This window comes from Apus apus, chromosome 19, assembly GCF_020740795.1.
Source record: "Apus apus isolate bApuApu2 chromosome 19, bApuApu2.pri.cur, whole genome shotgun sequence".
Classification (NCBI taxonomy): domain Eukaryota; kingdom Metazoa; phylum Chordata; class Aves; order Apodiformes; family Apodidae; genus Apus; species Apus apus.
Genome location: NC_067300.1, coordinates 6,659,459 through 6,729,119, shown reverse-complemented (window position 1 = coordinate 6,729,119; position 69,661 = coordinate 6,659,459). Strand labels below are relative to the sequence as shown.

Sequence of the window (69,661 nt, the reverse complement as noted above, 5' to 3'; positions counted from 1 at the left end):
ACATCCCATCTAGGTAAGTAGGCTGCCACTGTGAATGAAAGCAGAAGACAATTCAGATCTCATCAGTTTATGAGAAGAACTCTGGTTGTAGCTGTGCTGGCAGGAACCACACAGAAAAGCTGTACAGCAAGAGGTCAAACTGAGGCAGCCTTCCAGCAGTGCAGGATGTGGATTCAAACAGAAGAGCAGTCTCTGCACAATATGTGACACTTTAATTTGCTCTTCAAGTGCACCACCATACCCTCACACAACCCCAAATTTAACAGTTTTCAACAAAGATCACAGAGGGCCCGTAATCCCAGCAAGGGATACACCTCTATCAAAAAATTGAACTATTCCTCTACAGGAATAGTTGGACTTTGCCAGAGGCAGAACCCTTCAAGCCATCCTTGAAAATGTGCAAGGCAATTTATGTCATGTGGGAGGGGAGAAGGTCGTATTGTCACTAGAGAATGCTTTAGAAAGCCAAAAGGAAGTCCTACCACCTGCCTTACTGACTTCAGCAGCAACTGATGCAGCCTTTCCATCCCCTCCCCACAGTGTGGAATAAAGTAAACAACCCTGATTTCTGTACCTGATGAGGAAGGGATGCTTCATAGCAATACAGGATGCTGGTGTCAAAGAGCATCAACTTCTGAGTAACCAGAGCCACAATGCAGTTTCGGAGCCGTGAGATCACCTCCCGGTCAGACAAGGGAACTGGCTGAGGAAGGACAGAGGAAAAAGGTGAATATACAGAGAAATAATGCAAGCCTACCATAAAACAGCTTTGCCACGAACCCAGGACCAAACCTTGAAAGCCTCAGGTTATTCATGTGTCTCTATTTAAGACTGAAAAAATACTGTTGGTAGGAGATGGTTCATCTTCCCTGAACCCTCACCTCCAAGTTGGTGGTGAAGCCTCCTGCCTCTTCATCTTTCTGCTCTGGAGTTGGGTAGATCCAGATGAAACCATTGTTGCCAAGGATCACAGATGCACCACAGGGCAAGTCGTGGAAATGAGTCTTCTGGCGTTTCACAAGGGAGGGTGAGACCTGAACGAGCACACCCTGGCCAAGCTGAAGAGGAGACCAGGAGACTCAGCATGAGGCACATGAAGCACCATAGATAACATCAAGCCATCAACATGCACTCCATGCCTGGTCTAGACAACAGTCAATTGTAACAACTTTTCATGTGAAACAGTCCTTTGAAGATGAAGAACACCCCAAGTGTCTAGCACAAGGTCAAAACTGAGATCAGAACTACACATCAACCATCCCTGCAGAAAACGGAGAAGTGAGAGGCCCAGTTTAGCAGAACATTTCCCCTCTTAATCCAACCACTGTCCTTCACCCTTGGTGCAGTAAGCACACTTTGCTTTCATCTTTTAAGTGCTAGTACCCTTGGTCTGGTAATCCTGAACTGCAGCCTACGCTTCAACAGCCTCTTGGCTTATTCCAATGCACAAATCCAGAGATAAATGCCAACTGTGTAAAGCCTGAAATGGAGCCCTGGGGACAGAAACAAGTCACAGGGGCAACAGCCTGCTGAAAAGGAGTGATAAAGTTTGAGACAGGTTTTTCTTCCCAGGGTTTAGCTGGCCAGCAGCTAAGTGTGGGAAACAAGATTCACTGGCTGTAATTGTGGACAGGGAGACCAGCAGTTCCAAGGGCACTGCCTCTGCTTTAGGGAAACTGTTTGGTGCTTCCACATAGGAGCTAAGACTCTTCCTAAGCTGCAGGAATGGATTATAACAACATCCTGCTCTACTCCAGAGCCTTCTTCTTAAAAATTCCTCTGAAAAACCTTATAGAAGTGGAGCAAAATTAGGCTGAAAACAAGTGCTTCTGAACAACTTACCTTCCCGTATTTCAGACTCCTGGTGTGCAGTGATACAGCCCCGTCAGAAAACACAGACTGGACCTCTGCCTGTCAGTGTCACTTAAGGAATCAAGGTCCCTGATGCTGCCCAGTGCCACCAGCCCCTGGCTGCCCCTGGCAGAGTTCTCCTGACCAGCCAGTCTAGGCAAGGTCTGGCCATTCTCCCCATGCCCCCTTGGCTCTCCTGTCCAAGTGCAAGCAGTGGAAGGATACACTGATGAGGTCCCCTTCCTGCAGATAATCCCTCATTGCAAGCTCATCTTCTGCTGATCTCCTCCTCTGAAACACACAATGCAAAGAAAGTTACATCTAGCTCAGAATGCAAAACCACCAGTTAATGCTGACGTGGTGGGGGGGGAACCTCAGGACGCTGAGCAAAACACAGTCTGGTCACCAAAGGAAAGCCAGACAGACCAGCACACCTTTAGATCAGTGATGTGTTTATGTCCAAGTAACACCAGGAGTTAAAGATACCAGAGCACTACAGACAAAACCCAGCATTGCCCTTGTGCTAACTGTAGGAAGGGCTCCAGAGGCAGGGCTCTGACACTGCTCTGTGTGCACCACACTCACCAGTTCCCCACCCGGCAAGTTCATAGATGACAGCAACAGCACTGAATCCAGCCTGGAATTGGTTTCCACCTTCCATCGCTTCTGCTGAACCTGAAGAAGAAAAAAATCATTGGTGGATGCACACCCAAAAAAAAAAAAATCAACCAGGAGCTTTTGGGTGCAGCGGGAGGCCCTGCAGGAGGCAGCTCCAGTGACCCCTTCCAGCTCATGGTGCTGAAACCCCCCACGCCCCCGGGGCCTCCACGCAGACACTCCTGTCCGAAGTGCTCTGGATCGGCCCCAGACACAGCAGCGGGGCCACCCTCCTCCTCCTCCAAAACCCCAGCTTTACCTCCGTGATCCTCCCGACCACGATATCGCCAACCTCGCCGTTGTACCTGGGAGCGGAGCAGAGAGAGCGGCCTCGTCACACGCCTGGGCCCGCCCGGCCCTCCCTCCCGGCCCGCCCGCGCTCACCTGGTCTTCAGCGCCTTGACGCACACCAGCTTGTTCACCCTCTCCACGGCGCCGGCCACCGAGGCGATCAGCTTCTCCTCCTCCACGTACGTCCCGTGGCCCCTGAGGAGAGAGCGGCCGCCTGAAGAGAGCCCGAGGCCGGCCGGCCGGCGCTCGCCCTCCCGCCGCCTCCCCGAGGCCGCTGCCCCCACCTCATGTAGCCCGTGTCCGTGGTGATCGTGTCCCCCGGCGCCACCAGGTGCTTCTCGCCCCCGCGGGGCGCGCTGGGCCCCACGGGCTTGCGGGCCACCGGCAGCCGCATGCAGACCGCGGCCATCTTGGGGCCGGGCCCCACGCGCCCGCGGGCCGCGCCCGACGCGCCTTCCGCCCGCCATCTTGGCTGCTGGCGGGTGACGCGCCTGGAAGCGCGGGGCGCCGCCATCTTGAGTGAGGGCGGCGGGGATGGTTTCTCGGCGGCCATTTTGGTTCCTGGCACTCGGGGGAGGCCTGGGCCGGGCAGGGGGGCCGGGCCGGGCAGGGGGGCCGGGCCGGGCAGGGGGGCCGGGCCGGGCAGGGGGGCCGGGCCGGGCAGGGGGGCAGCCCCGCAGCCGGTACCGGCTCCCTGGGGTCCCCCGGGCCTCCCCCACGCTGTGGGCCGGGGGGCCTGACGTGTCCTCCCGCATCACGGGCCCCGGGGGTTCCACAGGGCGGTCTGTGCAGCCAGGGCCTGCAGGGACCCCTTCATGTCTGAGGGGTGAGGGACTTGCTCCTTCCCCTAGCAGAGCTGTTCCAACAGTAAATAATACGGGTTTGTTTGTTGTTGTTTTTTTTTTTTGTGGAGGTTTCATTAATTTAATTCAAACTGCAGTTAGGCTCTCAGCTCCAGGGCTGCTGAGAAAATGCCAAAGAAGCCAGCAGGGACCTCCAGTTAGTGCTTTGCTTCCTCCAGACCAAAATCAAGTGCTGCTTTTTCCGAGGAAGACTCACACCTGCAGCCCATCCCAGCTTGAATCACAGCCACCGTTTCATGGAAGATAGCAAAGGATACCCATCAAAGGATATCAACAGTTCTTGCTTCAAGTAAGAGACTGTACACACGCAGACAGGAAGGTACCAGGTCGTATCACCCACTCCTGCACTCACTAGATCTGAAAAAGGGCTTGTTTTTCCCAAAGCTGCTCTTTCCTTTCCCCAACTGCAGTATCTAGTCCAACAGATGATGCTACATCTCTTTATTCCCCTTGTGCCAGTCTAAACATTCACTCCTCCCAACTACTACATCCTTCCTCCAGCATACAGCAAAGTAAAGGTCTCCAAACTGTCCATCTTCTAAATGATAAATGTTCCAAGTAATTTTTATTTAGAATACAAGAGAAGTACAAATGTATTTACACTGTGTACATATACAATCAAATAATATATAATATCAAAGTTTTGTAAATAATGTTTACATAAATATTTACAAAGTTAAAGTGACAGTTTGTTGGGTGTTTTGTTTTGTTGGGTTGTTCTTGTTTGTTTTTCTGGAAGTAAAACAGTTTGTGAGAACTTTATACATCTTAGACTTATAATTAATATTAGAATACCTTCTTTTAAGCTTTATGATACACAGCCACCGGTTGTGGCAGGACTCCAGAGGGCGCTTAGAGTTGTCCTTGGGGATACAGCTGGCCCAGGGATGGGTTTTCTCTGTCCCCAGAGGGCAGCAGACGTGACAGCCAAAATGTTCCCTCGTGGCTGTGAGGAAGGGTGGGGAGGGATGGAGAGGGATGGGGATGGATGGGAAGGGGTGCTGCTGGGGCTGGAGCAGGCACAGTCCAGCAGAGCACAGGGGTCCCCCACAAAACCTGCCCTTGAAGGGGCATTTCCATCTGGCACGTCGTGCTTGGGGTGTCCCCGTGGTGGCCTGTCCCCTCTGCCTGTAGCACTGCTGTGAGGTGTCGGGCAAACTCCAACTCAAACTTGGGGGAGAGCAGGCAAGGGGGGGTTGGGGGAGAGGAAAACGCAGTTGTTTGCTAAACCAGGGCTCCTGAGGAGGGAAATGTGTCCCTTGGGCAGGGCCACCATGGACAAAGCTGTCCCTGGGTAAACAGGTATGGATGGGGTGGCCACAACGGGGCCGTGCCAGCCTTTCAGCAGGGCACGTCTCCCTCTGGGCGCTCCCTGGAGCGGAGGAGGAGGGAGAAAAGCAGTTTTTCTCTCCAGTCAATTATCTGCAAACCCCAGCTGTGCCTCCCCCGGGCCCAGCTCCCTCCCCGGTGCCCCAGCACACCCCGGCAGGACGCCTTGCTGCGTCCCTGCACCCCTTCTCCCCCCGCCAACCCCAGGGGCCAGCAGCCCACCCTGCACCCCATCTCCCTGGGGCGGATCCCGGGGTTCTCCTCACCCACCCCCGCTCCCCTGCAGGACCCCCGACCCCAAAAACCAACCAGCACACACCCCCCTTCCTCCTCTTCCTCTTTGCACACACAAAGCAACCCCACCTGTGCCCGGAGCGCCCACCCTGCCCTCAAGCGCGTGGCCTCTCGTGGCGCGGGTCTCTGCTGTCCCTGGGTGGGCTTCTTCACAGCACCATGGTGGGGATGTGATGGGCCAGGGCTGCGGGATGGGGCACGGGCAGGGCGGGCGAGTGGGCCTGCAGGGAGGCGTTGGGGGGCCGGTGGCGAGCGCTCTTCTGGTGGGCCCGCAGCCCCGCCAGCTGCGAGTAGGCACTTTGGCAAACCTGGCACTTGTAGGGGCGCTCGCCCGTGTGCAGGCGGACGTGGTTGCGGAGGGTGGAGGACTGGCTGAAGCGGCGGTTGCAGAAGCGGCAGACGAAGGGCTTGTCCAGGGTGTGGATCCGCATGTGGGAGCGCAGGTTGCTGCGGGAGTTGAAGCCGCGGTGGCAGATGACGCAGCGCATCCGGCCCGTCGTGCTGGCCCCCGTCTCCACCGCGTGGAAATCCTCTGGGGGCGACAGGGGGGGCGGTCAGGCGCTGCCCCCCCGGCACGGGCAGCTCACCCCCGAGGTGCTGTCTGCCCCGAACAGCCTCTCCCCGGCTCCCCTGCCTGCTGAGGGTGACACGAGCAGACACCCTGGTGCTTTGGGTTGAGGCCAGAGGTGGGAACGGGCTCCCCCGAGTTTAGGGGACTCAGACTGACCCGTCTCCCCTGTAGAGCAGCACAAAAAGCGCTTTTTTTTCTCCTCATTGGGCTGCGAGCAGAGCTGGGGGAGACGAGTGGGAACCCCCAGCTCTTCAGCAGCAGCACAACGTCCCTGCACTGGGTCCAGCTTCTCTCCAAGCTCCACTGGGCTCCGATCCAGCTCAGAGCAGGGACTGGGGCTGGGAAGCACAGATGGGGTCTGGCTCTGAACACAGCATCCCCCAAAAGTGCCCGAGAGCTCTGCTGCAGAGGAACCACCCAGACAAGGAAAAAGTGAAAGCCCAGGGAGAGAAAAGCTTCCTGCGGAGGTGATTTTTGGGGAGAATCTGGGAAATGCAGAGAGGGGGTGTAGGCAGCTGCGTCCACTCAGTGTTTCACAGTGCATCAGAGCTGCTTTCCTCCCGCTCCTTCCTGCCTGGCTAGGTCAGGCAGTGGCTGCTGGCCACCACAGCAGCAACAGCTGTGGGCAAACTGGCCTGGATGTGATCCCCCAAAGTACTGGGGACCTGCTCAAGCTGCATGGATGTCTCATAGTCCCTGTGTTTGTCCCCAGGGAGCAGAGGCATCTTGACATCTCCCTCATGGCCTCAGAGCCAGGGTGGACAGAGAACAAGCAGGAATGCTGCACCCGTGGCTGTTTCTGATGTTACCTACCATGTTTGTTCTTCTTCTGCTCCTCTTCCAGCCCTGGCACACCTGGGATGCCCAGGAAGGTATTGTGGGAATTCCCATACCAGACCAGCAGCTCTTGGTCTGGAGGAATCATCTAGAGAGGAAAATACAGACAGGGGTGTCAGGAGAGGGGATGAACATCTCCCCATGCATCCTTGGCTGGTCGCTGTGAACCTCTGGCCATACCCCATCTCCTGCCTGACCCTGCTACCCTCTGGACCTGCCCACTGTCCTCAGCTGTCCCTGGACAGGCACAGCCCAGGCTGCAGTGCTGGAGCTGATGGGATAGCTCAGCACCACCCACACAAATATGCCCCAGGGTCAGGCCCAGGCTGCCCCACAAAAAACCTGATGGGCAAATAAGCAGCTACAGAGCACACAGATGGAGCTGGAGAGTCTCTGGAGTGAAGGACCCAGAAGTCCCTGCTGCTCAGGGAGGTGAGGACGCAGCAGCACACAGAGATATGGAGAAATGAGCCATTTGTGGACCCGTGAGCTGCAGTGAGGCACAAGGGATGGAGTCCAAAGCCTGGAGTTGTGACATGGAGCCAGGGCTCAGTGTCCCTGCAGAGCATTGTGGCTCTGGACAGAGCTGCTGGCACCCTCCTGCTGTGGGGCACAGACAGCATCTCCCACCCAGCCGTGCTGGGGCTTATTTGAGCTGGTGGAAATACAGATGTGCCAGCAAGGAGCTCATCAGCCCAGGGGTTGGACAGCTCAGGGGCTGCTGCAGGAGAGTGTGGCTCAAGTGTGAGATGCTGCTCACACCCCACACCAAAGCCCTGGCACCTGCAACAGCTCGAGGGGACCTAAAGGGTCAGGGAAGGGCTGTTTCCCAGAAACAATGGCACTTCTCACCATTCCATTACATTCCTGCACTGCTGGGCACTGGAGGGAGCAGCCAGGGAATGCTGCTCAAGCCTCCCTGCAGACAGCAGCCAGGGCTGGACTGGTGCTCTCACAGCAGAACAGCTGCTTCAGGCAACACTGATAACAACATCACTTTATCAAAAATACATGCAGATTTTTTTTCCTTGCAGGTCCCAAGTGTTAAGAACCTGATTTAGAAACGGGAAAATCCCCCATTTCACAGCTCAGCTTTCCATACACAGAGTAATCCAAGAAAAGCATCATCCACATGAAACACAGATCATAACTTGAACTTCACCTGAGTGCTGAAAATGTGCCTAATTTTAAGCACCTGAAAGTAGTGGGAATTTTACTTCATATGCTCAAGTGTCCCATCTGCATAAAGACCTTGGTAAGGCTGCAGAGTAGGAATTTGGGAGGCAGGGAAAGCCAAAATAATTTTCCATCCCAAATTAGTACTGCTTCTTGGTGTCATTTTTCTCAACAGAATTATTTTTAATACAAGCAAATAGAATAAAAAGTTGCTGAAAAGATAAAACACATTGCATGTGTGCATGCATGTTTTGTTCTGCTGGAGCTGGTGCACCTATGCCAGCAAAGGGTGCAAATACCCCAAAACAATTTAAATTTCCCCCCAGGAGCCTTGTAGCCTTCAGATGCAAGGCCAACACTTGCTGCCCTTACTTGTATTTTGCAGCAGCAGCAATTTGAGTTTGCTGAGGACGAGGACAGGAAAAACAAACTAACAAGTAAGGGCAGGAACAGGCAGAAGATGTGAAAATATTAAAGGCAAATAATGAAAAAGGGCACACAACGAATCTGATTTTGCAGTGGGTGGGTGAGAAGGGCATCTGAAGAGATATTGTGCTGGAGCCGTGGTGCAGCAGAGGTGGGTGCAGAGTGACAGGAGCCAGACAGCTCCTGGTGGCCACTGGGGAGGGGATGCAGGAGGGTGACAGTGCCCGTGCAGACAGAGCTGCTGCTGAGAGAGGGCACCATGACAGTCAGATTGGTGTTCATGTATCCTGCCCCAGACTGAGCTGTTCCAAACCCTTCTTGGTCCAGGGTTTGTGATGAGAGAGGTGACAAGGCAGGAGCAGTGGTTGACAAGCAGGGAGCTCACTCAGGTCCAAGATGCTACATTTATGTGCTCAGGGATTAACGAGTGGAGAGAACCACAAAATGAAAATCCTTTCTTGCTTTTCTTGTTCTTCATGAGTCTGGACAAGTGATCACATTTGGACTCTGTGTGTGTGTGTATGCACCTGCAGGAGTGTTACAGAGATGGGAATGGGGAACCCATGCAAGATGCAGATCCTTGACCTGTCATGCCCAGTTGTGACCCAGCTCCTCACACACTCCATGCTTCCCTCCCTTACTCTCACATGGAAAGCCTTGGTGCCTTCTGTTCCTCCTGGCATGGAGCGACCTGTGCCAACCCAGCAGGAGCAGAAGCACCAACAGGTACCTGCAGTGCCCAGGCAACACTCCACAATGTGACACAAGGCACCCCTCATCCCCACTCGAATCCCCTCCAGTCTCAACATTTCAAGGGAGGGAATTCAACTCATCCTGCTCTGACCCTCACTGCTCAGCCCCAGGAGCAAACCTGCTTGTATTCCTAATTACACCACGGCAACCCGGAATTGTTTTACTTATCTGCATAATTTAAAAACAGTAATAAAAAGCAATTAAGCTGCTGTCATAACAGGCACTGCTGCACATAAGAATATCAGGTCTTAAAACTGGGTACAGCTGAAGCCTACGGAGGGATGTTCAGGATGAGAAAAGCAGCACAGAAGCACTTGGGGCTCTTGCAGCACCGCAAGGGAAAGGCAGAGCCCTGAGGAGCCAAACAGGATGCTCCTGAAGCAGGAGAAAATGCCTATTCCCTCCTTACTCACCCACTCGTCTTTCCCATCCCACTGCAGCAATCCCACAGTGCTGGTCGGGGGTGGGACAGATGTTCCCTCACAACTCTAAGCTGAAGCAGCTGCACAGAGACACCTCCCTGAACTACCTGCACCATCACCAGGGTGTGGGGACACTGCAGAGAAGCAGGGCTGGTCCCTGCTGTCACACCGCTGGCACTGTGTGACTTGTATGCACGTGGCATCAATAGTGCTGGGGATCTGGACACCAACCTCCATCCCAGCATCTCCCACAGGGAGCAGTGGGATAGGGGTACCCCCAGACTTCACCCCATGGCACAGCAACCTGCACCCTGGGAGCCAACGCCTGTCCCTGCTTCCCCGCTGGGTCAGCGACCACCAGAGCTTCATACTGGTGCATGTGGATGAACTGGGCAGGATGAGCCCCTTCCCCACAGCCCTGCTGCAGAGCACCCAAGGCATCCCTGTACCAGCCCCACTCCCTGCCCAGCTCCTGCAGCCCTGTCCTCCTCTCAAGCTCCATATGCAGCCGGAGCCACTTTGTGACCCCTTGGGTGAAGGCTGTGCAGAGCCAGGCACAGCTTGCACTGGCCTCCTGGGCTTCACAGAAACCACCCAAACTTTTCCCTGCTACAGAGAAGCAAGTTATGCACTAAATCCCATTCTTCAAGAGAGCATCGAAACCCTGCTCCTGCCCAAAGCCCCAACCAGGTCAGGGTTTCAGCACTTTTTACACCCCAAAACAAGTTTGAGCAGCATTTACTCTCCCTTTGCACAGCGTATGTCACCTCATGAGCCCACCAAAAGGGGACACAGAATCCCTGCCCCCTGGAGTCTCTCTGCACCCCTTCCAATGGCCTTTCCCAGGGGATCAGGAACAGAGCAAAGCCACCCTGTGCTCCCAAAGATGCTCCAACAACAGCCCAAAGAACAAGGAGGGGCCTGTGGGGTGGGGGATCCCAGCACCCTGCTCCCCTCCTGCAGCTGCCTCCCATCCCTTTTACCTCAATGGCCTTGTAGAAGATGCTGTTCCCAATCTGGACCACTTCCAGGTTCTGCTCCTGCTCGTTCCGGGCACATTTGATGTAGGTCATCCAGCTCCGATGGTCCTCCTGGCTGGCATCGATGAAGTACCGCACCGTGCCGTCCTCGTTGAAGACCTGGGAGGGGGAGAGAGGGCAGCTGGTAGCAATGCTGCTCACGATGGACCAAGCCCCTCCACCTCCTGCCCCTGGGATAAAGTCCCCAGCCAGTGACAAACTCAAAACCAGCACAGCTTCAAGGTTGATACGCAGCTGGGAGCTGCTGCCTGCAGATGGGAGATGCCCAAACCCTTCCTGCTTGTGGTGCTGGGCTGAGCATCCAAGAGGGACTGGGGAACAGCTCCCTGCTCTGGCTAGGCAGGCACAGCTGGTCCCACCAGCCCATGCCCACCCAGATAACCCAGCTCCCTGCCCCAACCCCCCCTCTAAGCAGAGCCCTGCCCGCAGCTCAGCCCCAAAGGGGTTGTTCAGCATCCTGCAGCTGCCCACGGGAGCATCCCCAGGTGGAGAAGGAAGGTGCCCACCAGGCCTCACCCTCAAGGGGAAGATGCTTTGCAGGGTGGCAGGGAAGGAGAGGCAAGTTTCTATTAGGCATAAATAATAGTAATAAATAATAATTAAGAAGTGCGAGTCTGGCACTCTCTGAAACAAAACAAAAAGAAAAAGAAAAAGAGAAAGGAAAACCCCCCAGTCCTTGCTGGACTTTAATGTGGGATGTCCTGGCAGCTCAGATACCCCCAAACCCACGGTGCAGGCAGCTGCCAGATGGGTGTTTCACCACGACAGGGAAGAGCAGGGCATGATCCTGCTGCGTGGGACACAAACAACAGCATTTCAGGGCTCCTCGGGGAGCTGGCTGCACCCCGAGGGCTGAAAGAGCCTTGGACTGCTCCTGCCCTGGAGGAAGCCAGACCTTTGCATGAGCGGGGAAACTGAGGCACGGGGAGAGCACACAGACACAGGACAAAACCCCCGACACATCCAGCACCCCGTTCCTGCCTCTCCTCGGGCTGGGAGTACAGAGGGGGTCGTTACCTCCCACATGAGATTGTTGTTTTTGCACAGGTCCACATGCTCCGGCGAGATGACCCTGCCCGTGAACGGTCCCATCTCGGTGCCGGCCTTGATCCAGGTCTTGGAGAAGATGCCGAGCCCTTCTCCAGGGATGGAGCTCTGGGCGATGATCACTTCCGACGGCAGCACCAGGCTGGAGAGCTTCTGCACCTCTGCGGGCGGCGGGAGAGGGCTCGGAACAGGGACCCGGCGCGTCTCACCCCCCTCCTGCCCCCGGCTCCGGCCGCGGGAAGGGCCGAGGGGACGGGGCAGGGGGCGCAGCGGGGACCCCACCCCGGCCCCAGCCCAAATCCCGGGGCTGAGCCTTTTAAACGCCCAACCGGGCTCCTACAAAGCGGTACAAGGTTCCCCCCGGGGCATTGAGGAGGTACCTGGGAAAAGCAGCCCGGGCTGGGCGAGGGAGCGGGGCTGAGAAAAGAGGTTAAATGGTGTCTATTTCGGCCCATCCAGCAATTTGTCATGCTGTTAAAGTGATCTGCATTCATTAAACTCAACTAGAAAGAAATTGCTAATTCTAAATTCATTAGTCCTTTAGGAATGCTGTAGCGGTACATTGTGCCTGAATGGCGCGAGGGCTTGTTTAAAAGGGCCCAGGAATTCCTCTTACAAAATGGGGAGATGAGATGGTTGACATATCGTGAATGGAAATGGAATTAGCCTTCATGGTAAATTAAGAGAGGAACAGAAATCCGAGAGGGGGAAAAGGGAGCCGGGGACGCCCCGGCGATGCCGGGGCGAGAGAAAAGATATTGTCCCGGGCGGCTGAATGCGGGGCGGCCCCGGCATCCCCCCCCCAGCCCCCTCCCCAGCCCGCGGTTTAAGTGGGAACTTTCTCAGGTCAAGCCCAAGTTAACCAAATGAATTTAAAGCCCTTCTTCCCCAGTCAACTGCTATTACACGCCTGGGGAGAGCGGGGCGCCGGGAGCCGCATCCCGCTGCCGGGCACCCAGGGGCCCGTCCCGGGGCCCCGCGGGAGGGAGTTTGGGGAAGGAAGGTCCAGGGGGGGGTCTGTTGGGGGGGGTCCGGTGCTGCCACTCACCTCCAGAGAAGGATTGAGCCAGGACCTCGGCCGTGAAGGCGGTCTTGGGGCTGCTCTTCTCCTCGAAGAGCTGCTCGCCCAGGACGTTTCTCCAGCGGCCGTAGAGGAAGCTGTGCAGGATGTCGGAGGTGATCACCTCGGCCAGGGAGAGTCCCTGAGGCTTCAGCCCGGGCTTGAGCACCAGGGCCTCGGCGGGCAGCACCGAGCCCATCATGGGGGCGAGGCGGCGGGCGGGCCGGGCTCGGTGGGGCGCGGGCGGCGGGCCGGGCTCCGTGCGGCTCAGCGGCTCCCGCCCGGCTATATATGAGCTTCATTGACCCTCCTAATTGGTTATTAATGACCTCCCTGACGTTGGCAGAGAGACTGGGGCTGCCAGAGCGAGGCGAGCCGTCGGAGCCCCCCCCCGCCCCCCTTCCCTCCCCTCCCCGGGGGTGGGGTGGCTGGAGGGAGGGACACGGCGAGCACACACACACGCACATACAAACACACACAGGCTCAGCCCCCGCACCCCCTGGCCCAGGCAAAGGCAAATCCAGGCACCTGCCCCCGGCCAGCAGCCGAGCAGGGCAAAAAAACACCGAAACGGGCAGAAATGGTCACGCCGGTGCCCCAGGGACAGGGCGCACCCTCGGGCATGGTCCCGTCCGGCCCCGGTTCCCGCCCAGCCCCTGTTCTCGTTTTGGGGGTGAAACGCGGCGCTTTGGGGCCGCTGAGAACCACAACGAAATCGGCGGCCCCGACGCCCCCAGCCCCTGCTACTCGGCGGCTTTTGGCCCTTTGGAGCCCGGGGGAACGGGTCGGGGGTCCCCCAGCGGGGGCCGAGCCGGCGGGGCTCCCCAACCTCCCCCGCATCCCCGGCTCGGCGGGTCGGTACCGGCGGCCGCGGGAAGAGCCGACAGGAGCTGACACTGCTCCCTCAAGCCCCACGGGGGTCCCCAAGCGCAGAACAGGGGGTTACGCTCTCCCCAGGGCTAGTCCTTCCATGCACCCAGGGCCAGGCTCGCTCGGCTGCAACCTCCAGCCCCGCCGGTTCCCAAAGCCACATCTCCGCCGCATTTCCCAGGAGAAGGTGGGGAAAGAGCCGGGAATTGTGCCCACCGGAGGAATGGGCCAGAACGGATCCCTAACCTCCCCGCAGTGGTAACCCTGTCCTACTGCTTTCCTGCCTTCCCCTAGGGCCGGACCCCACCGCGGAAAAGGCTGCACCATCTCTGGGGCTCCGCCGCCGCTGCCTCCCCGTCTCCGCACCCAAAAATATTCCCCAGCCAACCACGGTACCCCTGCCACCCCCTGGTGCCCCGCAGCCACCGCTGCCCCCCACGAAGGTGGCACCAGCACAGTGCCCGCAAATTCACTGCTCCCCTCCCTCAAGGCCCGCATCTTTGCCGGCTCAGCAAAGGGTTAATCTTCCCTGGATTTAAACCCAATCCTGCTGTGTCGGAGCTTAGAGCCCTCTCCTTCGCCTTGTTCTTTTGATTTTCATGGGGACCAGGGTCTGTAAAGGGCTGGGGGAAAGAAGGATGGGCCCCCAAATTCCTCAAGCATTCAAAGGCCGCTCCAGCCCCTCGAGCAGATCCTAACACATCCAAACCCAGCCCCGGGATGGGTATTTTATAGGGTGAGGCTGTCGGGCGGTTTTTCCCCTTGGCAGAGCAGCCCGGCGAAAACGATGTTACAGCCCAGGTGCAATGAATTCTATTCACCTAATCAAGAGACACACACATTTCAGGAATCAAACCAAACCGGAGGTTGCTGAGGGTGTTTGCCGGGCGACAGGCAGCGCTGCCCTGAAGAGGAGAAGTTAATAACCTGCCCGGGGTTGGTTTGGGTCTTAATATGCGTAAAAATAAGTTGATTTTGTTTTTCTGGACTTCGGATGTAGGAGCCGTCAGCCGACAAGGAATCTGACTGTATTTGCTAAATATAACGCATCAGGTGGAAAGCTTCCCCAACACTGTCTGGCTTTCTCCGGCTGCCGGGGCTGCGAGCCCCTCGACTTGCTTTATTTTTATTGCCCGACCTCAGCCCTCAAGTTATCCCAGGACAATACAAAAAGAATAATAAAAATCATAATTAAAAATACACCTATTTAAAAAGATGCTGTTCAAAAGCCCTGCCACTCCCGTGCGGGCTGCGGGGAGATCGGGGGGGGAGGGGGTCGGAGGGGGGTGATGGAAAAAAGTGGGAAATAAACCCCAAACCCTTCAGTTTTCTGCGTGGTTTTAAATATCCCCAGCTGTTTCCCAAAGCTTCTTCCCGGTCCTAGGAAGGTGCTTTGGTGTGTCCAGTCCCCCCCACCCCCTCGTTCCCGTCCACCCCCCAACCCACTCTCGTTTCTCTCTCTCTTTTTTTTTTTTTTTTTTTAATATCGCAGCTATCCCTCCTTTTTAACATTTAAGAGGAAACAAGTTTAATATTCATGGCTGTTAATAGAGAAGGGCCATTATCGCCGCCCCATTGTTCTGAGCCCCGCACAATGCTGCTTGTATTTTCATGTGTATATTCCCAAAGTTCCTTCTGAGCGTTTAGTGAGCACTTTAATATTCATGGGTGTTAATAGAGAAGCCCTCAGTATATTGGCATATTGTTGGGAGGTGTACATATTGGTCTGACTTTGAATAGCCACAGTCCTCTTTTCTTTTGCTCTGTTTTGCAGGGTTGATGGGCCAGGAGTAAATGGGCATTTTTCCCCCCCGTCTCCCCCTTACAGAGAGAACATCTTTATTCCAGTCCCAGACTTTCTGGTTTCCCATTCAGGACCCTCAGAAATAATGTCAGGCAGAAGAAAAGTGGAGCAAATCAATCTTTCATGGTCTTTTTGAGACCAATTTGACATCCATGGACTCTTCTTTTCTTTCACAGCCTACAAGGGGATGGTCAGGATCTGGACAAGGTTGGGGTCTGATGAGGGGAGACATGGGATCATAATGCAGCAAAGAGAGAAAAGAAAAGCAAAACAAGAAAAGATTGCAGGGATGGGGTGATGGAGGAAAAATGAGGGTGAATGACAGTGCAAGAAAGGAGATTAGAGCCCAGCAGCTGCTTTTTGGGGGGCGGGAGGGAGGGGGGAGCTCTCTCCCCTCTTCCAGCCCTTCGCATGAATAGGATTTGAACAGAGCGGAGATTGATTTATAGTTATTGCAGTTGAACATTTATTGCTCTTGAAGAGTGGCGGGGAGAAAAGAGAGAAAAGCGGCTTGAAAAGCTCCTTTCTGTATTAAAGAGGTATCAAATGAAGACTGCTGAGATAATATACAGTGGCCAATGGGAATTTGATTTGCTTTAAAATTTAACTCTTGTGGGGCCGCCGCCGGACGCGCCGGGGATGGAGCCGATCGGGCGCTGCCTCCGCGGGTGCGCAGGGGCTGGAGCCGCCGCTGCCCCGAGCCTCGGGCAGCCCAGACTCCTTTCTCCAACCCTGCAAACGGCCCGGCCCTACCGCAAAAATAAAATATCTCCTGGTAGTCCCTGTGCGCAGCGAGGGAACGGCCGCAGCCGCGGAATTATTCTTATTTCTGCCTCTTTTATTACTATTATTATTATTTTTGGTGGTGGTGTTCTGTAAGCAGGCGGGATGTGGAGCTACGAAATTCCCGATGCAGGGAAGTGTTCTTTTCGGAGCTGAGTTTTCCTGCCCTAAAATCGGAGGTTTCTCCTCCCCGGCAGCAGAAACGCGATCGCAGGGGAGTCCCCCCCGGGCGCAGAAAGGAGCCCATTGTTCAATGGGCAGAAATACATTTTTAGCGGTGATTGAAAGCTCCCCTCTCGTTTGAACTCTAGAAGAAAGTCCCTGGCAGTGAAGAGCATCCCCCCTCCCTCTGCCCCAACATCTGTTTGGAGCAATCCAGGCTCTAGGGCAGAGCCGGGCTCTGCCCCCTCCCAAAGTCATTAAAAAGATATTAGTTGAGCTGAGAAAAGTCCAGCGCAGCTCCTGATCCGGGGTGGGGTGTGGAGGTGGTGTGTGTCATTAAAGTCGGGTTGGGATTTGTCAGCGCTAATACCAGGCGAAGGGACACATGGGGTCGGGGTTCAAAAGCTCCCCGTCCTCAGCCGCCCCGCAGCGCCCTGCCCGCTGCCCGGGGCTCTGGTGCCCGGGGCCGGGGCGGCGCGGACCGGCCGACCCCATCACCTGCTCCGTGCGCCCCGCCGAGCGCCGGGGGAAGGAACGGCGGCGAGAGCCGGGCGGGGAGCCGAGGCGATCAGGCGTTTTGGCCGCATCCCCTGCACCTCCACCGGCTGCAAATGCCCCGAGAGCCGGAGGGAAAGGAGGGCAGGAGGGATCACTGCACCCCTGCGGCTGCCGCGGGAGCCAGGCGCCTCCGAAGTTGCTAAATGTGTCATTTATTAAAGCATTCAGGGGGCTTTTCTTTGGCGTTTGCTTGCAAACTCACAAAGGCCGAGCTGCTGTTTGGGGGTCTTTTCTGATGGAAAAAGGGCTCGGAGACCCCCGGCACAAAAGAAATCCTGGCAGTGCTTTCAATGGCGGGGACTCAATGAGGGGGACCCTGTGCGCAGCGGGAGGGGGCGAGGGGCCGCCCGGTGCTGCCTGAAAGGCAGGCCTGAATGTAATGGGGAGATCTGCGTTTATTTGTTGGGATCACATTTAATTAGCTTAGTACAACCCTTGAAAGACAAAGGGACCTCAATCTGGATCCAATCTGAAGCTCGTTTGGAGAGCGAGGGCTCCTGGAAAAGTCAAAAGAGAGAAAGGAGAAAGAAAAGGGAGGCTGGGAGAGAAAGGGGCTGGGGGCCCAGCCAGGTGACTGGCACGCGTGAAACAAGGGGGCCTTTTGGGCACAAGGCAAGGCTCAAAAGGGAGGGAGGAAAATAGCCTCTTCCTCAGGTTTTACCTACTTAAACTCCCTGAAGGGGCCGGAGCTGAAAAGCTTCAATAGGGGCTAAGGAGGCTGCAAAGCAAACAGCGGCGCTGGAGAGGGGGCTCCGGCCCTGGCGCCGCAGCAGTTGGCGGCACTCGGTTATGGGAATGTGCCCAAATGTTCCCTGCGCCCGGGAACGCTCCCACCGCCCCGGAGCAGGAGATGGGGGGATGAGACGATGCCCGTGGAGAGCCTGGGCGGGGTGTCCAGCGGGTCCAGAGTCCCCTGCCCCAACTCGGTGTCCCTCACCAGCTCCCGTGTCCCCCCATAGGGGTGAGACCCCCAGGTGCCCCGCCGGGGGATCACGCTGCACCCCTGGCCCATCGCGAGGGGTGGTCCCCCATGTGCTGGCCTGGAGCCCCGAGCAGGGGTCCCCAGGGGTGCGCCCCTTGCTCTGAGGCAGCCCCCAGCGTTGCCCCTTCCCTGTGCCAGCACCGGGCACGCACAGGTGGGTGCGGAGGATGCGCTGCCACCTCCCCAGGGGCAAAAAGGAGGAGAGCGACCATCTCCAAGGTGCCACATCCACGGGATGGAGCCGAATGGACCCTCGTCCCCCTCCAAACCGCACACTGTCCCTCTGTCCCTGCTCTCCTCCGAGGGGGCAACGGGGAGGGTTTGGGGTGCCCCGGGGGGGCGGGTTTGGTGCCGAGACCCTCTGCGAGCGCCCCGGAGCTGCAGCCCCTCCGAACCAGGCGGGCTGATTGCACTGCTCGGAAAAGGAGCTTTAGGACATGATTTGCCTCCATTTCACTCTGCGGGAGGCCACGGAGCCGAGCAGAGCTGCCGAGTGCTCTCCCCGCCGCACTTGCTCGCTTTCTTGCCTTTTTTTTCCCCCTCTTCCCCTTCTTTTTTTTTTTTTAAATTTTTTTTTAGTAGTATTTCCAGGATTATTTTGGCCAGGAGGTCAAGGTGAACAAAAGCAAACAGGGGAGGGGAAAAAAAAACAAACCAACCCGACTTTCCAGGCTGTGTCCAACTGCTTCGCAGGGCTCAGGCGGCCTCGAAATGAAACGAGATTGTGGCAAATCGCGGCGGCTCCTCGGCTGCCTCCGCGGCACCGTGGCTCGGCAAGCAGGGCCAGTGGCCCGGGGCAGCTGGTTGCCAGCCCCCAGTGAGGCAGCCCCAGCACCACGGGACCCTCCCTGAGCTGCTTGGGAAACAGAAAGTGGGAAATAACCTCGTGGTGGCTTTTCTGCCCACTCCCAAACGTGTTGGCAGGGGGTGAACGGGGCACCTGGGGGGGGTTCAACCTCCTGGAAGCAGCCGGGTGCCCCCAGGGGTCCTGGTGAGGCTGGGGTCAGGCTGTGGGGCCAGGCACAGTCCCCACTTGCTTGCCCTCGTCTGTGTGGTCTCTGCACCCCGGCTGGATGCTAAAGGTGCTCCCCACCTTCAGAGGGTCCACTCTGACAGCATGGAGCAGGAGAGAGGGAGGTGGGATTTGGACTGCAGAAGCAGGAAAATCTCTGCACCTTCTCCTCCCCTCTGGCAGTGACCTAGGGACAACGCAGTTGCCTCCCATCCCCTTCTCTCCCACCTCCTCTCACCATCTTTCTTGCATCCCACCATCACCTCTCCTGCAGCAGCAGCTCCAGCTCCAAACTGGGATCCCTGCTGGCAACTGCACCCAGACACCAGCCTGGAGAGGAGCAGTGCCCAGGGCAGGGCAAGCAGCCCAAGGGGAGATGGTGCATGTGTGAGCCCCCTTCCTCCCTCCTGCCCCTCTCTCTGCTCCCACAGGCTGCTCACAGTTCTCGTACCCAAGGACTGGCTGTAATGGAGGGATTGCAGGAACCAGCCTCTGGAGAGACTGGGATCTGAGCATCCAGCTACAGCCTCCCTGTCCAGGGCCAGAAGACAAGGGGATGGACAACCCCAGGGCTGCTGGAGGAGGCAGAGGGCCAGGACAGGTGCTGGGAGGGGGGCTGCCCCCCAGACAGGGGACCCGAGCCTTGGGGCTGAGGAGGCAGGGGGGAGAGACGAGCCCTCCTGCTGCTCCTGCCCTTTGCCGGCCCTATTATATCCAAAACAAACAGAGCAGCAGCCTCTGCCTCCCCGTGTACCAGCAGAGTTTAATATTCCCCAGTGAATGGCCCAAACACGGAGCCCCGCAGGTCGGTGCTGCTCACCGGGACTCGGCTGCGGCCAGGGATGAATTGCACAAAGGGAAGGACCCTCTAATCCCCCAGGACTGTGGCACCTGCACCCCAGCCCAGCTGGGATTAAAGCAGAGTGAGCTGGTCTCTGCCAAGATCAGAGGCTTCTTTACAGAGGCCTTGAAATAGGATTTCCTCAAGTAATAATGGGCAGGGTGGGAAGATGATCTGGGGATGGGGAGGGGCTGTTGGTACCTGCTCCCATGTCAAGCCCAGAGATGCTCTTTTGGGTCGCCTGCCTGGAACCTGGTGCCCCAGACCTGCAGGGAGGTGGCAGGGCACCCTCTTGTCCCAGGGATGGCTGGTCCCTCCTCACCATGCCCCTCCATCCCCAGCACCCACCAAGGTGCCACCAAGACAAAGATGTGGGCTCAGTGCCCACTGCCCTCAGCTCCTGCTCTCTCCCCTCTCCAACAGACCAGGGAGCTGCAGCTATTTCAACTCATCTTCACATCCCATAATTCTGGTTTCTGTTGATTTCCAGTGTGAAAATTGTGGAAAATTCCCTTTGTATCTTTTCCAGCCCTAAAAAGGCAGAGAAATGCCTTGACTGCAACAGGCACCCTGCACTGCTGCTCACAGCACACCCAAGGAAAAACCTCCTCCTGACCAGCCAAATGAAAGCTAAACTGCTCCTTACATGGAATAAAACACATGTGCTGCTTGACAGGATAAACCAACACCTTTATCTGCACAGGACCAACCTGTCACCGCAAGATCCCAATTCCTTGCTCTGCACCACAGCCCTACAAGCACTAACAGCCTCAAAAATCCCCTCCGAGAGTGGGATGAGCCAAGTGGGTTTGCAGGAGAAAGCAGTGGCACGGGTGGGACCTCACAAACATCCACGCTGTGGCAAAAAGCTTCATGTTAAATACCACAAACTCCCTCTCCAACCACCCTGCCCATCTCCCACCCAGCTTACTGTAAATACACTGTTGCTCTAATGCAATTAAATATTTAATACTTGGGAAAGAAAAAAAAAAAAACAACAAACATAAAGTCCCAGGCCTGCCTGTCTCTTTCAATAATTATTTTGGTTTAACTTGCAATGTCCATAATGTAGTTTGTTCTGAGATCATGCAAAATTAAAGAAAGTATTTTAGACTACCTGAAAGTCTCCCCTCTGCTTCCAAAATAGCCTTTGCCTCTTCAGGCACAACCCAATATAGAGCACAGGAGAGCACTGGGGTCATCGTGAACCCAACAAGATGCTTTAGTGACGTGTGTTCTCAGGCTGCTGCTCAGACATGGTTTGTAGAAGGGTTGCAATAAATTCCTATTTAGCACAAGGTCTCTGTGCCCCAAGAGCTGGGCAGGTGCCACCCAGCCCAGGGGGCACCCATGGGACATGGGGCTGAGGCGCCTCAGAATGTGGATCCTGTGGTGGATTCATGCTGGGGGGGGGAGCAAGGTCATCGTGTGCCTGAGCCCAGGCCTTGGGACAGGGATTGAAGGAAAGAAGGTGATTTGTAGAAGAGAGGAAAGAGCAGGAGCCAAGAAGCTGGGGCAGGGGATCTCCCACCAGGACACTCACCTGGACAGCCTTTAACTCTGGTTTCCTCCATCCCTAGATGCTGTTGCTCCAGGGATAGAGTGTTGTCCCCACTGAAAGTCTGTGGGTTCCCTGCTGGTCCCAGGACTGACACCTGGGCATGGTCCTGTGCCAGGTGCTGGTCACCTGCCGGGAGGAAAAGGCTGCACTGTCCCCGCTGCTGCTCATGGACCCCAAAGCTCCAAACCTGGCCCACATGCTGGCTCCTAAGTGGTGCCCTAGGGCCCTGCCCTGCTCCTTGCAGTGCCCAGTTTCTGCCCAAGGGGCAGACAGGCCCTCCCTGCCATGAAAACTCACGCAGTCAGTGCTCAATCCACATTGGGGATTAAACTTGTCCAAGAGCTGAGCAGGAGATTTGATTCCTCTCCCAGAGGCCACAGGACTCAGCCTGAAGGGACCACAGCAGCACCTGAGCCAGGAGACACGAGGAGCTGCCTACAGACCCCAGAGTGAAACACAAGGTGCCCTGGCAGACCCTGGGGTGGGATTGACCATCACATCAACCCACAGGAGACAGGACAGGAGCAGGGCTGGAGTGAGGTTTGGAGGAACCCACAGGTCACCAGCCCCTTGTGAGGTGCCAAAGCATCTCTTCATCTCCTGCCCTGCCCCCCTCTCACCCATGGTGGACTCACAACAGACAAGTGTAATGGCTGCAGCCCCTCTGCCCTGAGCAGGCAGCAACAATGGAAAAATTGCTGAACTTGGGAACATTTCAAGCACTTCAGCCTTCCAGGACACCAGACTGCTGATGAAAACCCAGCTTTGCAGGCACCATCTTAATGACAGGCCAAATTTCAAAGGCTTGCAAACTATTTCTTGCCCCACCCCCTCAATAAAAGGTTGCATCAGAAAGAGATATTTCCATAATTTATAGTATGGGTATTTCACTGGGGAGACTCACTAATCTGTACTTACAGATACATTTAAGAAAATGCATCCTCCCTCAGTCCTGCGCCATTTACGACCATTGGCACAGTCTGTAATACTCAGTCTTCAATTAAGGGACACCTTAGGGTTCATTATCACACAATTGCTCCCTGTGAACCTTGCCAAATGCTGTTTTGGCACGGAGCTTGGAAGATGAATTAGAAGGAAGTCTTCTCGGTAATGCCCGCTCCCAATTCCCATCAGCAGCCCTTATGCCCTCCTCTAGCCATTTTTTCCCCCCTCTTCCCTCTTTCCAAGTGGCTTTTACTATCCCATCTTTCAATGTCTCTCTTGATTCTCTGGAGGTATATTTAGAGATGCTACATCTCCTCTTCTTCCGGCTCTCAACATGCCTCCTGCTTTGCAGATGGGATCTTCTTCCCTCCCTCCCCCCGTCTGCAAGCTGCCTGGGGAGGGCTGGATGGAGCTATTTTAGGTTGGAAGAGCACAAAACTCCTATTTTACAAAAATTAAAGGGCTCTGAGAAGGGGCTGGTCACCACCAAGCCTGGCCTAGCTACAACTCCAAGTCACAGATCCAAGAGCTGAGGATGGCCAGAGCTGTGTCCCCCTGCACCCCCTTCCGATCCCAGGGCCAGGGTGGCTCCACCAACCCCCTTTTGCAGGGAAGACAAGTCCTGGCTGGCTTTATCCACAAACACAAAGTTGTGGAAGAGCAACAAGTTCAAGGCATCCAAACCAGGGGCTGCCACCTCCTCGCCAAGCCATGAAACATTCCCGTGGCCGTCGCTCCACGTCAAAAACTTCCCTGCATCAAACCCAACCCAATTCCAGCCCAAAAAGCTGCAACTACTGCACCTCCGTGTCACGGAGCCAGGAGATGCTTTGCCATGGAATTATTTGGAGTCTCACTAGAAACAAGGCTCAGGGCGGGTGTGAATGATCATCCCAAACTCCTGAGGGACGAGGAGGAAGGTGAGAGGAGCCGGGGGCGCCGCGGAGAGGGAGCAAACGGAGCCAAACAGACTGGAAATACTTCACCCACAAGAAACCTTGTGGAAATTTTATTATATAGAGTGTAAAATGCAACTGTCAGTCAAATAAAAAGAACACTTTTTTTTTTTTTTAAAACACCATGCTCGACATTATCCAATTGCTTTGTTTGTTTTTAATAGTTAGACATTTCAAGCATAAGGAAAAATAAGGAAAGAGCCCAAGAACAGTCACTTCAGTACATTTCAAAACGGAATGTCCTGCAGGGCAATTAAAAATGCAAGAAAAAATAGCTTCAATTCCGTTTTTTCCTTTAAAAATACACTGTTATCTGTACAAGAAACACTACAGTAAACATTGGAAATCATATTATCCCTTTTATTAAAATCAAAAATTATTTAGAGCGTACTGTGGTTAATACTAGATTCATTTATTTCTCTAGGTAATTTGACAAATATTAGATAGGAAAATATTTAAAAGAAATGAAAAAGCAAACAAAACAAAACAAAAACCACCTTGGAATTAAAAAATAGTTACTACCTTTTTTTTTTTAATATGGTTTTATGTTCCACAGTGTTTGTTAAAAGGTACTAATAGCAGATTCATTTTAATATTAAAAATAACAGTATTTATATTTCTGAGAGCATAGAGGAAAGGTTTTTTTTTCTCTTTTTTTTTGTTTTGTCTTTTTTGTCTTTTTTTTTTTTAAAACAAGCTTGGAGGTCTTAGATCCATAAATGCAACTAACAATGGAGACATGACAAACTGTATTGCTAAAAAAAAAAATTAACACGTTTTTATATTACCCCTTTAGACTCTAGAAATTATACAAACCCTACAAAATGCCCCCCCCCAGCTCATAACTTGTCTGACAGCAAAACAGACAAGTGTTCTGTCTCAATACAGAATTCACATCATTAATTACAATACATAGCTCAGGTTTTTCAAACAATGCAATAAAAATCAAAGACAGCCAAGATACAAGAAATTAGAAGTAAAACATTTAATGACTTTACATATTTAAGAATATTTAAATACTGTTTAAAAGTGTTTGTTTTTTTTTTTCTCTTTAGGATTTGTTACATACCACCTAAGACTTCCAAGCCACTCTTTCTGTTGCAACAGAAAAGATTGAAAAAAATGAAAAAGGAAACAAACAAAAAAAACCCAACAAAACCCCCCCAAAAAAACACAGCCCCCCCCTCCCCAACATGTTGAAATGTCACAGCTCTGGGGTGCATTTTGGTGCCTGAAAATTCTCTGGCTTCTCTCCAAAAAGAATCCCGGAGTTTTGTTTTTGTTTGTTTTTTTGTTGTTTCTTTTTTTTTTTTTTTACAAATTTGGAAACAAAATTACCAGCGTGTCCATGAGTTTAGTTACATGACTAATTGTTCCTGATTCTTAGAAAAAGTTCAGTATAGATTATCCTACAGCTAGTGTTTCACAAACAAACAGAAAAGTCTTCATCAAAATGTTGCAAATCTAGAAACCTCTGTTACAAAAAGGTTTGTTTCCACAATGATTCCAAGGAAAAAAAAAAAAACCAACATCAAATAAAAACAAAATTGCCACGAGGACCTTGTTCTACTGCTCCTAGAGAAGGGAAGAAAAAGGAAAGTTACTCAGCAGCAGCAAATTCTTCAAGCTCTGGAGCCTCCTCCCCTGACACAGACAGGTCTGACTCCCCGTTCCAGCCGAGCAGGGTAAGTAGCTCAAACCGCTATGGAAGAGCTCCCTGCTCTACCGCTATTCCTGAGCTCTCCTTCCAGGACTTCATGCCTCTTTTATGGAACAAGCTCTCTCTTCTCTAGTGAGCCAGACTTTGAGAGAGGAATGAAGAAAAACTCCCTTTTATCCCTGCTTCTGGGTCGCCCTTGGCCGGCGCCCGCGGCAAGTGCCGGTTCCTGCGCCCGGCTCGACCCCGGCGGTGCCGGAGAGCGGCGGCTGCTGGGGAACGGTGCTGGTGGCTTCCTGTGCTGCCAGCTCCCTGTGCTGCCAGCTCCTGCTCCCAGCAGCCAGAGCTAAGGTTTAAGTCTGCTCTGTACATACTTTTTTTGCCAAAAATACCGAGACACTCACTGTGCAAACCTGGTGCTCAGGAAAGCCCAGCGGGTGCGATGGGGGTAAATCCCACCCAGCCTGAGGTGCTCCGAGTGACACGGGAGATACATTTTTACTTGGCAGCTGGTTAATGCAAATGATTTTTCAAGTTTTCTGCTCCCTTTCAGGACAGGCTGCTCCCTTCCCAGGCAAGCACCCAGCTCCCATCCCAGCACAGAGCTTCCAAGAGAAAAGGCAAAGCCTGCACAAACCGTCCTGGACTGCACGATGTGCCGGTCCTGTGACACCTCACCAGCCTGGCTCCAGCATTCCTTTTAATTCCCCAAAGCCACAAAACAGACTGGGGGTTATAAGGAAAGGTCCCCAGGAGAAGTAAATAACCTCCCAGTCCTCTCCCCAAAAAATCCCTCATCCTGTACAAGGAAACAATACCCTGACATTGAAACAACACGACGGAGCATCGAGCAGCTTCTCACTTCTGTGATCACATCCTCTGCCATAAAATATCTCTCTGCTTCACCATGTTAACCCAAAGCAGAGCCCCCACACCAGGGGGGAAGGCCAAGGTACCCGGTTCCCCAGAGGAAAGAGCAGTGGGGTTCAGGGAATATGAATACAAACCTGGCTGTGGGCCTGAGCCTGCCCTAGTGTCTGCCCATAGTAAGCAGCCTGCTGTCTGTAATACTCTGCCCAAGCCATCGTGTAGTCCGGCTGGGAACTTGCCTGAGAAGCAGCACTGGCAGCGTGACCTGGAGGAAAAGAAGGGAAAAGGGAGAGATGAGCAATTCAGTAAGACCAAGCCCAGGCGCAGGATCTCCTTTTGTAAAGCTTAAAGGAGAGCCAGCCCCCTTCCACCAGCTGCAGATACCCAGGAGAGCAGCACCAGCTCTCTGCTGCTCCAGTACCACAGGACAGGCTTGGGGTTGGCTTGCAAGTGACAAACTGCCAGCAGCCCGAAGAGACTGCTCCTGTGGCTGCAGGGCCACAGTCTGACAGCTTGCACCTTTCCTCCTCAGCCCCAGGGCTGCAGCAGCATGGTCTCAACCACAAATCCTGAAGTCAGCACTGTGTGCTTTTTTACGGAGAGGAGGAAGCCAGGCCCGTGTTTTCCCACCCGTGCAGTGCTCTCCTACCCTCTCAACAACCCAGTTCCAGCTTTCTGGGTTTTGCTGGCATCAGTTCCTGTTGTGCTCTGTCTTTCCCTCAGGCAGGCAAACTGCCAGCAAGGACACGAGGTCTGTGGACTGGGGTTCAATGGAAGAAGCTCTCCCAAGGCATGACAGCAGGCAGCACAACGGAGAGCTTTCAGCAGAAATTCATGCACCATCATCAACTGGAGAGGACCAAGGGGGCTTTGCAGAGGATTGGGAGCTACTAAAGGCAGGGAATGGAGATGCAAGTCATTGGATTAGAGTTAACTCTGCCTGTAATAGGAGCTGATTCATCTCCAATAACCCTGTCTCACTCCGCTTTTTGAAATACCCCTCCCATGCTTTGCTGGAATCAGGCTGGTTGTTCTGCTGCTGGATCTGTTGGCCTGTGTAAACATGACAAGGGGCACATCAATATGGAACAGGTGACAGTTTCTAGCCAGTGACATCTACCTTTCCACTAGACAGGCCCTGGGTCTACTGCAGTTGCCCAGATTTCACACTTTCCACAAGGTAGGGTATCTCCAGCTCAAGTAAATCAGAGGATAAGCTCCAGTTCCTGATTTCACCTATCATCTTTCATCTCATCAGCTCTCATAAAGGGCATTAAGCCCAGTCTCCCCCCTGCTGGGACTGGGTCAAGCCAAAGCACATCAGCTGGGAGCTTTGCAGCTGAGTCTGCAGACCAACCACCCTAGGAGGTCAGTCCAACCCCATCTAGCACAGGGCTGGAGGGTTCAAACCTCTGACAGAACCACAACCTGTCACCTCAACCTCCAACCACAGAGCTGCTGAGGAAACAGCCATGGTTTGAGTCACCTCACTTGGTTTTCATGGATCTGCACCCTTCACCTCCACTCTTAGCAGCAGCACAGGTCTGAAGGAGTCCCAGTAGGCACTGCACATCTGTACAACGTGTCCACACACAAGTCTGCCCCAGGGCAGCTCTGAGCAGCCAAACCACTGCTGGTTACAGAGTCCTCAGGACTACAGGGAGATGTGAGCCCAGCACAAAGCCCAGCCAGCTCCACCTGAACCATCTGGAGAGGCACCCATGACACCCTCCTAACCACCAGGACTAGCTCTGTGGGGACCTCCAGACTCCTGCAATGCAGACAGATAAGCAGTGTCAACTCCTACACCGAGTGACACCTCGCAAACCCCAAAACCTTGGTCTTCTCCTAGCACACACTCTCCTCTCTTTGAAGTACTAAGACTCCTTGGATGCAGCACATCCCAGTGCTGTTGCAGGGGAGAGTCCAGCCAGCTGGGTGCAGGGGTGAGATGCCCACACTTCTCTTTGTCACAGTTAGAGCAAAGAGCCCTCAGCCAGACACAGCAAAGGAAAAACAAGCCTTGAACAGAAAACATAACAAGGAGAGAACTGCAGAGAGAGGCAGGAACAGAGCCTGAGTGCTGAGCACGAGCCACTCCACACAGGGACAGCAGGCAAGCACAGGAGACACCCGTGGAGAAGAGCCCTTCCCATCCCATCCATCCTCCCTTGCTCCCAGCCCAAGGGGAGGGGGCTTTGAAGTGTGGGGGAGGGGGAAAATAATACACTGCAAGTGTGAAGTGGGTGGAGGGAACAGGGCAGCAGAGTCCTGTCCAGGGGCATAAAAGCGGGTTAAAAGACTTGACCAACGCTACAAGTCAGGACCTTTTCTGGCAGAGGTCAAGGCTGCCTCAACTGTCCACCTGCTAATGCCAACAAAGAACCTCCTTCAATGCCTTTTCTTCTTGGAGAATTACAGTCCACAGCAGGCTGAAAGGACACGCAGCTAAATGCATTTCACAGCAAAATGTTTCCCCAGCCAGTTAATTTATTTAAGATGGGGGAAGTAATTAAAATCTAAATACATGTGTAGGGGGTGGGGGTCTGCCCCTCCTCCCACCAGGAGGGCACTCTGGAGTCTCTCCCTAGGAAGCCAGCTCTTTGACAGGGCTCACAGAGCAGCCAGCAAACAGGCTGCAGGGAAGGGAGCCTTCCCAAGACTCTTTCCAAACTTGAGTGCAAAAGCAGGTTATTTACCTAGTTTCTTATCATAACCCCTCCCTTGGTGAACTCCACCTGGCCTAACTGGGCACCACTGTGATCTGCAGCAGGAGAAAGTGGTGAAGGTTGCTTAAAGCACAGCAGCATCTTGTGTGTCTCCTCTCCTTGCCAAGGCTGCCTGCAGTGTGTGCCGGGCTAGAAAGAGGAACATGGAGGATCCTCAGTAGATACAGAACTAGAGAGCCAACATTTTCCATCAGGATCAACAGCAGAAAGAAAACATCTGCCCCCAAACCATGGCCTGGTGGTTCTAAGCCTACAGAGGGGAAGGATAATGGCAAGGCAGGATGCTTCACTATCAGTACTCAGGGGATTTGAAGGGTCTGTGCATCTTACACCAGGCTCCAAAGTCAGGAGGTGTGAGCTCAAGACATGACTATGTTGCAGGAAGGGAAATCCTTTTGGGGCAGAAGAGGATGTTTCAGGGGGGTGAGAAAGAGGGTAAGTGACTAAGGTATTTTGCAAGGCAAATAGCAATGCAAATAAATAAGCATTTATTCCACGGCTTCATGGGAAGACAAAACCAACCATTTTTGTAGAGCTTCCCCTTCCCAAAGCTCAGGGAAGTCCAGATGCAGAAGAAAGAATTGGAATAACAGTTTTTCCTGTAAAACAACTCAATGGGAAAAAACTTTCAGGAACACACTATTCCACTCCTCTTAAAAAAAAAAGTCCTTTCAAGCCCACCACTGGAGTTTGCTGTCCTGAAAACACAATTATTGATCTTCTACAAGTCCCTACAGCTCAAAAGAAAAAATAATGATTTTTAGACTGTAATTGCTGAGGAGCAGGACTTTTCCAGAGGCATTTTTTGAGTTGAATGCACACTCCCCATGCAGGGTTCCTACATCCCACTGTAGTACACATTTTAGAAGAGCACTAAAAATGAACAACACAGCACTGAGGATTTCCAAATTTCACACATGCAGAATTTCATACAAATTAAAACATGGTTAGTGCTACAGAGAATCACAAATGCAACTGCAGGTGTTGCTCCTCCAACTTTTTCTGTACTTCAGGAACCCCCAGGGTTGGGAATTTATACTGAAGTTAAACAATCTACTTCATTCTAACTCAGCCTTAACACCAAAAAGCACCTTCCATTAAACACCTTTAGAATTACCCCCTCATAGACACACTTTTTGGTGCTTTGCTTTAGTTTTCACAAGACCAGAGTGTTAAAAAACCTTCATATTTCTTGAAAAATTGTGTTTGAAAAGTGGCTGTTGGACATCACTGCCCATGACATGAGCTCTGAGATTACCAAGCAGATGATTAATCTGCTCTGTTTAGGGCAAAGCATCACTCTGGCTGTTGAGGACACAGGATAATGCAGTCACCCATGTCACTGCTACCATTTATGACTCCTGTTACCCTGAAGAGGGGGACTCCCCATTCCAACCTGCTGAATTTTAACAAGGTTTTGGGAAGAAATGACACTTTGAACCTTAAAGAGCAACAGCCTGACTCAGTGCTGGTGGCTTGAACTGGAAAGCCCAGCAGCAGTAGTAATCTTGGTTCAGTTTTTTGAACTCATGACTAAGGACATGTTTGCACTGTTGGGTTTTTTTTATTGTTGGTTTTGTGGGGTTATTGATTTGAAAGCTGATTATCCCACTGGCCTCATTCTGAGCATTTAGCTCTGTGGAGGCTGAGCAGTTCTCATCAACTCCCAAAAGGGAGACAAGGGGACACTACTACAGCCAGTGATGAACCAGGATAGGAGAAATGCATATTCTTTCTTCCATTTTCTTTATCTCCTTTCCCAGTCTCTCCACCAGACTGGGAATTGAGCAGTAAGAAGAGCTCATAATTATGGAGCATTTAAAAAAGAAAGTAAGACCTGACAAGGTCAGGAACAAAGAGATGGGAGGGCTCACCAACAGAAAGGGTGTGTCTGTTAGGGGGAAGTGCTTGCCTAGGGAAGCCTGGCAGAAGAGAGGCCAAGGCAGAAACGTTGTTCTTAGAGAGTAACAGGCAGCAAGGGCCATGTTCTCACACAAAGAGGGCAGAAACAGGCAGTAAACAGTTAAGTGCACAAACAGTGTCACAGTTTTCAATGGACTTCAGCTTATTTTGACCTCAGACACCACACCATGCCTCCAGCACCCCTCTTCTACTCAGGAAACTTTTGCTGTTTTCACACACGGGATCTCATGGATGAACTCATGTTTTGCAGGCACAAAGCAGCAATTGCAAAGGGAACACACCAACTCTTCTCCAACCCAGGTCCTAGACACTCACCTGGGACTTGCTGTCCAGGCTGCTGCCACGTCTGGTAGGTACTGCCCCAACCCTGCGTCATGAACGCCTGAGGACCACTGCAGGGGACAAAGAGGCACTCTGAGGTAGACAATAAAATACTTAGAGGCCACATACACGATGTTGCCCACAGGAATGGTTACTTAGAGTCAACAGCTGCTGAGCAAACAGGTGAACAAGGGACAAAAGGAAAGGCTGTGCAGGAGTGACTGCCAACTGCCTTGATGCTGGTCTGCTGATGAAGCCGAGGTGAAGACCCGTCACACTGAACAGCCCTCCTTGTGCTCTGGGCATTTGAGGCTTCTTTCCATACTCACTGCACTAGAGACAGGAATTCTGGAGATGCCAGCACTGACCTTGTTTATAACTTAATAGCTAAAATCCTTCCTGCAGTCAAGCTTACAGGTTTTATCTCATGTGCTTCTGAATGCTCAGTCTGCTCCACTTCTACTTCACCCCCTCAGGGCCCTCCACCCTTCTCCCAGTGCTTTCATAGCTCCCAGCCATTCCCCACAGCCCACCTATGATGAGATGGAGATCCTTACTTTTGATGAGGTGTCGTGGGTGCTTGGCTGAACGGACTTTGACCAAATCCTCCAGGTCCACCCATGCTGGTACCCTGTCATGGAATCCACAAACACTTAAAGGCAGCTCTGAGCACAGGGTGCAGACAGCTAGCATGAGCAGGAAGAAAGGAGAGAAGGCAGCCTGGGACATGTTCCACTAAACCCCAGCACCTGCAAGAAGTGACTAATTGTCCAGTGATGAAGGTCTCAGGACTGTCAGCACACTTCAGGAGACCAGCTTCAAAAGCACAATGGGGCTAACAGGACTATGGCAGTCAGAAGTTTTCCTTTGAATAGCTTGGATCCTGAGGTTGGTATCAAGTCTTCTCCTCTCAGGCAATTCAGTACAAAGGTTGCTTTTCAGCTTTACCACACCCCAGTTCAGTACTTGCTGTACTTCCTTTTACCCAAGTCTCACCCTTCTGCAGTACTCCAGCCTGACATTGTTAAGCTTCAACACCTCGACACTGTATTAAGTGGAAGATAAAACTCATCCTGGATTTACTGGGGCAAAACACTGAGTGTTACTTCCAGGATGATGACTCCAGGTTTGCAGTGACACTGTCTTCCCTTTAAAAAAAAAAAATCTCCTTTGACAGCCTTCTCATAGCTTACTACTGCTGTTCTTCCCTCACACAGCTGCACACTACCCCTGGTTATGTCAGTGAACAATCAGATCCTTCTGAGACCACAGCAAAAATTAGTCCAATGGATGCTGGAGGGCCACCGAAGTTCAAGACAGTTGCTAACAAATGGTTTTGAAGCTAAATAACTTAAGTGTGTCTGTTCTGTGCCATCCTTTAAGTCCAGGCCTACATGTACCTAAGAGTGAAAGCACCACATCTCAAAGAGGCAGACCAAGATCAAGAGAGATGGAACTTACACCAACTTTCTCATCTATGAGATGCCTAGCGAGCTCAATTTGCTGGGGAACTCCTCGGATTGTGAATATTCGTACACCAGGGTCTGTGTTTGGAGGTGGGTTCCTCTGGAGCTCCACATGGGCTCCTGACTGCTGGTTTATGCTCTTGATGTTCTCACCACCTGAAGGAAAGAAAACCAAGACATAAATGAGGGCTATTCAGCATCTATTTCCATAAAAGAGCACGAAAGCCAGGTTCTGGTAATGGAAGAGTTTCCACTACCTGCTGTGTGGCTGGAGGGAGGTGGGCTGGGCATGGCAGGAGTGTAAGAGGCCAAAGTAACTGAGCTCATGTTGCTCCTTTCAACTGCCTCATAAACATGACCTGAAACTGTGAGCTTTCTGGGGTCAGGGACGATGCTGTTTTAAGAATACACAGAGTGTCCCTGTGTGCACATTGCCAGGCTCCCCAAAAACACAGCATGGCCAAGATACACTTTGACACAACAGATCCAAAACCTGTGCTGACTGACTCCGGGTGGGTTTGACCAGCTGCTCACAATCAACAAGAAAGTTCCCTGCAACTGAAACCACTTTCTTTTTTCCATAAGGCTTTTCCCCCTCATGCCTACACATTTCATTCCACTAAGGCAAAAAGCCACCAGCCACATACCTTGTAGCTTAGAAACCAAGCTGAAGGCTCCTCACCATCATCTGCTGTTCCACAGCTTTTCCCTTACAGAAACCTATTCCCACACAGTGCTGCATCTCTCCACACAACCAGCACGGAATTCCTGGCAGTTCTCTGGAATTTCAGTTAGTTGTTCATGCAGTGAAGGACCTATCTGGCTAGTTTGGCATCTGGATGCACTAAGAGCCCAGGAGTGATTCCAGCAGGATGCAGCAGGGCCAGCCAAAGTAGATCTGATTTCCTGAAGACCTGCTAGGTCCCGGTCTCTTAATGAAATTTACTTAACAAAAGCCTCAGCCAATGTTACAATGGTTCAATTCTTCTTTTGGAAGCTCACACAACTTACAGACCAGCTCCACTCAACTGGAGAAATTAAAGAGTGCAGGGGAGGAAGGGAGTTTTACAGCTTTTAAATGGTAAACCAAAAATCACCAGCAAAAAGGACATTCAGACAGCAGAGAGGAGAGCAAAGGAAACTAACTGGGGGTTTTGTTTGGTTTTAATTAAAAAGGGTGTCTAAATAATCTCCTCAATTTAACTTGCATTTCCATCTCTATACATCCAGCACAACTTCAAAACAAACTGTGGATGTTGCAGACACTTGTTCATTTCATTGTAATGGACTCGTGACCTTTTTAACATTTTAAAGCCTTCATGGGGAAGGGAGGAGGAAAAGTTGCCAAAGGGCAATTAACTCTTTCTAAATGAATTTTTGAAGATGCATTTAACAAAAGATAATCGTGTCACATCTCTGGGCAGACAACAGGGATTGTACTGTGCAGCCAAAAGCCAAGACACTTATTTTCAGTCAAGTATGGGAAAGCAGTAACATCAAGTTTCAAAATCAAGTAGCTTTTTTTTTTAATGTAATGGTTTTGTCTGATGCAGACTTGTCTGAAACTCCATTTTTTAAATATTGAGGTGATATCTGAATTAACAGCCACTTCATCAACTTAACAAAAAACTTTGTATCATGAAGGAGTGGGAAAACTTCTTTCCTGGGTGGACAGAGGCATAACCATAGGTTGCTACTTGCACAGCAGACCAGTTTCTCTTTCCAAAAGAGGATTAAAAATCTGAAGCAGTCTCATCAAATTAAAAATTGGGAGAATACAGATTTCAAATAATTTCTCCACTTAGCATTCAGCACTGAATTGGCAGTTGTTGTGGCTGTTTCCACACCAGCTCCCTTCCTAGACTGTATTCCCTGCAGGATCAAGTTAGTTGGCTCTTCAGGTTTGGTCAGAGGCTGCAAGCTCCTACTCTGTCTCAGGACTTGCTGCCCTTCTCCTCCTTATTTTCCAGTCTGGACTGCTCCCTCCCATCCAAGCTATCCCAATTCCACCTCCAGAGCATGCACTTCCCACACGATGCTGCACGGTGCAGGAAGTTCATCTCCCCCATCACGAGGTGACCTGCTTGGCACATGGTGTCTGTCTATAGAGGCATTCAGCAGCCTGCTCCATTCTTCTACCTGATGGGGGGCAGAAGTGATCCAAGAGTGGCCCCCCAGCTGGACGTGAAATCGTAAAGCAATTAATCAAACCTGCTAAAAGGCAGAGCTGACAAGAGCCAGGCCGGCCACGTTATCTGTCAATATTGCTGTGTTTATCATGGAAATCCAGCGGGGGCCCCCGAGAGGCTGCGGGTTTGTTTCCAAGCACCAGCAAACAGAGAAAGCCCTTGACATGTGTATGGTGCTCGTCTCCACCCTTCCTCCAGGCTTTCAGAAAAGAAAAGCTGCACCTACCCACCCTCTAGAGGAAAAAGCTACACACAGGATTTGCAGGGAGCCCAGCACTTCTTATCAGTTCATAAAGGCTCAGGCTCCCAAGCTGAGAAATGATGCCCACAAGAAAGAAGTTCTAGATCTTCTATCACACTCACTGCAGAAATTGATCTGAGAAACTTCCTCATCTCCTTCTTTCTCCCCCCCCTTCTGGAGTGGTGACACGAAGCACAGCAGCAGTTACCTGGCCACATTGCATACTTTACACCCAGGGGGCCAAGATACCCATGGCTTAAGTGCTAACCTCAAAGGTGAAGCTCTGTGTGCCCAGAGGACTCACCCAGATGTTACAGAGGCCAACAGCCAAGTCCTGTATCTCAGGAGAGGGGAAAAAAACCCCAAAAGCACAGAAAACTGCTCAGAAACTGAAATGAGGGAGCAAAGGCTTTACAATCTGTCACTGTTAAAAAACCCCCACAAACCTCCTCTCACCCCTAGATGCCCACGGGCAGTGGGAGAGGAAAAGAATCAGGTGTCTTGCATCCCCACATGGAGAGTGCAGCAGAACATCCATGCTGGACCAGGCCCCAAAAGGCAACACTCCAGCCATCACTCACTTGACAAAAATGAAGGCTGCAATAGACTAAGAGCACAGGCACGGTAAGAACACCGATTACAAGGTGGTACTACAAAGCTACAAGCACTCAAGTCACCATACAACTAGCAATTAGTCACTCCAGAAAGCTTTTGATCTGGCTGGGTAAGACTCCTTATTTTGCTGTTGTGGAAACAAAGGTAAAAAGCTCCCCTTCACCCCCACAGTGAGCCTGTGCCAGGCCCTGCACTTGAATCCTAGGACATCCAACTACACTACCTGCATTCATCTTTTCAGCACACACAGCTCTGCAGTCACAAATGCTCCACTTCAGTGCTCTGCTGAACAAGTGACCTTTTCTGATCCTTTATTAGGGATGACTAATGGATACAGCAATAAACTTTCATTATAATTTGATTTTTCCATACATATAACTCTCACTTGTGGGCTTAAAATCTCCTTTGCTTGATTTTTCTTTTTTTGCCCAACTGGACTTTTCAGAGAGGTCAAGCACAATCGCTCTGCAATCTCTGCACAAGGGGAGAGCAGGTGTTTTTTCATATTGAAAAAAGTTGTCAGGTTTGTGAACAGGTTTACAGGGAAGAAGAGCATCTGAAACTGACTGCAGGCACACTGCTGACATGGCTGTGTCTGTACGTGTGACGTCCAATAAGGCAGGAATTCAGGATGCTATGGGGGGCAGACACATGGAAAGGAACAAGTGAGGCACAGCAGGGTTGTGCAGCAGGGTAAAAAGGCCAGGACTCGTTTCACTGGAAGCACTGGAAGCTCATTGCTGCCTGACAGGACAGCAGGAAACTGAATGCCACTGAAACAGGGCACAGTGCCCTCAAGTCCCTGCCTCCTTTACTGCTGCAGCTAATCTGTTCCTCTTCTATTCACCTCATCTCTGCTGAGGCTAAAAGCCAACTGTGATTACTTAAATACTAGTTAAGGTATATGTCACTCTTTCTGAAATAAGTAGATGGAAAAATTAAATACAACTCCTTTGGTATGTCAGGGTATTAACTGCAAAGCACTGCACCAATTCAGAGTGAGAGAGCTCTTCTATTCCTGGCTCTAAGTACTGCCATTACCTGCTGTGTAGCTTATGCTCCATGACAAACTGAGACTGCTGCTGGTGCTCTGGTTTCATAACTGTCTTGGGGTTGTACTGGTCATTGAGAGGTGAGCCAGGTGACTTCCCTGTCCATCTCCTTGGCAGATTCAATGGCTCAGGCAGCCCAGGGGCCTCCATGGCAGTGGACATACTCCTCTGAGCAAGACAAGGTGCACCAGCCTGCTCTGTGACAGGCTCAGACACAAGCTCAGGTACAGACAAATCCTGCTACTTCCCTTTATTCATCAGACACTTCATGTACATGGCTGGAAGCAGCTACTGTTACTACCACATTCAGAGACCTTTCCATTTTATTACATGGCACTCACAGAAATCCAACATGATGAAATGACTGTTCTGCTTGTCCCTGATAAACTGTCCTTTAAACGAGTTCTCTATAAAAAGAATCCACAAATGAACCTGCCTTTTCTCAGCCAGCTGCTTGTTACAACAAGCTTACTTGACAGCTCTGCATTGAAGAGCCTCTCTTACATATTGTGAACAAGGGCCTGGAGAGTACAATTACGAGGGAGAGCACCACAAAGAAACAACCACACACACTTACAGCTTATTCCTATGCTGCATCCACCAGCCACTAAATGCCTGCAAATACAGAAAACTCCAAACCCTCACTGTCAGGCAGCAGGAATGTGACCATCCCAAGAGAGAAAGGTTGCAAGCTCCAGTATTTAGTGCCACCAGACCCACCTTTGCCTATAACAAGCCCACACTTGTCAGCTGGCACCGTGTAGGTTATCTCCTGCATGCCCCCAGGTGTTCCAACACTCCAGTCCCCACGGCCACGACCTCTTCCTCGGGCAACAGCCAAATTTCCAAAGCCATCTCGTTCCTTGGAAGGCAAAAAAACCAAGTATCTGTGTCAGTGATTTTTTTTGCTGGCCCTAAGGCATGTTAAAAATAAAGCATGGTAGGTTAAACTGCATTCACTGTAATCAATGGCACTGAATTAAGGTATTCTTGGACTTCAGTTTTACATTCAAGATTTTGAAGCACTTTAAAGAAATGCCAAGTAACATTGCCTTCCTGACTCAGGAAGATATTTATAGTTTTTAAATGCATGCCTTTACATCTGCTGAAATAAACCCATAAACAAGCATCAACTACTAAAGGACTTAAAGTTTGTGATGAGGACTTTCCTTAGAGCACCTGACAGATCTTGGCACTAGCACACACAGAAGTTGCTTCCAAACCCTTTCAAGTGTCATTCTTTAAAGAACTGCTGGAATTACTCAGCTGAAATGCACATCTTCCCAAAACTTCCAAAGGAAGCTTTTAAGTTCTAAGACACTTAAAGGACAAAACTATTTTGGGTAACCAATTTCTCCAAAAGCACAGGCCATGGACAGCCAGAGGCTATCAAGAAAGACCTCAACATTGAAGAGGATTATTACAAAAATTATGAAATCAAGAATTCAAACCAGAGCTCAGGGCAAGAAGAGATATCAAGACCCACCCTTGAGGGCGAAATTACGCTCAGGTATCTGGTCTAGAACGACCTAACACCTTTACTTCTGCTAACACAACCTCCTTCGTGAGTCTGCCCTACTCCTGGACCCATCTTTGTATTTCTTGCTCTTGGGCAATGCAATGTGTTGGTTCTTAAGAGTGCAGTGAGTGCATATGTGAGCATTCCTTGCCTTTCCCTGCATCTCACAGCCACCAGACCAGAGGACTGGAGTCTGAAGAGGCATCACTGAGTGCTACTAATGCTCTGCTACCTGAATCTCCCTCAGCCCTATGGAGCAGAGCCTCCAGGCACTCTCTCATGGCACTGCTGGACTCTGTTCCACCAGGTCACCACTTTCAAATAACAACTAAACATAGGGGCAAATGTGGAGCTACAATGAGGCCTCATAACACTGCCTGAGAACAGAAGCTCTTCCCATAGCTCAGTCAGCTCACATCACATTTCAAAAACCCTGCAAAACCAAAAAACAAACCCAGCAGGTTCTGCCCTGTGCAGCAGAGGGAGAATTTAACACTGCTGTTCCTCAGAGGGCAGCATCCATCCGCAGAGCTGCATGCAGACTACATTCCCATTAAGCACTTTCCTCCCAAAAAGCCTCCAGAACCCACCTGTGCTGTCAGGATGAGCTCACTGATGATGTGTGCTGCATGTTGACACCGATCGGGAAGCCCCATGACCTGTGCGACTCTCTCGGAACTAATCCCATCATCTGTGGAGAGAGGTGGCAAAGACTAAATTAAAAGGAGAAAATATCCACCCGCCAGCAAAAGCTTCCTTCTAGCAGCATTTTCACAAGAGCTACCTCTTCCCTCCATCTTCAGCCCCTCTTCCATGGACTGAAAGAAGACAAAACCCAAACCACGCTGCAGAAGGAACAACATTCAAAAGGCAACACTGTCAAATGTCAAAAAGCCATGATAGAGACTGATATGTTTAAGAGGACAAAGGCAGCTTTGATAGGTGATCAGACAGCCAAGGACCCAGAGAAAGTTACTTAGAATTAATCAACTCCTGATCCCCAAAGGCTTTAATGTCCTGAAGGAGAATTCTTTAACAGGAAATGGATGTTTTGTTACTGTTAATTCTTATCCATATCATTACCATTCAAGACATGACTGTTGTGACATCTAATGTTTGCAAATGAGATGTACATTATCTTACTCTCTGAAAAACAGGAAATACATGAGAAAGCAGAACATCATATTTAAAAGGGTTTCAGAAAGAGACATAATGCACCTTTACATTAGGAAAGCCAAGCTGCTGTAACCTCAGATCAGATTCACTCCAGCAATTCCAAACTGGAACACTGGTCAGAAAGTAGCAGCTCTCCATCCTCACACAAACCTGGTTTAAATTGAATCCTAACTCCAGCATCATTCTGAATCTTTTTGATCATTTCTCCATTTCTTCCTATCACAATTCCAACAGCAAACCTGGGCACAGAGACCTGATGGGAAAGGCAAAGCAGTATGAAAGCTCAGAGAACTAGACTGAATTACTCTGATTTTACAAGGAGATGCTCTTAACTATGAGGACAGGCCACGTTAAGTAGCTCCAGGCTACAGAACCATATCCCTTGAGAAAAACAAACATGTGGCCACAAATTCCTTCCCCCTAAATGAACTCTGCACTACAAGAATGCAGCACAATTAGGAAGGTGCCATCTGGGAGTCCACGACTCCCACTCTTCGCAGCCAGACTTGCTCTTCTGGCAACACAACACAATGCATTTAAAAATAAGCTTACAGGTTACATGTGCAATTTGATGACTTCCACCCACTACCCATCCCACAGGGAGGTTAGCAGAGTACTCGTGAAGAAAACATACCTCTATGCTGCCTCCTCCCATTCTAGAACTGAAATCATTGCGTACGCCTCGGAAGTCTGCCTGATCTTTCTCTCGGATGATCTCCAGTACCATTTCCCTTGCTTGCTACATGGGGAAAGAAGTTACAGTTAGCTTCAAATTATTCTGCTTGCCATCTCAGTGTTAGGGCCTCCACAGTGGCCAGTGGTCAGGCTGCAGGCAAAGAGATGTCCATCTCCTCAATGAAAACAGCATTTCTGATTTAGAACGTCTTTTACCACAGTCAGGGGAGATCTGCTCCTGATGGCATCTTCCATGTCTGACAAAACCTGACAAGTGTGCTAGGTGGCAGTCTCTTGTCCGCAATTGCTTCCTCCAGTCTTTCAAAGAGGCCCTTTTTAGCTTTTGAAATATCTTTGATGTCTTTTTGTTTCTTTTGGTTTTAAATTAAAGGAAGGGAAGGCCCTTTCCTACTAGGCAGAACACATTAAGGTAGAAGTTGTGGGAGCAGAGCAGAGAGCATGTCCACTGAGGGCTAGAGACCATGTACCACAAAGGCAGGTGGGCAGGAGTGAGCTTATTAAAACTCAGAAACTGAAGCCCAAGTCAGCAGCAAGACATTTCCTGAGACAAATGGATACTCTTCCTACCTACTTGCAGCCCTCAAGGCCATTCACAAACTTGCATGGAGCCCAGCTAGTAAAAGTCTACCTTTGAAATGAGCCAACAGTGGCCACCATTAAAAAGCAGCCTACATGTCCAAACCAGAGCCTTTGCTTCTATATATTACCAGCCAACCTTTGGACATTTGGGTTCTATTTCCAACAAATCTGACTCCTTTCACATTTTTAGGTATTTTCCATGCCCCCGTGGTATTTTTTACAGAAGAAAACTCGAGACGTTTCAGAGATGCCAAGACAGAAATAAGGGCAACAGAGAGATTTCATAGGGATTTGAGAGAGTGAAGAAACACTGGTGCAGCATCCAGAGAATCCCACCAAACCCAAGGATTCACTGAGCTTCTGAAGTGCTTTCTAAGCATGCTCAATTTTTCTAAGTGCCTCAAAGGTCTTCCAGCCTACAGAGTCTCCACAGTTGTTTGGCATGATTTATGACACGGAAGATGTGACAACAGCAAATCTTGCAAGGAAGAAGAAACCACCTGGGAAGTAGCAGCACTTAAAAAGTATGATTTGGTTAAAAGTAGCAAGACTGCCATTAAATCCCTTTTTGCAAATCTGTATGTCCACAGTAAGTATAAGAATCTTGAAAATAAAAACGCACCCCACATTTAAACCTAAAAGCCCACCTGCAAAAAGAGATTTGAAAAATACAACCCAAACATACTATCCCTGAGCAACACCAACCATTGCAGCAATTTATGATTAAGGAGATCATATGAAACAGAACCATTTTTATTAGAGACAGGAATGCTAAGCTAGATTTAAGTACTTAGCAAGGCATGAAAAGCACTTGCTGAGAAGTGGAACGTGCCACAGCTAAATTTTAATTCTTTAATTCAAGCATTCCCATCATACTACAACCTTCCAGCCTCTGGCTGCTCATGGGTCTTTGCTTTGAACCGCAGGTATGAACGTACCTGTAGAACCCTGACACAAGGAGACTGAGGTACCAATATGAAGCAAACCCCTTGGTTTCAGGAGTTGTCATGGGATATTGTTGAATTACCTGCGTCAATTGGCTGTCTGAGATAATGAACCTTCCACAAAACCTTCTCCAATGTGAGGCTGAGGTAGTGACTAAGAACCTATTTGCTGAAGTAACACCCAGCTATGATTTTTGCTTCACAGACTGGAAAGCATTTCAAAGCTACTTGTTCCAAACCCTTCTCCTCAGCATTTCTCCTACCCATGTCTAACATCTACGTGAAGCAAGAGCTCCTATGATATACTGTAAACAAGCCAACACTTGCTCATCTGGCATTTTAACTTGGTCTACTCAAACTTCAACCTTACAGAACAAACAAAACCAGCAAGGATCATTACATTTACAGTTGGATTCAACTCCGTTAGAGGCTCAGAAACATGCTGAAGTTGAAATTTCTCCTCAGTTCTCTAGGCAACTGCTTACTGTCATTACATACCTGTACTTTAAATGCATCTCCAGTAATACGGAGAGGTTTATCTGCTCCAGTGGGCAGTGGACCATCCTGGATCATGATCATTTTCACACCTGTTCGCTCCTGAAGAAAAAGCACAGAGCACTTTGCTAAGCAGAGCCCCTAAAACCAGGGACTATATTGTGGTAACTAAACATGACCAGGTCAAATAAGCAGCTTTATGAGTGTTACTTTAGCTCTTCACAGGGAGTTACAGTACAAATCTGGCCATAGGCCTAGAGTCTAAAGGACTGTCCAAAAGTGTGCTCCTCCTGAGGTTCTCACATAGCTGAATCCCTTGCAAAAAAGAGAACTCCTCTATCTCAACAACTGGTTTTTCAGCCCTTCCCAAAATCTGCAGCTGCCTGCACATCACTATGGGACGACAGAGGCCTAATCAGGGCACTCAAAAAACTACATATTTGACCAAGGTGCTTTTCTGAAACCCTCTGTCCTTTAAAAAAACCTTGTACCAGATGGAGGAACAAAGAATGTCTAGGAACACAGATTTATACATAACACAACACTTTTCATTAGAAAGGGGTGGGATGAGAAAAACAGGAAGACATGCCAGCTTCATCACAGATCAGCAACAAAAGAGAAGCAGAGCATTCCACAACAACATAGCTGGCATTAAAAACCACTGCAACAGTGGACTATGTAGATAAGTCTTTTCTTGGCTACGAGGGTCCCCTCCTAAAACCTCACACACCAAATGCTATCTAAAGCACAAGAGCTTCTTTCACAGCTCTGGTAAACTTCACTACATGCGTGGCTGGGGCCAAACCGATTTCTTTTTTAACACAAGATTGGATTTGAGTCCAGCTCTCCGAAGGCAGAAGAGTAGTCCCTGCTGTAGAAGGTGAGAGCATTCAAGGCTCCCTCCATTTCAGCACACTCTTGTTGGTCTAGAGAAGCTGCAGTGGGGAAGAGAGCCCTCAAGTAAATGCATCTTGCGCACCTGCAACTGTTTTATTGTTTCACCTCCTTTGCCGATGACTAGACCCACTTTGGATGCCGGGATCAAAATCTCCTGAATCGTACTGTTGCCATCAACATCGTTGTGAAAACCAGGTCCGTTCCGACAGCGATCTACAATCTGCCCCAGTAGCCGTTTTGCTTGTCTTTGGAAAAGAATCGAGGGGAAACAACCATTAGACAACACTGTTCCACGGGACCAAGAGACCAGGGAACCAGCAGAATGGGAAGCGATCGGGGAGAGGAGAAGAAGTGGAAAGATGAAGGAAACCACAGTTAGCACAATGTTTGGGTTTTTTTGGTTTTGTTTTTTAAAACTCTGATGTCTATTTGCCCCTGTCATGATTACTCACAAGCAGTCTGATTTTTGAAAGGGGAAGAGAGAAGGAAGAGCAGCAGCATGCTCTGACCTCTTTGGGAGTTAAAGGTAACAGCTGAGCTATAGCACTGGGGGTACTTATTTTGAATGAAGATGCTCTATGTTCTAAAATTTTTAACATATACACACACACAATATTTGTTAAAACTCAAGCTCTTTTCTCCTTCTGGTCAAGACAGAAAACACGCAGTGCCCTGACACTAACACAGCACATTGGTTAACCATTCTCTGATCAGCCACAGGCAACTGCCTTGCTCTTCTCTGCCTGCTCTTACCAGCAGCACCAGAACACTGTTCTAACACAGCCTCTGCCCCAAGCAGCAGGTGCTGAAGTTACACCACGAAGCAAGGCAAGGATACTGCAGCAGCAACCAGTGAAAGACTGCGTTCTTCTACTCCTGGTGAGAAGAGACAGACACAAAGAAGCATTTGGGAGATTAAAGATACCTTCTCTACAGTCTGTAGCACATCAGAGGTAGCTGACAAGGCTTCCCTTCATCTTGAAGACTCCCAGTCCAACACATCTCCTGCCCTTCTCCCATAACTTTTCTCAAAGTAGGCAGAAGAAAGGAACCGGTTCCCTAATCAGTCTAAAGCAGCATCTTCCCCTCTCTCCACTTCACACCAAGCACCCTAGGAGGACTGTCTTCTCTCTGGAGATTTCAAGAAACACTACAAAATCATCTCTCACAGACAGACATTCACCCAAAACAGCTCAGGGGGTGGTGATCTGAGGCTGCCCACAGATCAGAGCCCTGCTTTCTCCTGACTTTCCTTACAAAAAAAGGCAAAATGTGGAATTTCTGGAAGTCCACTTCAAATATTCTGTAAGAGTCTTACGAGGTTTCATTCATCTATCTTCAATATTTTGCACAGAATTCTTCTAGTGACAATACAGAGACTATAACAGTTAGGAGACAATGTATCTCAGATGAGAAGGGTGTATCTGGAAATCAACCCTATTGGTTTGCCACTGGATGTAACTAATGGAAACAATCTTCACACAAAACCCTTCACAAAGAAGTCTGACAGCTTGAGTGGTTTCCTTACTTGCTTTTTCTACATGTAACCTAAAAAAATAGCTCAAATAACCAACTGGACAAGAATTTTAGCACAAAAGTAAATAAAACTTTGCTTAATTCCATGTCCTCAACACCTTGTTCTGCTTCACAAATTGAGTATTTTCACTTACTTATATTTTATCTAAAGATAGCCTTGGACATGACTACATTCAACTGCTTATTTCAGAACCATGAAGTCTTAACTATACCTCTCCCCTTATTCTCCCCCAACTGCACTTCATCAGGCAGCCCAGCTTTTTAATATTTTGCTCTTGTTCTGAAACACCTTTTGCTAAAGGGGAAAAAGCACTTCAATAGCAGCACGAATACATTGCCTGCCCTATAATGTGAGCTTGCCAATTATATTTATTCTGGCTCACTGCTTGCAGTATTATGGTAGAATAAGGAGATTTAAGTACCCTTAGATCTCTTAGGAATGGAAGAATGATGAGTGTCTTCTCTTTAGAGAGACAGTCTTTGTGCCCATGTATTTTCACTATCAAATGCAACTCAAAGATTTCCAGATGGATTTTAAAAAACCCACCTACCCAAAGGCTGGGGAGAGAAAGAGCAGCTCCATATGTTAAGTGTGTTCCTGTAAGCCTGAGGATCCTGGATCCAGTTCCAGCAGGAGGTCCTCAACTGGTTTGTGAGAGTCTCAAACTCAGCTCCTGGGAAGGGGGAGGGAGGAAACACTGTCCCTAAAGTTTCTATAGATCTAAAGAGTAGAAATCCCTGCTGGCTGGCCACGTGTCTGTACCATGCAGGGATCAGAATTCAAGACTTTGGTTCAGTCCTTTGCTCCTGGTTGGCAGCAATGCAGAGACAAGCACACCCGTGGGCCTCATGCTGCTCTGCAACAACACCAACACCTCCAGATTATTCTGGAGTGGCACCAACAGGCTTTGGAGGCTTCATGCAGCCCTTCTTCAGCTGGAAGGATGGTCATCTCAATAGGAGCAGGGAAGCAAAGGGGAAAAGAGAAGTGCCCTTCAACAGCTTAGCTCAGTATCCTGGAAAGCTGCAGTTGGAAAACTGCATCCTAGGTGCCCTAAGAGCAACCTTGCCCTGCGGAGGGGAATTCCATGGAAATTTCTGCAGAGGGTTCAAACTGCAACTGGAAAAAAAAAGCCTCTGAGGTGCACAGTTTAAAGCATCAGACCAAGAGGTTCTATGCTCCAGAGACCCTCAAGTTTCTCTAGGCCAGCATTTGCTGGTGTGGCTAACCAAGTAGCACCACTGACAGAGCACAGCATTAGGGAGAAGAGAAAGAAGGAGAAGGGAGAGAAATGAAATCAGAACTCACTCAATGCTCTCTGGTGTCCCAGTGAGTACACAGGGCCTCTCGGGCATCCCACCACTGTCTACAACGGAAACAAGAAGCAAACTTTCAATACATGGCATTTAAGAAAAATGGCATATTTTTCAGTAACTATCAGGCACTAATGGAAGCCCTGCCCCCCAACAACGTTAATGAATTCAAAGGCACTCAGGGTCAGCGTATTTTAAATTATTTGCTGGATGTCTGCATTCTTTTAAAGCTTTCCCCACCAATTAAAGGGATGGGTAAGAACTCTGGTTACATCCATCAAGTTTCCTGCACTGCAGTGCAGTCTCTCCCAAAGCAAACAACTACTAGCACAGAACAAATAGATGGTCCCACTTTTTTTTTTTTTTTAATGCAAGTTGTAAGGAGAGCTGTTTGTACCCTCCTGAAGTGCCTTCTGCCAGGAGCTGGGAGCTGACCAGACTAATCAGAGACAACCTGTAGAGGTGACTGAAGTGGTACCACCAGGAGAAAACTCAACAACTGCAATTTCAGGGCTAGGTACAACATGGCTTGTCCATTTGCACTGTGCCCATCTGTTGGTTAAACACAGCTCTTTAATTGTTTCACTCCCCAAACCACCTGACAAACCTGTTTTCTATGCTAGTCAGGAGGTCAGTCCCCCAGCAGCTCCCTCGTGCACGTTAGTGTTAGTTGTTAACGCTGGTAACACCCCACAAGCACAGCAAGGTCCCTGATCTAGTGGACACAAGATCCTTCCACAATAAACCCTGTCCACTTGCCATACAAAGAGGCTCTTACCTGGAGCAATTTGAATTTTGCAGCCAGACTCTGCCTGAATCCTTGAGATCTGCTCTCCTCCCCTGCCGATTACTGAAATGAGTTCAACAAGCATCAGAACACACCATTTTCCCAAGTAACTCCAGAGAACCTTCCCCCCTTTACTGGGCTGCAGCTATCTATAAAGGAACAGTTTGACTCCAGGATTGCAGAAGAGGCATCCACAGCATGATCAGATTTAACATAGCAGAAAAAACCCATTAAAATACTGCTGAAAATTATTCTCTTTGCTTGAAAAATAAAACAAAGAGGCTTGTCTTGCACTGGAATGGAAATACATTGTATGCAGGAAATAAGGCATTAGTTTGAGTGCTGCTAGAAAAGTCATGTAAGTAGATATTTTTTAGCCAGAATCAATAAACCAGTTATTTGGGGTACTAAAAAAGGGAAAGATTTATTTATTTAAAATACATATTTTACTGCCTCTTTTCAACAGACATGCTATCTGGCTGGTCTGCACTCAGACCAAACTGCTACATACTGGAACTGAAAACAAACACTCATCTCCTTTAACTCTTGGAGTCGGCACATCGCTGTTCCACAAGACATGCTGAGAGCCTACTTGCCAACCACCATTCACATCCCTCCCAAGCTGCAAAAACAGCAAAACTGCCAAGTCAGACAGGTATGCCTGGCACACAGAAGTACCTCTCAGCTGTGCATTTACCACCCTCCTGCAACCATGTGCCCCTGAACCAGGATTACATTTAATAAAGAGATGATGCGCCAAAAGAGCGTGTGAGCTCCCCTCTCCCAGAGCCACAGCATCCCTCCAACATTCCCCCACATGTGCTACTAGGACTGATACATGAAGAGATATAGCAGGAGTGTGTTTCCCTTGCAGTAATTTGAGTTACAGTTTTACAGTGGTTTTAGACTCAGGACAGAACTTCATGTGCTAAGGGGTAATTATTGTGGCCTGTTATTTTCCTTTTTGCTCTCCATATATCAAATTGGAAGAGATAAACAGAGATCTAGCAGTGGAAGAGTCTATGCAATCACTGTAATAACACATCAGCAGGAGGTGCCATTGAAAGGAAGAGTAATGATCATCAGGAGGAAGAGAGAAATTAGGATCAAGCTTGAAAGAGAGCAGTAGCAGGAATGCAAATCTAGGAAACATTCTCATCTGAGCCATACACGCTGGCTGTGTTCCCCTGCAGCAAATGGACCAGAGATTTACAATTCTGTTTAACTTGCCTACAGTTGATTCTTATTCTAACATTTAAATGTTGCTTTTCTCCCTCAACTCACAGTTTTGCACACTCAAAGGCACCAAGATGTTTCAGTTACGGCAAATAAATTCACTTTTTCCTTGGGAATTTAAAGGAGAGAATCACAAACTCTCAGTAACTGGTACCACAAGTCTTGTCTTGTTCTTATTACTGAGCCACCAAACTTCTCCATGCAGTTTACAAACACAGATTATCTGGTCTCCATTAGTCAAGGCTTATCAAGGCTAGTAAGTACAAAAACTTGTATGTCAGAATAAACAGAATTCCTACACAGAAAACACAAGAAACATATCAAAAGCATCCAAGGTACTTACTAAATCCAACCATTTTATCAGGCACTTTGAACTCTTCTGTTATTACAGCCCTAAAAAAAAAAAAAGAAAAAAAGAAGAAAAACCAATAGTCATTATCAAGAATAATTATTAGGAAGACAACTATGCCCCTGCCATGGAAACCAGGCAGAGCATAAAGCTTTTACACACAAATGTAAACAACACATCACAGTCAGAATGATTTGTTTTGGAAGGGACCTCTTGTGGTCACCTGATTTTTCCTATGCTGGACACTTTTCCAGTTTACTCTCTGGTACCTTCAATGCAGCTGACAGAAGAACCTCTTTTTGTCATTCTTGCCCCAGTCAGATTTAACAAAACACGCTCTTGCCAAGAGACACTAACCAAAGCCAATCCTGATGTGAATGCCCCCTCTGATATTCACAGGGCTGGGGTGGTTTATTTTTTTTTTTTGCCTGCCTTATCATTCTTTTCCTTGGAATTTATAAAAGCTGCCTTCAATTATCCTTTGAAGTCTTATTACCTCAAGACTCCCATATCTATTGCTCTTTGGACTTTTTCAATGTGTCTCTGCCTCAAAACCTACCACCCAAAGCCATTTCCTAGGACTGACCACAGTCAAGTAGAAAGGAATGACCTTGGATGGTTTTTGTTTAGCCATTTCTACCTCATAGAAAACACAACACAATGAATATGGAATATGCAAACTCCATGTATTTAGACAGGCATTATATATAATTTCTTCAGTAATCTGAAAAGCAATGGAACACATGCATAATAAGTTCAATGCAGGTTTTGTGGTGAGATGTATTAAAATCCACCCATTTTTAGCTTCAGATCAGTTAGGGAAGGTATAAAATGCATATTTTCACCAGCTAACCTGCAGATCATACTCTCCACTGTCCAAAGGCTCACCAGCAGAGATGCAAAGCCAAACTGTGCCATCCATATCCTCAACAGAACAGGGAGGCTCAGAATCACCATTGTTTTAACCTGGAATAAACTCAGCCTGTTGTCAAAATGTCCTATCCTGCATAATTTATTTCTCAACCACCCTGTGTTGAAGGAAGGGTTGCAGCTGGACAAAGAAGCTAACCTAGCAGAAAAACAACCACCAAGCCCAGAAAGAAGCCAATTCAGGCTTCTCAGCCCAATCAATCCCCTACCCTGAACATCCCTCCTGGCAGGAGAGAGGTGCCAGGAAGCAGAGCAGCCCACCGTGCTCCATGCTGCCCTACCTGGGCACTAGCTTTAACCTGACATGAGCAACTGAAGGTTCTACATTCTTCACATTAATTACTTGTCCTTCATGCCTTCAACAAGCAGCTGGTTATGATGGAAATGCACTTTTGTATTAGCCCAAAGGTGAATCCAGCTTTAGAAATACTCTTCCCCTTCCCATCAAACAGGACCATTAAAACTCCTCAAGAGCAGGATTTGAGAAAACTGAGAATTCTACTTTTGTATTAGACACTAAGACATGCTGCACAACAGCTCCTAGTTGCTTCAGTCTCCCAAAATCACCTTTGACAAAGGAGTCATCTCAAGTCATGTTACACCAACAAAACATAAATTTTTAAAAAGTAAAAAAAAATAAGATTAAAAATCAACCTGCCCATTTAATACTTCTGACTTCTGTCAAAATCCCTTTTTTGCTTTTTTACTTTTTTATTTCTTCTCTGCCCAGAGCAGGGGAAGGGAGAGAATTTATTCTGCCCAGCTCTGCAGATACTCAGGAACCAATTCCAAGTTTCACATCAACTCTTCTTTCTTCATCAAAACAAACAGCCTTAAAGAGTTAGCAGAAATCCCAGCCTAGAGAAAACCTAAGCTGACAGTTTCTCCACATTCTCAACCTCTGGCTTCCTAACACTACTACAGATGGTGGATCAATAAACAATTAGAATTGATCAATAAATAATAAAACGTAACCCACTGCTTACCTTTGATGTACCAGGGCCCCTAACTGGTTACCTACTGTGGCAAAGAGAGAAAAAAGGGAAAAAAAATCAAAGCATTAGCACGGATAAACTAACTTCATCCCTATAGAAAAAGAGTTCTTACCATTTCATCAAAAGAGAAAGAAAAGCAAAACAGTAATTTAGGTTCAGTGGCTGAAATGAACGCATTATGTGGCACAAAACAGGAGGGGATTTCTTGATCAACACACACCATAACCCAGTGTCCAGCTGAACACAGGATAGGGAATTGATCTACGTCTCCCCATGCTGAGAGTCCTGGGAGAAAATCCAGCCTGCCCAAATCCCTGCAACTAACCTCCCCACCTTCCCAAATTAAGCCCAAAGTAGTGAAAAAAAAAAAATTTAAAAAGGGAAAAAAAATTCAGGGAGGGAGGGAGGAGAAACATTTCAAGCAGACTGGCATGTATTAAAAAGCAAAAATAAAAGCTGAGCAGACTCAGAGGTTTAGTCCAGGCAAAAAGCATTGAAGACAGCTGACACGTACTTCTCTCTGTGTCTCTTATCTGTGCTCCATGGAGCCCACTGACACGGAGACCTGTTAAAGGAATAGGTCTGTTAAGTCACCTCGTGGCACCCAAACAGTACTTCAAAAAATAAAAAGCCACATTTTACTGAACACACACATTCCAGGCATATCTGTGATGGTAGCTGGTGGTCTATTTATGACTAGCAGTTCTCTCTCCAGCTGACAACCCTCAAACTGATTTATCCCCCCCAACCCCAACGGATTAGATCTTTCTTCCGAACGTTAATGGGGGAAAATGTCATTAGACCAGCTCATGCAAAGTGGGAACACATGCCCTGCTGGGCTTCCTACTGGACTTTGCCTGCAGCAAACCAGCTAAAAAACCAGACCATTTGGTCCTAAGAACTAGTTGAAAGATTATACTGCATGCCTGGAGGGCACAAGTAGTGAAACAAATGAAACTGGCCAACATGTGAGCTCTAAAAATGAAGATGCTGTTTCAAACTACCTTGCAGCAACCTGCTCATTCTGTGACCTGAAATAAATTGGCCATCAGCTGGCAGGGCTAGGAAGCGGACGCATCCCACACCCTCTAAATCCGGTAGAAAAACACATAAAGTTTGTGGCCAAACATTTGACTCGAACAAAAAAGACAGTCAATACTGTATTTCTGCTGCACGTCGATACCTTCATAATAGTTCAGGACCAAAACACTGACAGCCTGTGGATTACTCTCCTCAGCTCACTGATAAGACAACTGCTGTGTTATTGACTCCATTAGATTTGCCTTTGCATATTCTCACCCTGAATATAAAAAGCTCTAATTTGGTAACCATCAATGCCACAGCTGAAAAAGGTGGGTGATGTAACAGGGAATATTTGCTCTAGCTGATAAGCTACTACTGCAGAGCTCAGCAAATACAACCAAATTCAGAATCTTGCCATCTTGCCCCAAACTGTGCTCCAACTAATTTTCCTGTGTGCAGCAGCTCTGCTGGCTACTGCTCTAGTGTGGGATTGCCCTTGCCATGGACCACAGAATCACAGACTGGTTTGGGTTGGAAAGGACCTTCAAGATCATCTAGATCCAACCCCCTGCATGGGCAGGGACACCTCCCACCAGACCAGGTTGCTCCAAGCGCCATCCAACCTGGCCTTGAGCACTTCCAGGGATGGGGCAGCCACAGTTTTCCTGGGAAACCTGTTCCACTGTCTCACCACCCGTATAGTGAAGAATTATGTTTGCATGTGTTCTGTTTAATAAACACTACCCATTCCTTATTGCTTCAAACACTGAAAATGCAAGACTTAAACTTGCTTCTTCCCTTGATGCCTGATAGTTACAAAATAAGGGAGTAGACTGGGAGGTGCCCCCAGGGATGCTTCCACCCCACCACTCACTCAGTGGACCAGGCCACCCCTTATCCCAAGATGCCAGAACAAGTGGTCTTAACACCAGGACACTGCATTTAAACACCCACTTAGCATTTCAATTCACCACAGCAGCTCTGTTCCACTGCAGCCCCTGCCCACAAATTATGAGACAGATCCACATCCTATAATCAGCTCCTGAGGTTCATGCAAGGAACAGCAGAGCCCTCACTTTGTAATGCAATCCTGCACTTGAAGACGACAGCTTCTTTGGGGAAACCTGTATGAGCACGAGATGTTACATCAGTTAGGGGATAATGCTTTAGGTGTACCTAAGAGAATGTCTCCGACCCATTCCAAGTACTGTACAAACACAGGAAGCCATCCATCCCTATCCCAGGCAGATACCTCCTCTACAGTATATTTATTGTATAAATTAGTTTAAAAAAATTAAGCTACAGCAACTTATGAGTGAGATCATGCTTTTTCCATCTCACAGCCTCTACAGAGCTGAGCTAGAGGGCAGATTATGAAAGCTGGGAGCCATTTACTTGAAGTCAGTTGTGATTTCTGTCTGTTTTGGGGAGCAAAAAGAAACCACGTGGCTCCCATTCCAACAACCTCAGGTCCATTCCTTCACCAAGGTGTCCATTTTGCTCTCAAAGATGGGGACTAACAGGCAGGGCTAAGGCAGCCCATGCTTGTTGTAGCACTGAAAGCTGATATTCTGTTCCACCATCACCTTCTTCATGCCAGGGAAGGGGCTGACATCTGACAAGCCATGGACACATTTCCCCCTTTTACATCTATTGACTACAATTTAACTGCAACTGCAGTCATTTCACTGCAAACAAGGAAAAATACTGAATAAAGTCAGCACAATTTCCTGCTAATGGCACCTGCTGGTTGATAACTCTTCACTCTGCTTTAGGCTTCACCTTAACTGAATGCTACCTAACAGATACTCAAAACAAATGTGGATTATTTTTTTTCCACCCCATAAAACAGAGCAGTGCCTCCCACTAAATTAATGTGCATGATGGAAACATCCAATCTCATCAAGAATATCTTCATGGCTAGAATAAAATCAGAGTGACACATCTCCTGGAGAGCAGTGGAACAGGGTTGCATTTCATACCTCTGAACCAAAATGGGATCATCATAAATTTCAGAAAGCAACAATGAAGACATTAGTTACACTAATTATTCATCGTTACATTTTGCTAGGTTTTTCTTTAATTACATGGTCAAAACCTCACAATTTTCATTTCTGCTTTCACTGCAACTCTTCATAGGCTTTTTTCCACATCCCTTAAGTTGCCTTATTCAAAAAGCAGTGATCTGTAAAGCTGCAATTTTTAAGAATGTTGGCACTTTGTGTCTGACACAAACTTTTGCTGAGCAATCTGGATCTTTACACTGGTCCAGGCATGTCAAGGAGCTTCGCTACCAACTTCCAGCAGCAGTAACACAGAGGTAAGATTTTCTTCTGCCCATCACTTTTTGCATGTTGGAGCACAAGAATGAAGTACAAGAGGACCATGTCCTGCTTGAGCCCCTTGACTCTACTACAGACCAGGTTTTTACACCAAGATGATTCATCTTCCTATCTGGATGCACCAAAGAAGCTCAGGAAGGGTTGAGAGAGGGAGGTGTGAGTCTTCTCCAAGGTCTCTCATCTTTGTTTCTCCAGGCTCAAAGGATGCCCCAGCCTTCAACTGCAGCACTGCTGCTTAACCCTACATGTATTACTGGGAACATCTTCAAAGCATCCAAACCAGAGCAAACAAAGATCAGTCTCCAGCAGACTAGACCTTTGCTCCCTTTGAACAAAAGGAGGCTGCATCTTTAAAGATTATTTGTCATTAAATAAACTTATTACATTGTGCTGGTAATTAGAGTGACCTATTAATTAGAATGGAGGCCAGGAGCAGCCACTGGGCATTAACAGGAGAGCTGGGATCTACCCTCAGCAGCAAGCCACAAGGATGCCACCAGGTCTCCCTGCAGCTCAGATCTAACCCTACCTCTGGTGCTCACCTCTGCTGAGAAACACTGTGACAAGTGGCCATATAAATGCTGACTATGACTTACTGTGAGCAGTACAAACAAACCTGATCTCCTCCCTGCACTGTAGCTATTTGCAGGATTACTTTCAAGTTGTTTCCAGAAAGGGGAAATAAAGAAGCCAGGGAATAAGAGAATCAATCTCAAGCTCCATCAAATACCAACAGGCCAGGTCACCAGGGCCAGACCTAGCAGCTCTTCGTTTCAGATGAAGGTTATGTTAAGGGAAGAGCAAAAGGCACTCATGCATTCTGGTTCCCAATATTATGACAAATCTATTTTTCCTGGAAATGCTCTAAAAGCAGCTGAATTTGTTTTGACCAGCACACTGTCAGCCCGTTCCTGAGCTGACATCAATCAGCCACGCCAGCAGCTGTTTACAGAAATGGACAGGCAGAATTATATTTTCCTGAGACACATGGTTTTCTTGTCACCTTAAATACTTCCTCTGAACCCAATTTTTTCAGGAGTATTAGGAACACAAGTCATTTTCTATCAGCTACACAGAGATAAGGAAGCAGTGAAAACTGCATCCAGCTGTGAACACACCGTATACAGAAGTAAACAATCAACAGATTTACCACTAGATTTGTTTCCAAGCTATCCAGAGCAGCAGAATGTATACAAACCCCCACATTCTAAAGTTTCTAACACACACTTAACAATATAAATAACCACTTACTGACAATGTTTCCAAACTGTGGTTCACAGACAAGAAGAGAATGGAGAAAGGTGTGGGCATGCAACCCCAACATCCCCTGTTCAGAGTTAACAGAGGACTAAGGGATCATCCAAGTCCTTTCCTAATTTCAGTGTATTACTAAAAAGCAACTTTCATCTTTCATTACTAAAAGCATCTTTCAGATGCCTGAAGGTAAAGCTGCATGAAAGACTTTTAATGCCATGGCAGCAAAACTGACTAAGGTGAGGATCATACCAAAGAAATACAGAGCAAGAAGTACCTGCTGCTTCAGGAGCCCCTCTGTCAGGCTACATTCTGGGAATGCACAGGAGGGTTAAGTTGTGAGGTAGGGACCACATCACACAATTGCATTCCAGTGCAGGATTTACTAATGCCATCAGAAACATAACCCAAGATGGCCAAAGCTGAAAGAAGCAATTGCTTCTTGCTTCTACCCTGACAGCTGTTTCTTTGTGAAATTCCACCCCTTTAAAATATTACTTCCATCATTTCTCTTCTCCCCCAAGATTTCACAGATCAGATTTCGGGAAGGGAACTGGACAAAGTTACAACATCTACAGATGTATAGGAAGAACCCAAGGGCAAACACAACACTTGGGGCTACTTCAAAAAAGGTTACAAACAGACCCAGGCTGAACAAGCATCCAGGGTGAGGAAACACCTGCAGGTCCTTACATCAGCAGAACAACTGTCAGTACAAGAGTCAAGAGTACAGCTGCTTTGGAACTGTATTCCAGAGCCTCCTGGAAGGCTCTCCCAGGAATGATACCTGCTCCATGGAGTTATCTGTCACAACACAAGGAACCAGCAGTGTAAGGTACATTTCTAGCCCAGGCTGCAACTATACTGACACAGTTTGTGTCAACACAAACAAGGCTCAGCAAGTAATAGGGCTCACCAGTAAAAGTTTGAGTACAAAGTCCAACTCGTGCTGTCATTAAGGGCTGTGAGCACTTCACAGGCTACAAGTTCATTAAAAAAACATTTTGTCAAGAGGTCAGATTTCCCAGCTCAGTCTGATAAAGCAATGAAAGAAACAGGTAGGACTAATGTTACAAATGACTGGCTCCTACAAGGCTATTTTTAGTCTTTTTCACACGCAGCCACTTACCTAAGGCACCCAGGCACAGCTCAGAGTTGCTCAGTGTTCTCCAATGCTGAACAGCCTGCTTGACAGCTGAGCACCTTCACAGAGTCACTTAGGTTGGAAAAGACCTTCAAGACCATCGAGTCCAAACACTAACCCTACTCTACCAAGTCCAGCACTAAGCCATGTCCCTCAAACACCACATCTAGACAACTTTTAAACACATCCAGGGGTGGTGACTCAACCACCTCCCTGGGCAGCACATGCCAACATCTGAAGACCCTCTCACTGAAAAAGGGTTTCTCCTCCAGAAAGGAACATACAGCAGTAATGCCAGGTCTCTGGCTTCGCCCAGACACAGCGATGCTCCGGCCCCAGAGGTAAAGGGCAGAGGCTCACCCAGATCAACCCACTGTTTCCAAAACAACAAACCAAAGGAGCAGCAACCTCTTGTTGCCATAGAGCCAACACCAGAGAACAAAGTAGGTTGTGGAACACGATCAGAAAACAGTAATGTTAACCAGCCAGAGGCCACACAAGAAAGAAACTTCTCCTCATGATTCAGCATGATTTTTTTCAGAACGAGCAGCAGTTTTGCTTATCTCCTCAGTACTCCTGTGAATACATCTGTGGGGGAGACAATCAACCCTGCAGGACTATCTGTGTCAGTAAAAATGCTAGAGGAAAAAGGAAAAGGAAGACATAGCCACTTGGTTTTTACAGCCAGCCACAGGAAAAGGTGAGATCCTTCCACCTATATAGCAGCAGATAATACAGTTTAAACATTTCTTGTAACACATCATTAGATTTGAAAAAAAGAAAACACTTGTTCTAACATTTTCTGCTATTCTTGCCAAAGATAAGAAACTATAACTTATTTTAAAATTGTAACACTTATTACAATATTATTACAGTTACCAGTCATGGTCAACCCAGTAAATTATTCTTTGGCTGTGGCCAATGTTAAATGCTTCAGAGCCTGGGAGCCCTGTGCTATCTGGAGAACACTGAACAGCACAGGGATCTTCCATAAAATTTCCACATACAGGAAGATGCACTGATTTCTGTCCTTCAAGTAGACAACTGCCTCCCCAGATGAATTTCAGGAGCTGCATCCACAAGATGGACTAACCACAGCCAGCTTACCTCCATCATCCAGGGGCCGTTTCTGCACTCCATAACCGTAGACTGAGGGATCCACAAGTGTTGTAGAATTATTCAAGTGAGGAATATCTCCAATTTTAGCAGCAATCTATAAAAACAGGGGATAAAGGCATGATTAATATACCTGAAGTTTAAGCCACCACAGCTAAACACCTTCTTCCAATAAGGCATTTACCCCGGTCCAATATTTTATGAGATACTTACTTTACAGGTGCCTTTATAACAGTTCCAAGACAGCAGTGTTTCATTGGTAAAGTAAACAATTTTCTGCTTGCTTTTAGTATTTGTTTAATTAAGACTGCATTCACCCAGTTCCTCTTCCTGTTCATCAGCCGGTATTTACTCCTGGGAAGGTTTTATTCAGGTTTGTTCACTCCATGGACAGCTGACAAGCTAAATCTCATCAAGAGGAGAGTTCAAACTAGCTCACCAACTTTGTTCTGGAGAAGCTGCCACCACCACAGCTGTGTAGGAGGACACAAGCTTCCTCCTGTCTGTGCATTTCCAGAGACATGGAATTGCATACTCACACATCAGCAGGGGAGAGGAGGGAGAAGAATGTGAAAATACACAGCACAAGGACAGGTTTGGGAACTCCTTGTCAAAGAGACTGGATCATGCTGTGTTTACCGTACAAAGAATAAGTCAGTAGGCAAACTATTAGCCTGGAATTAGCTCATATTGCCCGTGTCTCTGCTTCCAGCCCCTACAGAGGGGCAGGGGGAATCCCCTGCCAAGCCAGGATGCAAGGAGGGTATTTACAGGAAGGAGGAGGCAGTCAGGTACCACAGTAAGGGGACTAAGGTAAGCCAACAAACTAGGTGAGAGAGACACCAAAACATCACTTAATCAAAGTGTAAGTTAAACTAATTTCTAATGACATTTGGAAGACATGTATGCAGAGGGATGCTGACAGACACAAGCTCTTTCTGGGGGTATTACTTTGGTGCTGCAGCCAAGTTAATACCCCCTTCAGGGGCAGGCAAACTGCAGTCTCACAGCAGCCCTTGTTTGCATCAAGTACTCTGCTGTAATAAGTAAGTGCAGAACAAAGTAGTTACAGAACAAATATAAAGCATGGTGTATTCTACAGCTTCCTTTTCCAGCAAAGAGAAAAATCACTGAATAGAATCTTTACTAAGGGTCTGATCTCACTCTGTCATAACTGGAATTTCACCAAAGAATAAGCACTAGGAACAGATGAAATAACATTTTACACAGATCTGTTTTAAACGAAGACAAAGGGCAAATGACAAATGTGACTAAAGGTGTCTCTAAAATGTGAGTTTTACTTCACAGAAAGACATCTGCAGTAACTCTGGTTGTTGACACTATCAGCTGCAACAGCAGAATAAATTGTCCAAGATTCAGAACCACAGGGTACTCAAAAAAAGCTATTTGAAATCTTGAAAGATTTGAGGGCACTGCTTTTAGCAAGAGCACAGAAAACATTCTCTTCAATGCCTTGCATGAAAAGGGCTTCAAGTTTAGACCATTTTCTTCTCACAGTCCATTCTGTCCTGTCCTCTTTTAGAAAGTCAATAACTTTGCTGTCTCAGAAACACCAGGAGCTGAAGTTTTCCTGCAGGACCAGCACAGTGATCACGCAGCAAAGCCTGATGCTGAGCACCTTGTATAGCAATACCTCCAAAAATAAGAAGCCCACAGAAATCTGATTCTGAAAGTATTAACACAAACTACCCCTATTCACCACACCTTAGGGAGCACCAAGTGATGCCTCTTTTTTTTGTTGATAAAACTGTATTGCACCCATGGTTCCAGCCCTCTGCACACATCTCCACCTGCATTTGGGATGCAGAGGATTTGAATGAAGGTACAAAGGGCATAGATGTTTCCTGACTACTTCAATGCTGAAAAATCAATTTAAAATTATATTTTTATAACAATCTATTAGCAGCTTTCACATAACAACTTCCAAACCTATGCCAAAAGGAACAGTGTCAGGTATAACACATTTAACATGCCATTTATGAATGCTCAGTTATTTACCTGAAGAAATCTGGTAAGTTGTGGAAAGTGCCAGCTGATAGTCTGGGAGATGAAAACACACACCACATGCTCAAGTGAAAGACAAAATGAGCCTGTGGATAGCAGAAGCTGCCCTTCAAGAGGCATGAAGCACAAAGCTGTGCATGAACAGATCACTAAAGCTGTCTGCTCCCAGAGCAGGAGAGCTTTGCAAACCCAAACCCAAACCCAAACCCATGCTTAGCACACAACTATCACCCTGACACAGAACTCTTCAAGTAAAGGGCAAAATAAGAGCGTCAAAGCAATATTTATATTATCAGCTTTAGGGATATTTTCTTTTCTCTCTCCTTTATTTAAACTTGTGCCCTTATCTCTAAAGCCTCCCAGCTGCCACTGGATTACACACAGACAACACAGCACCTCACAGCAACAGGCAAAAAAAAATACCCTGCAAAAGTATAAGTTGAGCTTTTAAATTAGATGTAGTAGTTAATGCACATTTGCATGTCTTATGTTTGACTCAAAATGGGAACCTTGGTTTTTACTACAGGTTCAGCAGGGAGATAAGCACCAAAGTTAGAACATACCAAAAGTAAGCAGACCCAGCCCTTATCTGGCTAAATGACCTTGAGTAATGTATTGCTAGCCACTGCTTTTGTCCCACTGGATGTCAGTCTTGATTTTTTTCCTTTTTATTCCCCTCGAAATCCAACTCAACCATTTTACTAAGCTTTGAAATACACTGGAAGAAAGCATCACACCACAGCACTGTTTTTGCATCTCATTTCCCCAAAATAAAGCTCTCCAACAGGCACTTTAAAGGACACAGCACAAACCTGAGCTACAAGATGCAATGGTAAAGCCAAGAAATCCAAAGAAAACATCCCACAAAGTTGTGTGAGTGATACATGTTTTCCTATACCTTGCACTTCTGTCCTCCAATACCTGTAATACCCTTTAAAAATGGTGTAATGACAAAACACTTTCAATTAGGAAGCTTCTTTGCTAGGTAGTGGGACTCAAACACCACTATCTGCAGAACTCAGCTTTCAAGAGAAAGGGAAGAATCCCTTATGCTGTCCTGCAAAAGAACAGCAATGGATAAAAATCACCAACTCTAGTAGGAGTTAGCAGGATATAAACCACCAAGGTGCTGTCAGCTGATCCTTCAGACAGTTCCAGCAGAGCAGAAGGTACCTCTGATGGCACACTACAGGCTTGCCAAGCCACAGCCTCTCCTCATAGCATTCCCAGAAATTCAGAGGCAGGTAGAACATATGGCCAGGTACAAGAATAGCACATGTTCAAAGAGAGAACCAGTAAGTCCTGCAAATATGTGTTGTAGTGGAAATGAGACTGCCAAGAAGAAGAGCAGAGGGTGAGAGCCAAGCAAAACACCACTTTGTCAGTAAGATCAAAACTCAAGGAAAGTCTGATAGAAATCCACGATTTTCCAAAGCACAGGCAGCTCTGCTCATTTTCTGATACCATCACCCAAAAGGGGGAAGGCAAACATTCTCCCTCTCCCCACCCCAAAATGCCACAGAAGAAAAGCCACCCTGCCTAGGAGCAGCCAGACAGATCAGTCACCATCCAGGATCCACAAACTAATTGTGTCACTTGAGACATGGTGCAGAAGATGCAGGACAGACCACCTCAAAGCTCCAACATTCACTTGAAAAAGTAATTTTTGATACATCTCAAATATTTAAGACATCACAAAAAAAAAAGCCAAGCAAATCCAGCAGACACTGAAAGCAACAGACAAGTCATTCCTTCCAAAGGTATTCCAGAGTTCCTACTCTCCTGTCATCCACATCCCAGTGACTTTGAGGAATGCAGTTACTCTGATTGATGAGGATCATCTTCTGTGTTCCAAATTATTTAGTTATGACTAACTAAGCACTGTGGATCTTAGTGCTAAGGCTCTCATGAAAGCTGGATTTAGTAAATTTCATTACTAGTTTTAAGTGCAAGATCAAACTTTGAAAGGGTTCAGCTGTCACACCAGAGATGCCACACCAACCCACAAAGCCAGGGCTATGACTGGATTATTTTCCTGTGCTCCCTCTTCACCTTAAAGCAAAACTAACACTCAGAAAAGGCTGTGGGATTGGCCAGAAGCAGTGCAAAAGCTGACACCCACCTATCAAATCAGCACAGCTCACAGACAGCATGAAACACTTGGGGAAAGCTCTGCCACCCCCTCCAGAGAGGTGTTGGTGTAACTGCCTGTATGTCCCACCTGATTCTCAGCCACAAAGTTCCCTCACAGATTGCCTGGGTAAACAACCCCTTCACTGAGCAGTGAAGACCTCCTGCATTCTCATTTGGCAACATCAGTGACCATGTAGCCCTGCCCAACTCTGCAGGAGAAGAGAAGACCACCTACTCCCTTACAAACCTAGATTAAACCACGTACTTTTTGCAGAAAAGGAGGGGGGGGGGGGGGGGGGGGGGAATATTTTAGCACTTGCCAACAAATCTTTTCATCCCACAAACACTACTGGGAAAGAATCACATTCAACAGGCAGCAACACAGCTCACTGCACAGAAATGTATGCCAGGGTGCTCCTGTGAGCACACGGAGAGCTCACATTTCTCAAGGCACTTGTTTCCAGTGTGAAAAGACAGCAGGAAGGTGGCCACGCTGCAGCACCTGACCTGAAGTTGGCAGCTTGGAGGATTTTTTTACATCTTCCAGTTCAGGCTGACTCAAGTTGTCAGTTCATGGAAACTCATTCTGTGAAGTGTAATGAACTTCACACCAAAATTGGGCACAAGAAGGTTCCAGAATCATCAAATGCTCCATCTCCTTCACCTGTTGGGCCTCAGATTCACCCTGCTAACCTGATGACAACACCCATACAACATCAATCCAGATTAAGCTGCAGCTGGTGCTGAGTTTTAGCTCCATTCCACCTGAGGAATTCCTGCTTCCACATGAACCTGCCACTGCTCAGACGAGGGGCACCCTCTGTGACACCTCCAACACACAAGACAATCTCAGCAAGCTGCAACTTAGCAGCAAAATCATTATTTTCTTCTACATAAACAGGTTATTCGAAGATTATTCAACTGCTAAGGGGCAAGAGTATGATCAGATGTTCAACAAGAGGTTTTTGCAATGAGAGGCCTTCAGTAACAGACCAAGCCAAGACAAACCCACCTGCAGCTCCTCAGTTTAACTGCATCAGGTGGACAACCCTGGACTAACAGCAAAGCTTTCAGATGTCCCACACCACCAAGGCCAATGAGCTTTGCTCTGAAAGTGACATGTGGCCTCACCTGGGAGGCAGCTGAGATGCAACCTGCTGACTGAAATGCCTCTGCTGAGAAAGAAATTAACCACCAAAGAGCAGACTAGCTCATGGTCTCCTCTGGGAAGGTGCAGAGTGTTTGTCTAAAACAATGAGCACTTCTGTACAGGTCACTGAAGAGTGCACAGAAAGCACACCTGGTGCCATCCTGATTCCCAAGTGAACTGGGAATGACAGTGGCCATTGCAGTTCCACCAGAGCTTGAAAGGTCTTAGGATCCAGCTTAGCTTCTTCACAGGTTTCTCACTGAAATGAGAAAAGTGAGTCTGGGCAACAGGCAACTTCTCCCACCTGGCCTGTAACATTGGAAAGAATAAAGTCAGGGTCTCTATGTACCAGCTGGACTGTGGACCAGGTATTAAGCTGTTTAACAGCTGGTTAAAGTGCAGTTAGCAAGCAAGAGTGAAGTGCAACTCATGCTGAGGTGGGATAAACATCTGTGACAGACATGGAACAAGAGATGTGATGAACAGACACAAAATCTGTGCTGTGAGCAGCAGCTTCTTGCTGCTGGAGTCACTTTCCACAAGCTGAGGAGCACACAAACACCAGGAATGTGATGTACTGGGGACAAGGGTGTTGACTGCTGCAGGTCTGGGCACTGTCACAGAACACTTCCATTTTAGTGCTGTGTAAGCTCAACAGATTCCTTTGGGGAGCATTTCACTTCCCCCTCCTAGGAAGGAGTGCAAAGCTCCCCCTCTCCCAAGGGTTCTATTGATCAGCCTCACACACAACGAAGACTCGTTTATAAATCGAAATAACATCAAGTTCACACCCACCCACTGCAAAGTGCCAGGCGACAGCTCGGCTGAGGAGAGCTCCCGCAGGCTGCAGGCCGCCTCCCCCCCACACAGAGCAGCGTTTGTGCCGTGTCACCAGCTCCGGCCGCGACCCGGGCTGGAGGAGCCTGTCAGAGACTCCTGCCGCCGCCCCCGCCTCTCCCCGGCCTGCCCCTCTCCCGCAGCCCCGCCGCCGCCGCCGCCCCGCTCAGGGGGGGACAACCCCGGGGCTTCCCAGAGAGGCCGCCGCCTCCCTCCTCAGCGGCGAGGGGCAGCGGGGCCGCGGCCCTGCCCCTCCCGGCGGCTCCGCGCCCCGCCTCAGCCCCGCGGCCTAGCGGCGCCCCGCGGCCTCCGCCGGCCCCCGGCCCCGCCAGCCGGCGCCTACCTGCCGGACCCGGTGCAGAGCGTCGACGAACCCTTCGGCCTTAATCCCCACGGGCGCTGCGCTCTGCCCCTGCGCCAGCTCCGCCATGGCCCGCGCCCCGCGCCCGCCGCCGCCGCGCCGTCCCGCCGCTCCGCCCAGGGACCCGCACCCGGAAAGGGAAGGAGCCCCCCGCTTCCGCCGGAAGTGGGGCCGGGAGAAGGGGGCGGGGCCGGAGGGGGGGGGGGGGGCTCGCGCGCACGTCACGGCCGCTCACGTGCCGGAGGGGGGGGCGGGGGGGGCAGCGGGACCGCCCGGCACGTGACCCCTGCGAGGGACCCCCTGCCTGGGACCCCCTGCACCCCATCCCTGCCTGTGACCCCCCTGCCTGTGACACCCCTGCCTGTTCCATCCCTGCCTGTGCCATCCCTGCCTGTGCCACCCCTGCCTGTGCCACCCCTGCCTGTGCCATCCCTGCCTGTGCCATCCCTGCCTGTTCCATCCCTGCCTGTGCCATCCCTGCCTGTGCCATCCCTGCCTGTGCCACCCCTGCCTGTGCCACCCCTGCCTGTGCCATCCCTGCCTGTGCCATCCCTGCCTGTGCCACCCCTGCCTGTGCCACCCCTGCCTGTGCCATCCCTGCCTGTGCCATCCCTGCCTGTTCCATCCCTGCCTGTGCCATCCCTGCCTGTGCCATCCCTGCCTGTGCCACCCCTGCCTGTGCCACCCCTGCCTGTGCCACCCCTGCCTGTTCCATCCCTGCCTGTGCCATCCCTGCCTGTGCCACCCCTGCCTGTGCCATCCCTGCCTGTTCCATCCCTGCCTGTGCCATCCCTGCCTGTGCCACCCCTGCCTGTGCCAGCCCTGCCTGTGACACCCCTGCCTGTTCCATCCCTGCCTGTGCCAGCCCTGCCTGTGACACCCCTGTCTGTGCCACCCCTGCCTGTGACACCCCTGCCTGTGACACCCCTGCCTGTGACACCCCTGCCTGTGCCATCCCTGCCTGTTCCATCCCCTGCCTGTGCCAGCCCTGCCTGTGACCTCCCTGCCTGTGACACCCCGCCTGTGACACCCCTGCCTGTGCCATCCCTGCCTGTGCCAGCCCTGCCTGTTCCATCCCTGCCTGTGCCAGCCCTGCCTGTGACACCCCTGTCTGTGCCACCCCTGCCTGTGACACCCCTGCCTGTGACCCCCCTGCCTGTGACACCCCTGCCAGGCTGTCCCTGCCTGTGACACCCCTGTCTGTGCCACCCCTGCCTGTGACACCCCTGCCTGTGCCAGCCCTGCCACTGCCTCCCTGTGCCAGGCTGTGCCATCCCCTCCATCCCCGCCCTGCTGGTGGCCACAGGGCTGCCCCCCCAGCTGCCCCCACGGAGCACCCCACAGCACCCCTCTCCTGCCTGCTTTCCTGCCTGCATTGCAGGGCCCTGGCACTGCCACGTGTCTGGGACACGAGGTGCGGGAGCCTCCCGGACAGCTCTGCCCTGCTCTCCCGGGAGCTGGAGCTCCTGGAGGGGCCCGGGCGTCCCCCATCCTTGGGGCTGGAACCCCCAGGGCTGACTCTGCCCTCATCCCAACCCTCCTGCCGGCAGGAGGCTCGGGGATGATGCAAGGACCAGTTAGTCCGGGGTGAATGCGAAGCGCACGCGGAGCTGGTTCCCGGAGCAGGGCACTGCAGCCCTCATGGCCTGGGGCACCTGGGTGATCGTGGTGCTTTCTGGGGGTGTCCCACCCGGGCTGGCACCCACCCTGCTGTCTGAGCAAGACCCTCTCAGGTGGGGGCCACAGGGTGGCTCAACTTGTGGCAGTTTCACTGGTCCCAGACCCTGTTGCCCAAAACTACAGCGTGTTAAAACCAAAATTCAAACTGTGACTCCTGCTGCGTCCTGTCCCGCCAGTTTCTTGCTCTTTCCAGTTTTCTGCATCACATTCACACCTCCGTGAGTAGATGGGAATTGCTGAGGCCAAGGACAGTATCTGGTGGCTTCCCCCCAGAGCTGGAAGCTGGGAACAAGCGTCTTCACCAGGATGTGCAGCCTCCTGCCTGTCACCTCCTTTCAGAATCCTGGGATCGTTTTCCTCAGCAAAATGCCCATTTATTTTAGGAGAAAGGAGCACAGCCCATTGGGGAAGGATTTTATGATCTCCACAGCCACCCCATCATCTCCCAGCCACGGTGGAGGGGATTTCTCCAGCCATGCCCAGGTCTTGGCTTCTTCCTTACAAACAGCCCAGCTATTTTACTGGATTCAGAGATTTTTCTTCCTCCCAGCGCTCCCAAGAAGACTCAACAGGCTCAGCCCCAACTGCCCCTTTCCCTGGGCAGTTGCTGAGGGGTGGGAACCCCCCCAACAGCCCCTCTTGGTTAGGGATCTCTGCCCTGAGCAGGGTTCGCTTTGTGTCCCTCCAGCTGAAGGCAACCTCAAAGTGGCTGCCAAAACAAAAAGGTGACAAAACCTGAATCCTCAAGTTGCCAGTGCTGGGTCACTAGAAGTGATGTTGTAGAATCTGCTGCCTGACCCAGTGTGGTGCTCAGGGCTGTGAGGACCAAATTTTGGGGGTCTCAACCCCTGGCAAGAGATGGAGGAGCCTCCTCTGCACTGGGCAAGACCATGGCCAAGGGACCCGGCTCCCAGGAGGGTGCCAGCGAGCCCTGGTGCTGGTCAGGCAGGGAGAGAGCCCAGCGTGAAGAAGACATCAAGCAGCAATTGCAAAGAAGGAAATTACAGGCCTTAAACACTTCCAGAAACAAATTTCTGACGTAAATCTTCAAAAAGAGTGATTCTTCACCTCCAGCACCCGCCTCCTCCCGCCCAGGACACACACACCTTCACACACACGAGCGCTGAAATTAGTTGTGACAGCTGAAATTCTCCTCTCGTCTGACACAGTTTGACAGGGTAGTTAAAAAAGGGGGGGGGGGGTGGAAAAAAAACCCCACACAAAAAACCGGCATAAAAATCAAAAGGAGGAGATGAAGAAAAGGGAAAGTGGTTTGGTGTCGCGTGGGGGAGGCAGAGGGGGGTGACGGGGTGGGGGGTTTCGAGTGATACACGGCGAATAATTCAGGGCTGCTTGGATTGCAAAAGCTCCTCTTCCCTGAAGGGCCTGCTGCCTTTATTTTTAACCAAATGGCTCAATTACTGCAAAGCCCCACAGAGAAAATTATGGATGTTTGCCTCTATTTTTCTCCCCTTGTCTCCACAACTGTAGATATTTTGTTTTCCTTCTTTCCATCTCTTTTTTTTTTTTTTTTTTTTCTGGGTTTTTTTTTTCTGTTTTCCCTTTTGGTGGTGGTGGGTGTGGGGGCTGGAAGGGGGTTGGTAACCAGGGTGGGGATGGAAGGAGGGGGAGAGGCAGGGGACACTGGGTGAGGGACAGGCTGCTGGCATGCGGTGGCCCTGCCACCATCACACAATTTGGTGCTCTCTCTGTCTTCCCCATGCCACCTCTCATCTTTGGCTCCTCGGTTCCCCTTGTCCCCATGTCCCCCACCCTTCTCCCTTCCTCCAGCCCTCTCTCCTCTCCCCACCTCCCTCCTCTCCTTTCCCTTGCTCTCCTCCCCATCACCCCCTCCCTGTGCCTCTCAAAGCCACCATAATAGCAGCTTGTTTGGCACTTCACTTGGTCTCAATGAGAAAATTCCCCCCTCTCCCTCTTTTTGCCTCCGTTATTTCCAAACCCTGCAATAGCTCCTTTGCTCGGGGCTGCGGGAAGTGCCCATTTTTCAACACTTTTCTTTGGCTTATGTTTGTCATCCTCTGAATTACCGCACCGGGGAGTCCAGTCAGCCCAACACCAGGCCCTGCTATTCACGCCTCTCCTGCTCCTTGAGATCATGGAGGAGAGAAATCAGTTATTTATTTCAAGCACCACTGCAATGCACTTCCCTGCACAAGTGTTTGTTTTGATCTCCTGCTGGAAGAGGAGGCTCCTCAGGCAGCGCCGAATCCGGCAGGAGACACGGTGAGGGCAGGGTCCTGAGGGTGGAGAGGGGTCCCCACCGTTGCTTCTCCAAGGCTTCTCCTGGAGCAGATGTTCTCTGCAAATCCGGAGAGTTTCCAGGTGATGCTGTTCCACCAGGAAACCTGGCTGTCCATGGTTTTATCCCTGGGTCTGTCTTGTCATGGTGAGGTGGATCTCAAGAGCACGTGGCGCCAGGGGAGCATCACACCCCGAGGTGGCCAGGGCTGTGCTAGGGACTGCAACCTGGGAGGCTTTGCCAAGCACTGAAAGCAGATTTGGTGGCTGGAGGAAGGAATGCTGCTCCAGCCCCGCTCTCCTTCCCACCCCAGCCTCCTCTGCCAAGCAGTGCCAGCCCTGCCTGGGCAGCCAGGCTTTTGGGTCAGGGCAGTGTGGATTCACAGATGGCAGGAGATGGGAAGGATGCTGCCTCTCCAGGGAAAACCAAGCCTTGGAGGTTGTGACCTGCCTCCCCTTCTTCCCATGACAAGGTCAGGAGTCAGCAAGTCCCACTGCTGAACCCACCAGTGCTGCTGCAGTCTGGGCTAGCATCACCATGACCCCATAGCCACCCTGGACGCAGGGATGCTGCCGATGCCTGTGGGCCCTGCTCCTGGTGGAGATGCCATGGGCAGCACCAGCACCAGCTGGGAAAGAGGCTCAGGGAGCTGTGGCTTTAAAGAAAGAGGAGGAGCAGCAGGAGGAAGAAAATGCCAAATTGGCCCAGTGGGTAGACCTGTTATTTAAGTGCAGTTGAGAAGAGAGCGGGAGGAATTACGGGAGAAATGATAGTGCCCTGACAGCTGCCATTTCCCACCGCCAGTCTCCCCTAATGGAGTCCTAATGTAGTGGTGGGCTCTTTCCTTGACAGCCCAGCCTGAGACAGGGCTGGGCTTTGTGCTGGTGACAGATGGGACAGTCCAGCAACAAACCTGTAATCCTCCCATTTCTGCCGGCTCTGGCTCAGCTTAACCCTTTCTTCCCCCAGCACCCACTTGCTACCCAGGTGTGTGGCCAGCCTGGGGTCTGACCTGCCCTGGGGTCCCCATCAATCTGCTGTGGTGTTGATGGGTCTGTCAGCAAAGCAAGGTGCTGGGAAGAGCAGGCAGCTGCCTGCAGCTCCCTCTGCATCATTGGCTGGTGCTGGTCAAGGCAGCCCAGTCCCTGAAGGGAGCTGGAGCAGGGGGTGGCAGAGTCCCTGTGGGGAAAGCAAAGAGCCAGACGCCATCCCAGCCAGCTCCCTGTGTCACTCCACCCCTATGACATTTAAGCAGGCAGGTGGGTGCAGGCAGGTGGGTGCAGGCAGGTGTGCTCTGCAGCACAGCACCCACCAGGAGGACTCTGGGCTGCCTGCCCAGCACAGCCTCCCACTGCTGCTGGCTGTTAGCTCTGGCACTGAACATCCTTTCTGCCTCAAATTAGTCCCAAACCTGGGTAAGATTAGACAATTTTAAGCTAAAAGGTGTGACAGTTCCCCTCCCAAGAACAGGCTGCCTTGACTACGCACTGCTCCAGTCCTGCTCCCCGGGATGCTGGGGGTGGCAGCAGGAAAAGCTGCTGGAGTTTTTCCTGCAGAAGAAGAAATGCAGCTTCTCCCCAAACTTGCCTGTTTGCTGGGAGGGAAGGCTGGGGGACCCTCTGCCACAGAGAGATGAGCAGAGGGGTGTTCTCACCCCTGGGATGCAAAGGGGGAGATTAACCACCTGCTGATCTCCCCCATCCCACAACCAGGAGGGGCCCAGAGGATCCCCAAAGAAGGATTTTTGGATGCTCCTCTGTTAGGCAAAGGTTCGAGCCCCTCTGCCTCATTCCCAGCATGGAGCATCTCTCACTTTGACCCCATCTGCCCTCCAGCACACATCTGGGTCTCCATCCACCAGTGAAACCCACTGATACCCTTCTGGCCTGCACAGGAGCTCTCTCCTATCAGCACAAGGCAACCAAGTCTTTTCAGCCTTCAGCACCCTCAACCATCACAGGCACCAAGCAAAGTCCCAGCACCCTCCCTGTCTTCCATCCCTCTGGCAGTGTGCCTGCCTGCTGTCCTGCCCAGGCAGGAGATAGCAGGTAGAGCTCCAAACAGCTCTGGGGGGGTCCATCTGCTCCTCCATCCCACTGCAAACAGGGGTCCTGAGCTGCAACCGTCCTCTCCAGCTGGAGACCCCATGGAATATAAACACCCCCATCCTGCATCCCTGCCCCACCAGCCCCTGGGGAAGGAGCTGAAAGCCCAGGACCGATCCTGGTGCATGCTGAGGGTCCTCACCACCCTCTGCTCAGCAGGGAGCCCCAGCCCCTGGCAGGGTTGGACCCTCCCTGGCAGGAAAGCGCAATGCAGCGAGCGGGTCGTCGGCACAATTAGCCAACAAGTGGCTGTTTTGTGAGGGATTGTTGCTGATGTGTTTTAAGTGGCTTTCTGACTGGAAAATGTGAGGCACTGGAGAGGCCAGCAGACAAAGAGGGGGATGCATTAGGTTTTATTGGTCTGCTTCACACACATCTGACATCACTCCACGGAGCAAGTCCTGCCCGACTTTGGGGAAAATGAAAAATAAAGCAAGGAAAAGGGGCTGAGGGTAGAGGGTGGGGAGGGGGGAGCAGGAGTGATTCAAGCAGGCAAGTGGGGGCTTAAAAGCAGGAGACACTGGAGCAAACTGTGTCAACCAGATGGGACCCGGGTGCCGCGGGAGGAGAGGGGAATTAGCCAACCCGTGCTTTGTTCCTGCAGAAAGCACAGCCCTTTCCCCC

At 49.9% G+C, this 69,661-nt stretch overlaps 3 protein-coding genes across 6 annotated transcripts in view; all 3 read right to left on the bottom strand.

Moving 5' to 3' along the window:
- Positions 1-3,242, bottom strand: part of EXOSC2 (exosome component 2) — a 4,347-nt gene extending 1,105 nt beyond the window's left edge. The window contains exons 1-8 of the mRNA XM_051636756.1: positions 3,084-3,242; positions 2,893-2,994; positions 2,768-2,813; positions 2,437-2,526; positions 2,077-2,142; positions 1,843-1,911; positions 882-1,058; positions 575-703 (exon numbers count right to left, since the gene is read on the bottom strand). Of these exons, the coding sequence (XP_051492716.1) occupies positions 575-703; positions 882-1,058; positions 1,843-1,911; positions 2,077-2,142; positions 2,437-2,526; positions 2,768-2,813; positions 2,893-2,994; positions 3,084-3,208 (804 nt within the window). The 5' untranslated portion in view covers positions 3,209-3,242. The remainder of the gene's footprint in view (positions 1-574; positions 704-881; positions 1,059-1,842; positions 1,912-2,076; positions 2,143-2,436; positions 2,527-2,767; positions 2,814-2,892; positions 2,995-3,083) is intronic.
- A 2,192-nt stretch (positions 3,243-5,434) lies between these two features.
- Positions 5,435-12,819, bottom strand: PRDM12 (PR/SET domain 12). The gene is made up of 5 exons (XM_051636735.1): positions 12,606-12,819; positions 11,528-11,718; positions 10,454-10,609; positions 6,670-6,781; positions 5,435-5,817 (listed from the first exon to the last, which is right to left on the bottom strand). Exons 1-5 carry the CDS (start codon positions 12,817-12,819, stop codon positions 5,435-5,437), a joined length of 1,056 nt encoding a protein of 351 aa, XP_051492695.1.
- A 10,292-nt stretch (positions 12,820-23,111) lies between these two features.
- FUBP3 (far upstream element binding protein 3) lies at positions 23,112-63,130 on the bottom strand. Of its 4 annotated transcripts, none has more exons than XM_051636410.1 (18): positions 62,975-63,130; positions 56,478-56,583; positions 50,122-50,172; positions 49,599-49,632; positions 47,677-47,726; positions 46,089-46,160; positions 45,306-45,363; positions 42,543-42,705; positions 41,567-41,665; positions 39,484-39,588; positions 39,000-39,102; positions 38,264-38,364; positions 36,875-37,016; positions 32,053-32,213; positions 31,149-31,222; positions 30,586-30,662; positions 25,756-25,883; positions 23,112-24,666 (listed from the first exon to the last, which is right to left on the bottom strand). In XM_051636410.1, the coding sequence occupies exons 1-18, from the start codon at positions 63,059-63,061 to the stop codon at positions 24,658-24,660; spliced, it is 1,620 nt and encodes a 539-aa protein (XP_051492370.1). In that variant the 5' UTR covers positions 63,062-63,130; the 3' UTR covers positions 23,112-24,657. The 4 variants fall into 4 exon arrangements, with proteins under 4 accessions (XP_051492370.1, XP_051492371.1, XP_051492373.1 ...); XM_051636411.1 differs by having other exon boundaries at positions 49,599-49,629; positions 62,975-63,126; XM_051636413.1 differs by lacking the exon at positions 50,122-50,172 and having other exon boundaries at positions 49,599-49,629; positions 62,975-63,126.
- Positions 63,131-69,661: the final 6,531 nt, after the last annotated feature.

Bases quoted from the DNA above. Each gene is read 5' to 3' on its own strand.
- PRDM12 (XM_051636735.1), bottom strand. From the start codon at position 12,819: ATGATGGGCTCGGTGCTGCCCGCCGAGGCCCTGGTGCTCAAGCCCGGG. The intron at 10,610-11,527 runs GTAACGACCCCC...TCCCCCTCCCAG, and splicing joins ACAACAATCTCATGTGGGAG to GTCTTCAACGAGGACGGCAC. The intron at 6,782-10,453 runs GTAAAAGGGATG...TTTCCTCTCTAG, and splicing joins TCTTCTACAAGGCCATTGAG to ATGATTCCTCCAGACCAAGA.
- FUBP3 (XM_051636410.1), bottom strand. From the start codon at position 63,061: ATGGCGGAGCTGGCGCAGGGGCAGAGCGCAGCGCCCGTGGGGATTAAG. The intron at 46,161-47,676 runs GTAAGTACCTTG...AACTCATTTCAG, and splicing joins TGATAAAATGGTTGGATTTA to TAATCGGCAGGGGAGGAGAG. The intron at 42,706-45,305 runs GTGAGTTCTGAT...TCTTTTCCAAAG, and splicing joins GGGACACCAGAGAGCATTGA to ACAAGCAAAACGGCTACTGG.